The sequence below is a fragment of the Rana temporaria genome, chromosome 11 (assembly GCF_905171775.1).
Source record: "Rana temporaria chromosome 11, aRanTem1.1, whole genome shotgun sequence".
Classification (NCBI taxonomy): Eukaryota; Metazoa; Chordata; class Amphibia; order Anura; family Ranidae; genus Rana; species Rana temporaria.
Genome location: NC_053499.1, coordinates 141,651,478 through 141,723,566, shown reverse-complemented (window position 1 = coordinate 141,723,566; position 72,089 = coordinate 141,651,478). Strand labels below are relative to the sequence as shown.

General features: G+C 47.1%; 2 protein-coding genes across 2 annotated transcripts in view; one reads left to right on the top strand and one right to left on the bottom strand.

Annotated features, from left to right (window-relative positions):
- Positions 1-1,469, bottom strand: part of LOC120916833 (extensin-like) — a 1,575-nt gene extending 106 nt beyond the window's left edge. Inside the window, exon 1 of the mRNA XM_040327776.1 lies at positions 1-1,469. This exon is cut by the window's left edge and continues 106 nt beyond it. Coding sequence (XP_040183710.1) covers positions 1-1,469 — 1,469 coding nt within the window.
- Positions 1,470-14,164: 12,695 nt separating this feature from the next.
- Positions 14,165-51,543, top strand: CMTM4 (CKLF like MARVEL transmembrane domain containing 4). Its single transcript, XM_040329213.1, has 4 exons — positions 14,165-14,740; positions 34,650-34,826; positions 44,398-44,496; positions 50,696-51,543. Exons 1-4 carry the CDS (start codon positions 14,573-14,575, stop codon positions 50,867-50,869), a joined length of 618 nt encoding a protein of 205 aa, XP_040185147.1. The 5' UTR covers positions 14,165-14,572; the 3' UTR covers positions 50,870-51,543.
- Positions 51,544-72,089: the final 20,546 nt, after the last annotated feature.

The window sequence follows — 72,089 nt, the reverse complement described above, 5'->3', positions numbered from 1 at the left end:
TTGAGTGAAGAGGGATCTGGAGGGTTGAGCGACGAGGGATCTGGAGGGTTGAGCGACGAGGGATCTGGAGGGTTGAGCGACGAGGGATCTGGAGGGTTGAGCGACGAGGGATCTGGAGGGTTGAGCGACGAGGGATCTGGAGGGTTGAGCGACGAGGGATCTGGAGGGTTGAGCGACGAGGGATCTGGAGGGTTGAGCGACGAGGGATCTGGAGGGTTGAGCGACGAGGGATCTGGAGGGTTGAGCGACGAGGGATCTGGAGGGTTGAGCGACGAGGGATCTGGAGGGTTGAGCGACGAGGGATCTGGAGGGTTGAGCGACGAGGGATCTGGAGGGTTGAGCGACGAGGGATCTGGAGGGTTGAGCGACGAGGGATCTGGAGGATTGAGCGACGAGGGATCTGGAGGGTTGAGCGACGAGGGATCTGGAGGGTTGAGGGTTCTGGAGGGACGTGGGATCTGGAGGGTTGAGGGACGAGGGATCTGGAGGGTTGAGGGATCTGGAGGGACGAGGGATCTGGAGGGTTGAGGGACGAGGGATCTGGAGGGACGAGGGATCTGGAGGGACGAGGGATCTGGAGAGACGAGGGATCTGGAGAGACGAGGGATCTGGAGAGACGAGGGATCTGGAGAGACGAGGGATCTGGAGAGACGAGGGATCTGGAGAGACGAGGGATCTGGAGAGACGAGGGATCTGGAGAGACGAGGGATCTGGAGAGACGAGGGATCTGGAGGGACGTGGGATCTGGAGGGTTGTGGGTCCTGGAGGGTTGAGGGTCCTGGAGGGTTGGGGGACGTGGGACCTGGAGGGTTGGGGGACGTGGGACCTGGAGGGTTGGGGGACGTGGGACCTGGAGGGTTGAGGGACGTGGGACCTGGAGGGTTGAGGGACGTGGGACCTGGAGGGTTGAGGGACGTGGGACCTGGAGGGTTGAGGGACGTGGGACCTGGAGGGTTGAGGGACGTGGGACCTGGAGGGTTGAGGGACGTGGGACCTGGAGGGTTGAGGGACGTGGGACCTGGAGGGTTGAGGGACGTGGGACCTGGAGGGTTGAGGGACGTGTGACCTGGAGGGTTGAGGGACGTGTGACCTGGAGGGTTGAGGGACGTGTGACCTGGAGGGTTGAGGGACGTGTGACCTGGAGGGTTGAGGGACGTGTGACCTGGAGGGTTGAGGGACGTGGGACCTGGAGGGTTGAGGGACGTGGGACCTGGAGGGTTGAGGGACGTGGGACCTGGAGGGTTGAGGGACGTGGGACCTGGAGGGTTGAGGGACGTGGGACCTGGAGGATTGTGGGACCTGGAAGGTTGAGGGACGTGGGTCCTGGAGGGTTGAGGGACGTGGGTCCTGGAGGGTTGAGGGATGAGGGTCTGAGGTGAGGATGCCTTCACAGCATAGTAAATCTGCAATTTATATTGTGCTTGAAAAATCTTCTTGACAGATTGTTTTGTTGCATTGCATTTTCTCATTAAAGGGGCTGGTAACCTGGGGGTCTGGGGGGAGGTAAGTGATGGGGGTCTGGGGGGAGGTAAGTGATGGGGGTCTGGGGGGAGGTAAGTGATGGGGGTCTGGGGGGAGGTAAGTGATGGGGGTGTGGGGGGAGGTAAGTGATGGGGGTCTGGGGGGAGGTAAGTGATGGGGGTCTGGGGGGAGGTAAGTGATGGGGGTCTGGGGGGAGGTAAGTGATGGGGGTCTGGGGGGAGGTAAGTGATGGGGGTCTGGGGGAGGTAAGTGATGGGCGTCTGGGGGGAGGTAAGTGATGGGGGTCTGGGGGTGTCTGCACAGCGCAGGGGGTCTGCATATCCTATTGTGCTGGAAATATCTTGGCAGATTGTTTGTTTTCTGTATTTACTTATTGAAGGGTCGGACTCCTAATTTATCTTTCACATGTAGTTGGATGTTTGTGGATAGAATCTTGTTGGATGTCACTCTCTGTCTGTGGCTCTCAGGTCTCCTCACCAGAGGTCTTTGGTCACCTCAGGTGTGGAGTGCAGGGGAATCTGAAGTGAAACACAGGGGTTGCCGCTGCAGACGTCACATCCTGAAATTGCTATTTGCCTGTCCCTGAGCCCCTGACCAGCGACAAGTAAGGAAAAGGTGTTTTGCCTTCACTGACCGCATGCTTGTTCCAGGTCAGTGATTTGGAATGTTCTGGTCAGAAGATCAGCATGACTTTCGGGGAACTACAATTTTCTGCATTTCCAGCCTCCATAGTTCTCTTAATGTTGTGTGTAGAGGTGATTCGATTTATCATTGTGATTGATGAGCTCGGCTGTGTTTGGACCAGGACCCGGCGAGTAGGGAAGTGTGCACAACCCTCGGGAATACACAGCCCATGATCACACTGTCTGCACCTACTCACACAGGTACCCCGACCTGCATACACAATGTACACCCTGTGCTGCTCCTCCATGGGACGTGATTGACACTGACCTTAGAGGCGGTGCCTTAGAAGATGCTTGTCAATTGGCTTCCACTGGAGGAGGAGCAGAGGGCGTGTCTTTTGTGTGCCTCTCCTTTAGTAATGAGCTTAGGCATTTCCTGTTCTTAGCTGACATTAGTGGCCCCTGGTGTAGTCTTCTGCTGCTGTAGCCCATCTGCTTCAAGGGTCGATGTGTTGTGCATTCAGAGATGGTATTCTGCATAACTTGGTTGTAACGAGTGCTTATTTGAGTTACTGTTGCCTTTCTATCATCTCAAACCAGTTTGCTGCCATGTGATTGGCTGATTAGCAATTTGTGTTGCCAAGCAATTGAACAGATGTACCTAATAAAGTGGCTATGGAGCAGGGAATGCCTCCGCCACCTATAATTGGCTGTCGGCTTTGACAGTTTCCTGGCGGGATTGGTCAGTTTGTTTCGGACTTTTGTCTGAATATCCCTGCTCTCCAGCTACCTGTGCAGGCAGTGTGATCATGTCACCCTGTATTCATACCCTGGCAGCACACATAAAATAATGTCTCTATAGAGCCCTTTGAGGGAAAGGAGCCCCCCTACAATAGAAATGTGGGGCCAGCAGAATGGAGACTAAATGAGACCTTTAACCCCTTCAATACCGGGCTTTTATACCACCTCACTACCGGGCCTATTCTGGCACTTCTCTCCCACATGTACATATCATCATTCTTTTGCTAAAAAATTACTCGGAACCCCCAAACATTATATATGTTTTTTTAGCAGACACCCTAGGGAATAAAATGGTGGTCATTACAACTTATTATCTTGCATGGTATTTGCGCAATAATTTTTCAAACGCCTTTTTTTTTTTTTTGGAAAAAAAATTGTTTCATGAATTAAAAAATAACAAAACAGTAAAGTTAGCCCAATTTTTTTTTGTAAAATATGAAAGCTGATGTTACGCCGAGTAAATAGATACCTAACATGTCACGCTTTAAAATTGCGCACACTCATGGAATGGCGCCAAACTTTGTTACTTAATCTCCATAGGCGACATTTTGACATTTTTTACAGGTTACCAGTTTAGAGTTACAGAGGAGGTCTAGTGCTAGAATTGTTGCACACGCTCTAACGCACGTGGCGATACCTCACATATGTAGTTTGAACAGCGTTTACATACGTGGGCGGGACTTACATGTGCGTTCGCTTCTGAGCGCGAGCTACCGGGGACAGGGGCGTTTTAATTGATTATTTATTTTACTTTTATTTATTTTTTTATCACTTTTTTATTCCTATTACAAGGAATGTAAACATCCCTTTTAATAGGAATGTGTGTGACAGGTCCTCTTTATGGAGAGATGCGGGGTCAATAAGACCCCACATCTCTCCTCCAGGCTGGAAAGCATGAGATCGTGAAAAAAAATCCACTGATTTCATGCTTACTAGCCACAATCGCGGCTTTATTTACTTCCGGGTACCCGGGCGTGACGTCATCACATCGCGCCCGGGCCTCCCACGGTCATAGAGCTGACTGGTGACCATCTGGTCACCAGTCATCTCTATGCTTCCCATCCGGCGCTGGACGATTCTTTCTCCGGGCCCCCGGTGGCACGGGAGAGCCCGGAGAAGCACCGGATGGCGGCGGGAGGGGGTGATGTCCCCTCCCGCCGCCTATAAGAACGATCAAGCGGCGAATCTGCTGCTATGATCATTCTTATGGTGCGCAGGATCGCCGCCGGCAAACAATGATATCTGAATGATGCCTCTAGTTGAAGGCATCATTCAGATATCCCCTCACAAAGCCCAGGACGTCATTTGACGTCCACCCAGGGTGGGAGATCCCCCTCTGTGGACGTCATATGACTGTGTGGTATGGAAGTGGTTAAAAAAGCAGCATACAAAATGAGGCTTCACCTAAGCATTAGAAATTAAAATTAAAAAAAGGATTTAAATATCACTTTTACTTTGGAGAGGTTCCCTTTCATTTCCTGTTGCATCTTTATAACAGGAAGTGGAAAAAATCTTCCCAGCATGACACAGGAAGTAAATAAAATAACCTGTTCGAATTGGGAAGGGTTGAAACCCCTATCTTAACCACTTGCCGACCGGCGCACGAACATTTCCGTCTACACAATGGCACGGGCAGGCAAATGGGCGTATCTGTACGTCCCTTTAAATTTGCCACCGCGTGCCTCGTGAGTGTGCCCGCGGATCCCGGGAAACCGATGTTCCCAGGCGGCCCGCGATTGCGGTCGGCAAAGGCAGAACAGGGGGGGATGCCTTTGTAAACAAGGCCTTCCCCTGTTCTGCCTAGTGACACATCAGGGATCTATTGTTCCCTGTGATCGTGTCACTGGTAGCTCCTCCCCCTAACCGTTAGAAGCACTCCCTAGGACACACTTAACCCCTTCAGCGCCACCTAATGGTTAACCCCTTCAGTGTCATTTTCACAGTAATCGGTGCATTTTTATAGCACTGAATAAATGACAATGGCCCCAAAAATGTGTCTGATGTGGCCGCCATAAAGTCGCAGTCATGATAAAAAAATCGCAGATCGCCGCCATTACTAGTAAAAAAAATAATAATAATAAAAATTGCATAAATTGACCCCCTATTTTGTAGACGCTATAACTTTTGCGCAAACCAATCAATACACGCTTATTGCGATTTTCTTTTTTTCTTTATTTTTACCAAAAATATGTAGAAGAATACGTATCGGGTTAAACTGAGAAAATTAGCTTTTTTTAAAAAAAAAAAAAATTGGGGATATTTATTATAGCATAAAATACAAAATATTGCCTTTTTTTTTTCAAAATTGTCGCTCTATTTTTGTTTATAGCGCAAAAAATAAAAACCGCAGAGGTGATCAAATACCACCAAAATAAAGCTCTATTTGTGGGGAAAAAAAGGACGTCAATTTTGTTTGGGAGCCACGTCGCACGACCGCGCAATTTTCAGTTAAAGTGACGCAGTGCTGAATCGCAAAACGTGGCCTGGTCTTTGGCCAGCCAAATGGTCCGGGGCTTAAGTGGTTAAAAATAAGTTTTGTCTCTTCATGCACATTTCTTTATGCTAGAGTTCAGCTTCACACAAAGGTTATCCTTCCACAGAGACAAGACGTTGCATAATGAGAGCAATTTGAATGCGTTCCTACAAGACGCTGACTGTGGAATGATTGCAAACTGCTGCAAGCTTCATCGTGATTCCCACGCTTTCCTATTCTGCTGATTGAAGATAAGCCTTCGTACTGCATGGAGATGGCTGATAGAGAACCATTTAGTTACGGTACTTGGAATTTTAGATTACAAAAAATCCTTCAAAAGGATATCGGTCATAAAGTGAAATGAGTGAGAGATGGAAGATATTTTTCAGACTAGACAGCAGTTCCTGGGTACCAGTGCTGGAGAGAGTCTTTGCCTTTGGGAATAGTTAATGATGTAGGACACGGCCCTTCAAACGTTCTAAGCAAAGGGATAGTTTACTGTCCTTCAGGCTTTAGCCCCAGTGTCAGTGGGCATAAACTGTGCCCCATCACTGGGTTTCTAGTTCAAGAATCGTATTGAGATTTACATATGCCATCTCACACAAGGCCATTTAAGAAAAGTGGTGCCAATTTTGTTTTAATGGGAGGAGTGGTGCCCCGTCGGTGGGAGGAATGGTGCCCTGTCTATGGTGTCGGTGGGAGGAATGGTGCCCCGTCTATGGTGTCGGTGGGAGGAATGGTGCAGTGTCGGTGGGAGGAGTGGTGCCCCATCGGTGGGAGGAATGGTGCCCCGTCTATGGTGTCAGTGGGAGTAATGGTGCCCCGTCTATGGTGTCGGTGGGAGGAATGGTGCCCCGTCTATGGTGTCAGTGGGAGTAATGGTGCCCCGTCTATGGTGTCGGTGGGAGGAATGGTGCCCCGTCTATGGTGTCGGTGGGAGGGATGGTGCCCCATCTATGGTGTCGGTGGGAGCAATGGTGCCCCGTCTATGGTGTCGGTGGGAGGAATGATGCCCCGTCTATGGTGTCGGTGGGAGGAATGGTGCCCCGTCTATGGTGTCGGTGGGAGGAATGGTGCCCCGTCTTTGGTGTCGGTGGGAGGGATGGTGCCCCGTCTATGGTGTCGGTGGGAGGGATGGTGCCCCGTCTATGGTGTCGGTGGGAGGGATGGTGCCCCGTCTATGGTGTCGGTGGGAGGGATGGTGCCCCGTCTATGGTGTCGGTGGGAGGGATGGTGCCCCGTCTATGGTGTCGGTGGGAGGGATGGTGCCCCGTCTATGGTGTCGGTGGGAGGGATGGTGCCCCGTCTATGGTGTCGGTGGGAGTAATGGTGCCCCGTCTATGGTGTCGGTGGGAGGAATGGTGCCCCGTCTATGGTGTCGGTGGGAGGGATGGTGCCCCATCTATGGTGTCGGTGGGAGCAATGGTGCCCCGTCTATGGTGTCGGTGGGAGGAATGATGCCCCGTCTATGGTGTCGGTGGGAGGAATGGTGCCCCGTCTATGGTGTCGGTGGGAGGAATGGTGCCCCGTCTATGGTGTCGGTGGGAGGAATGGTGCCCCGTCTATGGTGTCGGTGGGAGGAATGGTGCCCCGTCTTTGGTGTCGGTGGGAGGGATGGTGCCCCGTCTATGGTGTCGGTGGGAGGGATGGTGCCCCGTCTATGGTGTCGGTGGGAGGGATGGTGCCCCGTCTATGGTGTCGGTGGGAGGGATGGTGCCCCGTCTATGGTGTCGGTGGGAGGGATGGTGCCCCGTCTATGGTGTCGGTGGGAGGGATGGTGCCCCGTCTATGGTGTCGGTGGGAGGGATGGTGCCCCATCTATGGTGTCGGTGGGAGGGATGGTGCCCCGTCTATGGTGTCGGTGGGAGTAATGGTGCCCCGTCTATGGTGTCGGTGGGAGGAATGGTGCCCCGTCTATGGTGTCGGTGGGAGGGATGGTGCCCCATCTATGGTGTCGGTGGGAGCGATGGTGCCCCGTCTATGGTGTCGGTGGGAGGAATGATGCCCCGTCTATGGTGTCGGTGGGAGGAATGATGCCCCGTCTATGGTGTCGGTGGGAGGAATGGTGCCCCGTCTATGGTGTCGGTGGGAGGAATGGTGCCCCGTCTTTGGTGTCGGTGGGAGGGATGGTGCCCCGTCTATGGTGTCGGTGGGAGGGATGGTGCCCCGTCTATGGTGTCGGTGGGAGGGATGGTGCCCCGTCTATGGTGTCGGTGGGAGGGATGGTGCCCCGTCTATGGTGTCGGTGGGAGGGATGGTGCCCCGTCTATGGTGTCGGTGGGAGGGATGGTGCCCCGTCTATGGTGTCGGTGGGAGGGATGGTGCCACGTCTATGGTGTCGGTGGGAGGGATGGTGCCCCGTCTATGGTGTCGGTGGGAGGGATGGTGCCCCGTCTATGGTGTGGGTGGGAGGGATGGTGCCCCGTCTATGGTGTGGGTGGGAGGGATGGTTCCCCCTTCTATGGTGTGGGTGGGAGGGATGGTTCCCCCTTCTATGGTGTGGGTGGGAGGGATGGTTCCCCCTTCTATGGTGTGGGTGGGAGGGATGGTTCCCCCTTCTATGGTGTGGGTGGGAGGGATGGTTCCCCCTTCTATGGTGTGGGTGGGAGGGATGGTTCCCCCTTCTATGGTGTGGGTGGGAGGGATGGTTCCCCCTTCTATGGTGTGGGTGGGAGGGATGGTTCCCCCTTCTATGGTGTGGGTGGGAGGGATGGTTCCCCCTTCTATGGTGTGGGTGGGAGGGATGGTTCCCCCTTCTATGGTGTGGGTGGGAGGGATGGTTCCCCCTTCTATGGTGTGGGTGGGAGGGATGGTTCCCCCTTCTATGGTGTGGGTGGGAGGGATGGTGCCCCGTCTATGGTGTGGGTGGGTGGGAGGGATGGTGCCCCGTCTATGGTGTGGGTGGGTGGGAGGGATGGTGCCCCGTCTATGGTGTGGGTGGGTGGGAGGGATGGTGCCCCGTCTATGGTGTGGGTGGGTGGGAGGGATGGTGCCCCGTCTATGGTGTGGGTGGGTGGGAGGGGTGGTGCCCCGTCTATGGTGTGGGTGGGAGGGATGGTGCCCCGTCTATGGTGTCGGTGGGAGGGATGGTGCCCCGTCGGTGGGAGGAATGGTGGATGGAGGAAACCTCCCCGATGTGCCGTTGTATTCTGACACCTGGACTCCTCTATTGTCCTATTTGACAGAAGGACATCATTGATCTGCTTCTGTCTAACGGTTACGGCTATAGATAAATTTAAATTCATCTGCTCCCTGCTGAACTGACCGAATTTCGATCCATTTATGGGCGGCTTATGGGGTGGAAAGTAGCATTTGCCAATTTCATTGATGTTTTGGTTGAATTGTGGGCTGTTTTCGAGATATAATGTACTTGTGGGCGGTTTTGTAAAGCATTCCTCCATGTAGAATTGAAAGACTCACTTTCTGCACCAGTAGAAGTATTTTGCTATTCTCTAATGTGGTTCAATGTACTATATTCTCTATATTTTCTATTGTGTTTTGTTTTGCTGCTGGTGAGTCTAATGTCTTCCTTTAGTAGCAGTTCGTATTTGTAGTGTGATAAGCCCACACCTTTCTGGAAGGTCATTCCTACCAGAAAGTGAACCCATGGTGGTTGGTACATTCCTGGTCATGTCTAATAAAGGAAAATACTGTTTATAATCCTGTTGTTCCCTGGATGCAAAGAATCTGAAGAAAATAACTTGAGTTTATATAGAGAGGAAATCCCTTCATGTATTTGTGTTCTCTGAGTCCCTTTCCAGCACCCGTGGTTGCCGACCACCAACTGGGGACCCCATGTGACTCTACTGCCCTTGATTTTACTTATTCCTGCCCTTCAACAGCTGTTAAGTATCTATTCCGATTGAGCGCCTGCTGTTATACTTATAAATGATCATATTCAAGCTCTCTCCCATGGGGGTTACCTTGCAGGCGCACTCCCGTGATGCAGTCGGCTGCCATAGCCGCAGACTGTATCACTCGGCCACACCCCCCAGCGCCACGCGTCATTGATATGATTGACAGCAGCAGGAGCCAATGGCTGTGCTGTTGTCAATCATCCAATGAATGAGCTGCAAAGCACGGCCGAGAAGCCAGCGCGTTCATGACGTGGAACCTTCGAGGGCTCAGATAAGTAAACGGGGGGGGGAGGGAGGGGTCTTGTTGCGCTAATCGTCGGATGTTTTTTCACCTTAATGAATAGAACAGGTGTGTGTGTGAGGTGAATGTCTCCGCACAATATAGGTGTGTGTGTGAGGTGAATGTCTCTGCACAATACAGGTGTATGTGTGTGTGTGTGAGGTGAATGTCTCCGCACAATACAGGTGTGTGTGTGTGAGGTGAATGTCTCCACAATACAGGTGTATGTGTGTAAGGTGAATGTCTCCACAATACAGGTGTATGTGTGTAAGGTGAATGTCTCCACAATACAGGTGTATGTGTGTGAGGTGAATGTCTCCGCACAATACAGGTGTGTGTGTGTGAGGTGAATGTCTCCACAATACAGGTGTGTGTGTGTGAGGTGAATGTCTCCACAATACAGGTGTGTGTGTGTGAGGTGAATGTCTCCGCACAATACAGGTGTGTGTGTGTGAGGTGAATGTCTCCACACAATACAGGTATGTGTGTGTGTGTGTGAGGTGAATGTCTCCGCACAATACAGGTGTGTGTGAGAGGTGAATGTCTCCACAATACAGGTGTGTGTGAGGTGAATGTCTCCGCACAATACAGGTGTGTGTGTGTGTAAGGTGAATGTCTCCGCACAATACAGGTGTGTGTGTGAGGTGAATGTCTCCACAATACAGGTGTGTGTGTGTGTGAGGTGAATGTCTCCGCACAATACAGGTGTGTGTGTGTGTGTGTGAGGTGAATGTCTCCGCACAATACAGGTGTGTGTGTGTGTCAGGTGAATGTCTCCGCACAATACAGGTGTGTGCCAGTATTCATGCCAAGAGCCAAACATTCACCCCGCGGAAAATCTGCTGCATTGGAATACATTAGGATAATAAAGCATCTAGTGTGTACTCTGGTAGCAGGCGCACTGCTGGCATCGGATTAATCTTTCATAGAAATCTATGAGCCAAAATGTCTGAGGTAATGCCACCGACTCGGCGTCCATGACTGGTGACAGGAAGCCACTGCTGCAGTCCTGATATAAGGACACATCAGCCTCAGATGTCTCCAGCAGCTGGAGGAGGAAACCGTTCCAGGAATAAATGGTCTTGTGGTGAGGGAAGGGAAGAGCGGCTGAGACTGAGGAATGTGCTGCTGGATCCATCTGAGCGAATTCACCATCCCCTTCTCCTCTGTGGAGAAATGAAAACAACTTCAGTTTAAAGTGGACCTGTCATCTGATTTTTCTGTTTTAATGTACCTTGCTTTGTATTCTATATCATTTGGTGGAGGGGGGATTATGGTGTGGGGTTGTTTTTCAGGGGTTTGATTTGGCCCCTTAGTTCTGGTGAAGGGAACTCTCAAAGCGGAAGTAAACCCGCCCAAAAAAAACCCTGCAAGGCAAAGGCATAATGAGCTAGTATGCAGCGCATAGTAGCTCATTATGAAATACCTACCTCAGAACGAAGCCCCCGTATTGGAGTACGGTCCAAGCTGAGGGAGCTGACATCTTGCCCTCGGCGTGTCTTGCCCTCGGCGTGGCCGGAGCTGCGATTACATCACTCCCACGCTTGCGCGCAAGAGTTTTCTTCATGACAAGGTCTGTTAGTCTCAAAAATGTAAAGCTGAATGGCAGGTTCTGATTTTATTGCATAGTTCCATTGGTCCAGCTTGGTGTTCTCTAAATGAATAAGGTGGGAGGCAGGGTGGTGACGTCATGATCCCCCACCTCCTCCAATCAGAGAATTCCTTGCATTCACTGAGAAAAATGTAAGGCGTCCTGTGAATTTTGCCCATGCCAAGCGAGCCTCTCCTCTATTGATTCCTCACTTCCACAGCGGTCAGACTGGTATGGCATCTGCATACTTGCATTGGTGCTGTGTGACTATATGATAAAATCCATACCTTGAGTTTAGCTTAGAGGCTCGGTTCACATTTATGCAACGTGGGAAGCGCAGCCAATTCTGTGTTTCCCGTATCGCATTGCAATCATACGGCATCCATATGATCTGCGGTGATGCCAATGTTATCTTAACAATACCTGAAACATATTACAAAACACAGTGCGATTGGCAGAATCGCATCACATGGGTGTGAACACTCATGCGATTGAGGGGGGGGGGGGGACCTGCACCATTTTAGTGCAAATGTGATGCGATTTCAATCATACAAACTGTATGGCTGAAATCGCACCACACAGACATCGGATGTGATGAGCACAGGAATGCAGTGCAAATCACATGCAATGTCTGCAATCGCACCAGTGTGAACCTAGACTAAAGTGATATTAACCACTTGCCTACAGGCCATTTTTCAGCATAATGCAGAATTAGTGGGAGCCCTGAGCGGGTCACTTGCCATCGTCGCCTGCCACCAGATGCAGCTTGTGACTTGCCACGCTGCCTGCCACCAGATGCGGAACGTCAGTTGCCACGCTGCCTGCCACCAGATGCGGAACGTCAGTTGCCACGCTGCCTGCCACCAGATGCGGAACGTCAGTTGCCACGCTGCCTGCCACCAGATGCGGAACGTCAGTTGCCACGCTGCCTGCCACCAGATGCGGAACGTCAGTTGCCACGCCGCCTGCCTCCAGATGCGGAACGTCAGTTGCCACGCCGCCTGCCTCCAGATGCGGAACGTCAGTTGCCACGCCGCCTGCCTCCAGATGCGGAACGTCAGTTGCCACGCCGCCTGCCTCCAGATGCGGAACGTCAGTTGCCACGCCGCCTGCCTCCAGATGCGGAACGTCAGTTGCCACGCCGCCTGCCTCCAGATGCGGAACGTCAGTTGCCACGCCGCCTGCCTCCAGATGCGGAACGTCAGTTGCCACGCCGCCTGCCTCCAGATGCGGAACGTCAGTTGCCACGCTGCCTGCCACCAGATGTGAATTGTCACTGCATTGGTTGTAGCATTGGTCATAGGCAGGCCTCTGTGCAGTGGTGGGTTCTGAGTGAAGACATGAGAGCGGTAATGCAGGGTGGGTGGTTAAAGATGATGTCATCTCTGCTTGCCCGCCTGCTCGCTTCTCTCGGCTGTCTCGTGCCGCCCACCCAGGTGTCTCATGCTGGCCGGCCGGCCGCCCACCTGCATCCGTGGCCTGGCTGCAGAGAGGCCGTGGCCCATTTAAATGAATAGGAGGCCGTTTTCAGGCGCTATTTTTAGTGCCTGAAAACCGCTTCAGTGTGAAAGGGGGCTAAGTGACGCCAGAAAGCAGAAGTGGCACTTGCTTCCAGGTTCATTCTAGCTAGAGGAGATTAGTGAACACGTTCGCTGGTCTCCCTCCCCTCCACTCAGCGACACCTGCCATGTGGGTCCTGGGCCCACAGGTGGGACAGTGGAGTCTGGGAAGGATCGCCGAGGTTGCGCTGGTGGGGGACACAGAAATCATTTGAGCGGATGTACAGCTGCTGGGTCACTTTCATTAGAAAACAGACAGTCAGCTTACGGAGTGTGTTTACCCCCCCCCCCCCAGCATCCACCACCATAAGGCCTGGTCCACACCATTGCGTTTTTTGGTGCTTTTTGTAGAAACTTACTACAGTCCATTTAACATGGTTTCTTGTGGGACACGTATACATCTCTGCCTTTTTTTAGCCACTGCATTTTTTTTAAATGGTCAGGGACTTGTTTCAACTCAAAACTGTGCTTTTTTGTTGGTTCAATAGACTTCAATGGAGACACTGTAAAAAATAATGTAGTGCATTTTTTCAGCGAATTATTATCATTATTATTATTATTATTATTATTATTATTATTATTATTAATATTATTATGTTTAATTAATTTTTTACCACAATTGTGCTGCCATTTGTGTTTTTTTTTAAATATATATATATATATATATATATATATATATATATATATATATATAATATATTTTTTTAAATCTGTCCCAACAACAAATTGAGCTGTTTTTTTTCCCTTTCTTATTAGGTGATTATTAATTATTGCACTTACTTTAACCCTTTTATGACCACCAATGTAAGGCTTGGTTCACACCTACGCAGGTTGCGTTTGATCAGTTTCTGCAGTGCATTTTTGCACATGCATTTGAGCAGTTTTTCTTTTTGCCAAACGCATGTGCAAAATTGCACTGCAGAAACTGATCAAACGCAACCTGCGTAGGTGTGAACCAAGCCTTACATTGGTGGTCATAAAAGGGTTAAAGTAAGTGCAATAATTATTAATCACCTAATAAGAAAAAAATAGAATAAAAGACAGTGAAGCCAGGTAATAGGGGGCATGAGTGAAAAAAATGGCCTTTTCTTCTGGATCCTAGTGCTGTCTATGTACTGTATAACCCTAAACACTCTTTAAAATAGTAACCTTTGTTTATCTATTTATAAACTCTGGATTCAATTTGGATACATTGTTTCAGATTTTTTTTATGGACACATTGCTCCCTCTAGTGGCGCTTTTTGTCCCTACATTCTATTTTTAATCATAATATTTTTCCTATTTTTTTTATTTATAATACAATTGTATTTTTCTTATTTTTTCATGTTATTATTGTGCTACTTCTTTTTTTTTTTTTTTTTTTTTTTTTTTTTATATATAATTTTCAGTAATTTTTGCATCAAATGTGTAAAGTTGCCTCCAGTTCCCTGTGCCCCCCTCCCCTCCCTGGGCACTTCTTAGTCTTGGGAAGGAGGTTGGCCTCTGGGAAGTGTTGCCTAGCAACCCCAGCATGACCCCACTACCCGGAAGGATCTCATTCCACGAGGCCTGCACACAGTACTGCTCTCTCCCGTCTACTTCCCATACTGGATCTGTGCACAGCCTGGAGGACACCTATCAGCAGCCCACACTGACTGCCCCCTGCTGGCCACAGGAAGCTGCCCCTTCCCATCACTCTTCTGGGATTACAGATCGTCTGTCACAGAACTGTCAGTGTTGTCACACTGATCGCAGTGTCTGTCCTCCAGGCTGTGCCATTCTTTTCTCCTGAGAGGGATTACACCAGACACATGTGACTTGCCTTCTTCTCCTAGCCAGTGCCATGCACTGTGGGGACTGTGGCCCCCTGCTCTGATCTGTGTCCTCTCCTCTGGGTCCCTCAGGTGTCATAGTTTAGGCTGAAGACATGGATGGCTTTGAAGGAGAAGCTTCCACCGCCTCCATGGTGTCAGGGGCCAGCAGTCCTTACCAGCCCACCACGGAGCCCGTCAGGATGAACCAGGGCTGGCGGGGTCTCCAGTGTGACATGGAATACATCCGCTCTCTCTGTGGGGTCCTGAAATGCAGCCAAGTGGTGAGTGACGGGGGTCTGGGGGGGATGTAATGGGGTCTGAGGGGGTTGGGAGGGGATGATGGGGATCTCAGGATGGTGAGTGATTGGGATCTGGGGGTGATTATTGATTTGAGGGGTCAGTGATGGGGATCTGGGGGGAGAGGGTCAGTGATGGGGATCTGAGGGGAGAGGGACAGTGATGGGGATCTGAGGGGATGGGGATCTGAGGGGAGAGGGTCAGTGATGGGGATCTGAGGGGAGAGGGTCAGTGATGGGGATCTGGGGGGAGGGGGTCAGTGATGGGGGAGAGGGTCAGTGACAGGGATCTGAGGGGAGAGGGTCAGTGATGGGGATCTGGGGGAGAGAGGGTCAGTGACGGGGATCTGTGGGGTGAAGAGGGTCAGTGACGGGGATCTGTGGGGTGAAGAGGGTCAGTGACGGGGATCTGTGGGGTGAAGAGGGTCAGTGACGGTGATCTGTCGGGAGAAGAGGGTCAGTGACGGGGATCTGTGGGGAAGAAGAGGGTCAGTGACGGGGATCTGGGGGGAGGAGGGGGTCAGTGACGGGGATCTGGGGGAGGAGAGGGTCAGTGACGGGGATCTGTGGGGAGAAGAGGGTCAGTAATGGGGATATGGGGGAGGGGGTCAGTGACGAGGATCTGGGGGAGGAGAGGGTCAGTGACAGGGATCTGGGGGGAGAAGAGGGTCAGTGACGGGGATCTGGGGGGAGAAGAGGGTCAGTAATGGGGATATGGGGGAGGGGGTCAGTGACGAGGATCTGGGGGGAGAAGAGGGTCAGTGACGGGAATCTGTGGGGAGAAGAGGGTCAGTAATGGGGATCTGGGGGGAGGGGGTCAGTGACAGGCATCTGGGGGGAGGGGGTCAGTGATGGGGGGTGATGGGGATGCCTGCACAGCGCAGAGGATCTGCATTCCATATTGTGCTTGAAATATATTGTCAGATTGATATTTTTTTTTATTTTTTGCATTATATTTGCTTTTTGAAGGGTCAGACCACCCGAAATGTAACTTTCAAGTATTGTTGGATGTTTGTGGAATCCTATTGGACTTTGATAACTATCAAGGACGTCGGCTTTGAGATCGCTATTGCCAGAGGTCTTTATTTGCTCACCTTGAATGTGGAGTACAAGGCAATCTGTGCCAAGGCAGATACAGTGGCTGCCGCTGCAGACTTTTCGTCCTGAAATTGCTATTTGCCTGGCTGTCATATCCATCTATTATTTAATTGAACCCTTTACTGTCACTGCTGTAAGGTTTACGGTGGTACCTGGGGGGGGGGGGGGGGGTTATGTTATGCTCCACAAACCAACTTCTTTTTTTTTATTAAATTGGTTGTAAACCTCAGACAAGAAATCTGAGCAAAGCATATCCCTCTATAGTGTGTACTTGTCTCCAATTAAGAGCACCAAGTGTCATTTCTGTCTGACGCTTCCTTCCACTGCTATCAGCATTAGTCACTTCTGACAAATTTTCCTGACACCAAGAGAAAAATGGTGACAGGGAAGGGACCTCCAGCTGATTTGACAGCCTTGGCTCTGTTCCTGTATGCTGCGTAAATGGGGTGTGTCCATTCCTTCCAATCGGCTCTCAGAGCTCTCCTCACTAAGCTCTGCATGGTGTATTTTCAGCTCTCTGCCCTGTGTTTTTTTTATTTTTTTTTATGAAATCTCAGACAAGCTTATAAATTTTGAACGCATGAGGAGAAAAGAATACTGCAGATAAACAGATAGAACTTATGTAGGGGGATTTGTTTAAATCTGTTAAGGTCATACATAATGTAGTATTATTATTATTATTATTATTATTATTATTATTATTATTATAATAATAATATATATATTTTTTTCATTTATTAATTTTTTGGGTTGAACTAGATGGACTTGTTTTTTTTTTTTTTCAACGGACTAACTGTGTTTTTATTTTTGGTGTGGCTGTTCATGCCTCCACCCACCCACACAACCACACCATCCATTCATGGGTCTACTCGCCCGGATCTGTGAGTGAAAGACTATAAGGCTGGGTACACATGGGCTGAATTTCGGCTAGTTCAACAGAAACTGGCTGACATTTGGTCAGTGTGTACAGCTGTCTTTCCGACAAAATCCGGTCGAAGAAACATGCTGGAAAACCAGCACCCGATCAACTCTGATCAGTGTGTTCTGGTGCACGTGCTGTATGCTTGTACTAGGTCAGTTGTAGTTTCTACCACCTCTGGTGGACCTCTTTTTGGTGAGATTTCCTGAGAAGCGTTCATAGCACCGCCCATCTGTCCCACCCACTGTAGTCTGTATCCACCCACCTGTCCCACCCGCTGTAGTCTGTATCCACCCACCTGTCCCACCCGCTGTGGTCTGTATCCACCTACCTGTCCCACCCGCTGTAGTCTGTATCCGCCCACCTGTCCCACCCGCTGTGGTCTGTATCTGTCCACTTGTCCCACCCGCTGTGGTCTGTATCTGTCCACTTGTCCCACCCGCTGTGGTCTGTATCTGTCCACTTGTCCCACCCGCTGTGGTCTTTATCCGCCCACTTGTCCCACCCGCTGTGGTCTTTATCCGCCCACTTGTCCCACCCGCTGTGGTCTTTATCCGCCCACTTGTCCCACCCGCTGTGGTCTTTATCCGCCCACTTGTCCCACCCGCTGTGGTCTTTATCCGCCCACTTGTCCCACCCGCTGTGGTCTTTATCCGCCCACTTGTCCCACCCGCTGTGGTCTTTATCCGCCCACTTGTCCCACCCGCTGTGGTCTTTATCCGCCCACTTGTCCCACCCGCTGTGGTCTTTATCCGCCCACTTGTCCCACCCGCTGTGGTCTTTATCCGCCCACTTGTCCCACCCGCTGTGGTCTTTATCCGCCCACTTGTCCCACCCGCTGTGGTCTTTATCCGCCCACTTGTCCCACCCGCTGTGGTCTTTATCCGCCCACTTGTCCCACCCGCTGTGGTCTTTATCCGCCCACTTGTCCCACCCGCTGTGGTCTTTATCCGCCCACTTGTCCCACCCGCTGTGGTCTTTATCCGCCCACTTGTCCCACCCCCTGTGGTCTTTATCCGCCCACTTGTTCCACCCACTGTGGTCTTTATCCGCCCACTTGTCTCACCCACTGTGGTCTTTATCCGCCCACTTGTCTCACCCACTGTGGTCTTTATCCGCCCACTTGTTCCACCCACTGTGGTCTTTATCCGCCCACTTGTCTCACCCACTGTGGTCTTTATCCGCCCACTTGTCTCACCCACTGTGGTCTTTATCCGCCCACTTGTCTCACCCACTGTGGTCTTTATCCGCCCACTTGTCTCACCCACTGTGGTTGGTATCTGCCCACTTGTCCCACCCACTGTGGTCGGTATCTGCCCACTTGTCCCACCCACTGTGGTCGGTATCTGCCCACTTGTCCCACCCACTGTGGTCGGTATCTGCCCACTTGTCCCACCCACTGTGGTCGGTATCTGCCCACTTGTCCCACCCACTGTGGTCGGTATCTGCCCACTTGTCCCACCCACTGTGGTCGGTATCTGCCCACTTGTCCCACCCACTGTGGTCGGTATCTGCCCACTTGTCTCACCCACTGTGGTCTGTATCCGCCCACCCACTGTGGTCTGTATCCACCCACCCACTGTGGTCTGTATCCGCCCACCCACTGTAGTCTGTATCCTCCCACCCACTGTGGTCTGTATCCTCCCACCCACTGTGGTCTGTATCCGCCCACCCACTGTAGTCTGTATCACTGTCCGCCCACTTGTCTCACCCACTGTGGTCTGTATTTGCCCACCCACTGTGGTCTGTATCCGCCCACCCACTGTGGTCTGTATCCGCCCACCCACTGTGGTCTGTATCCGCCCACCCACTGTGGTCTGTATCCTCCCACCCACTGTGGTCGGTATCCGCCCACCCACTGTAGTCTGTATCACTGTCCGCCCACCTCTCCCACCCACTGTGATTTGTTTTACTTTTCTTGATGCATTCATCTAGGGAGATTGGATTGTTCCAGTACTAGGATCTCATGGCCCAGGTTCTCTATGGTTCTGGAAAGCCAACAGGATATTCCTTCCACCCACATCCAGGCGTAATTGAAATAATCACTTTCTACAGCAAAAAGTATTTTCCTTTATTCTCTATTATGTTGGGTGTTGCTGCTGGTGAGGCTGATGTGTTTGTAGTGTGATAAGCCCACGTCTTTCTGTAAGGTCATTCCTACCAGAAAGTGAACATTCCTGGTCATGTCTAATAAGGAAAAGGCCGTTTTTATAATCCTGTTGTTCCCTGGATGCAAAGAATCTGAAGAAAATAACTTGAGCTTATATAGAGAGGAAATTCCTTCATGAGCCCAGAGTCCCTTTCCAGCCCCCGTGGTTTCCAACAATCACCTTGGGGGCCCCATGTGGCCCTTTGCTACCCAGGATTTTACTGGTTTTAGCCCTTCAATAGCTGCTTAGTATCCGTTGTGTCTGAGGTGGCGGCTGTAACATCCATTTCAAATGATAAAGCTAGACAGAGAGAAATGTTTTATTAGCTTTAGCCTAGGTTCACATTGGAGCGATTTGGCATGCGGTTTGCCGGCAATGGCGCTGTCCAAATCTGTGCGGCACCGCATTGATTCTCAATGGTACTTCTGTACTAATTTTGGCGACTCTGGGGTGCGATTACCATTGACATCTGTGCAGCAATCCGCACAGATGTCTCTGAAATAGCGACTGACATGCGGTAACAAACTCGCACAATTTCATACCCGCTGTCAGTGTGAACCCGGCCTAATGTGCTCATTTTGTTTCACATGTAATCTGCAGTCTTTTAAACTCATTGTGTAATTCAATACCTGGCGATCCTGCCATCAGGGTACAAGTTATAGTGGCACCAAGGCCCGCCATACATGGAGCTAATTTCTTTCCTGTAACCAGGTGAATGTCTCCGCACAATACAGGTGTGTGTGTGTGTGAGGTGAATGTCTATCCACAATACAGGTGTGTGTCTGGTGAATGTCTCCGCACAATACAGGTGTGTGTGAGGTGGTAGTCTATCCACAATACAGGTGTGTGTCAGGTGAATGTCCTGCACAATACAGGTGTGTGTGTGAGGTGAATGTCCACAATACAGGTGTGTGAGGTGAATGTCTCTGCACAATACAGGTGTGTGTGTGTGAGGTGAATGTCTCTGCACAATACAGGTGTGTGTGTTGGGTGAATGTCTCTGCACAATACAGGTGTGTGAGGTGAATGTCTCCACACAATACAGGTGTGTGTGAGGTGAATGTCTCTGCACAATACAGGTGTGTGTGTGAGGTGAATGTCTCTGCACAATACAGGTGTGTGTGTGTGTGAGGTGAATGTCTCTGCACAATACAGGTATGTGTGAGGTGAATGTCTCCGCACAATACAGGTGTGTGTGAGGTGAATGTCTCCACACAATACAGGTGTGTGTGAGGTGAATGTCTCCACACAATACAGGTGAGTGTGAGGTGAATGTCTCTGCACAATACAGGTGTGTGTGTCAGGTGAATTTCTCCGCACAGGACAGGTGTGTGCCGGTATTCATGCCAAGAGCCAAACATTCACCCTGCCAAAAGCCTGTAGCATTGGAATACATTAGGATAATGAAGCATCTAGTGTGTTCTCTGGTAGCTGGCGCACTGCTGGCATCAAACATCAGATTCATTTTTCATAGAAATCTATGAGCCAAAATGTCTGAGGTAATGCCACCGACTCGGCGTCCATGACTGGTGACAGGAAGCCACTGCTGCAGTCCTGATATAAGGACACATCAGCCTCAGATGTCTCCAGCAGCTGGAGGAGGAAACCGTTCCAGGAATAAATGGTCTTGTGGTGAGCGAAGGGAAGAGCGGCTGAGACTGAGGAATGTGCTGCTGGATCCATCTGAGCAAATTCACCATCCCCTTCTCCTCTGTGGAGAAATAATAATAATAAAAAAAACTCCACTATAAAATGGGCCTGTCATCTGATTTTTGTTGTTTTTATTTATATATATATATAGTGAGGAAAATAAGTATTTGAACACCCTGCTATTTTGCAAGTTCTCCCACTTGGAAATCATGGAGGGGTCTGAAATTGTTATCGTAGGTGCATATAAGAAAGAGGGGGTGTAGTGGCGCTTGCAGTAAATAAATAAAAAAATATGACAAGAAACGCACAGCAACGTGTGATAATGTCCAAAAAAATGTGTTCCACTCCAAATTCCTCTTTATAATCCTCTCGCATCAATGACTTAAGATGTGAAGGAGGGGATGTGTGAAGATAATGAGATCCAAACAATATTTATGACTCAATGTCTAGAGTTCATACACAATCATATAAGATGAAGCAAAATGTGGATAATTGCATTTGTATGAGTGAATCCATGTAACCACAAATAAACGTAGTAAAAGGGTGAACCCAAATGACAGTACGTGCACTATAATACTATAATAATAGGCAAAAAAAAAATGCACAGCAATGTGTGATAATGTCCAAAAAAATGTGTTCCACTCCAAATTCCTCTATAAACTCCTCTCACATCAATGACTATGATGTGAAGGAGGGATTGGGTGAAGATAATGAGATCCAAACAATATTTATGACTCAAAGTCTTGAGTTCATACACAATCATATATGATGAAGCAAAATGTGGATAATTGCATCTGTAAGAGTGAATCCATGCAACCACAAATAAACGTAGTAAAATGGTGAACCCAAATGACAGTACGTGCACTATAAAGTCTGTGCCTAAAAATATATAAATATATAGGGCCATATTCTTAAACAAGTTACGTAGGCGTATCAACAGATACGCCTACGTAAGTCCCTTTCCTATGTTTAAGTGTATTCTCAAAATGAGATACACTTAAACATGCCTAAGATACACCAGCCTGCGCCGTTGTATCTTAGGCTGCAATATTTACGCTGACCGCTAGGTGGCGGTCAGCGTAGAATATGCAAATGACTACTCACGCCGATTCTCGAACGTACGCTTGCCCGCCGTAGTGTTTTAACGTCGTTTCCGTAAGCGATACGCGGCGTAAAGATAAAGATGCCCCCTAGGTGGCGTACTCAATGTTAAGTATGGCCGTCGATCCCGCGTCGAAATTTCAAAATTGAACGTCGTTTACGTAAGTCGTCCGTGAATGGCGCTGGACGCCATTTACGTTACAGTCAAAACAAATGACGTCCGTGAGACGTCATTTAGCGCGATGCAAGTCGGGTAATTTACCCGACGGAGCATGCGCATTACAATCGGCGCGGGAGCGCGCCTAATTTAAATGATCCACGCCCCCTGCCTGGATCATTTGAATTAGGATGGCTTACACGGGTGGACTTTACGCGATGCCGCCGCAAGTTCACAGGTAAGTGGTTTGGGAATCCGGCACTTGCCACTTAAACTTGCGGCGGCGTAACGTAAAGTACATACGTTCCGCCGCCTGAAATGTATCAGAATATGGCCCATAATAAATAAATAATGTTCCAGTTAGGTGCACTAATTAAATGTGCCAAATAAATAAATAATGTTCCAATAATCAAAGTGTCCCGAAAAAATTCCCATGCAAAAAACAGGATAATTGTATCACAGTGAACGTGGAATAAATAATAAAGTGCTTGATGCAAAAATTCCCAAAAAGTGCAATAGTGCTAGGTTAGAGGATGATGCTGCAATCCAATGCACGATCCATTCCGTGTAGTAGTGCAGAATCAGAAGGTAAATACTAGCCTCTCACCTCATGAAAGGCTAATTAGAGCCTTTAGGTAATATGAAGGTCAGCAGGGGATAGCTCTGGATCCAGGGCAGCCCAGGTAATTTTCATCACATAAGGTCCCAGGTAATTTTCATCACATAAGGTCCCAGCCGCTCTCAATAAAGCATAAGGCAAAACTCCATAGTGTAGTAGGTAGGAATAACATTTAATAACACATAGTATCACTTACAGTTAAAATCTTTGAACACCAGCAGCAACAGCAAACGGTTCACAGACAAACGAAATGACAGACAGCTAATCACCGCTCTCGGCCGCGAGCAGAAATAACGTCACCGACGGCACTTCTCCAAACACCTGACGCGTTGCGTGGCTGAACTACGCCACCTACGATTAAGTGGCGTAGTTCAGCCACGCAACGCGTCAGGTGTTTGGAGAAGTGCCGTCGGTGACGTTATTTCTGCTCGCGGCCGAGAGCGGTGATTAGCTGTCTGTCATTTCGTTTGTCTGTGAACCGTTTGCTGTTGCTGCTGGTGTTCAAAGATTTTAACTGTAAGTGATACTATGTGTTATTAAATGTTATTCCTACCTACTACACTATGGAGTTTTGCCTTATGCTTTATTGAGAGCGGCTGGGACCTTATGTGATGAAAATTACCTGGGACCTTATGTGATGAAAATTACCTGGGCTGCCCTGGATCCAGAGCTATCCCCTGCTGACCTTCATATTACCTAAAGGCTCTAATTAGCCTTTCATGAGGTGAGAGGCTAGTATTTACCTTCTGATTCTGCACTACTACACGGAATGGATTGTGCATTGGATTGCAGCATCATCCTCTAACCTAGCACTATTGCACTTTTTGGGAATTTTTGCATCAAGCACTTTATTATTTATTCCACGTTCACCGTGATACAATTATCCTGTTTTTTGCATGGGAATTTTTTCGGGACACTTTGATTATTGGAACATTATTTATTTATTTGGCACATTTAATTAGTGCACCTAACTGGAACATTATTTATTTATTATATATTTATATATTTTTAGGCACAGACTTTATAGTGCACGTACTGTCATTTGGGTTCACCCTTTTACTACGTTTATTTGTGGTTACATGGATTCACTCTTACAGATGCAATTATCCACATTTTGCTTCATCTTATATGATTGTGTATGAACTCTAGACATTGAGTCATAAATATTGTTTGGATCTCATTATCTTCACACATCCCCTCCTTCACATCTTAAGTCATTGATGCGAGAGGATTATAAAGAGGAATTTGGAGTGGAACACATTTTTTTGGACATTATCACACGTTGCTGTGCGTTTCTTGTCATATTTTTTTATTTATTTACTGCAAGCGCCACTACACCCCCTCTTTCTTATATGCTGATTGGTGCGTGAGCACTTTCATGTAGTGGCTGCTGCATATATTTGTTTATTTTACACTTTGTTTATTAGTTAGGTTACCCTAGGTTAGTTGTGGTTTCGCGCATTGGTTCCCCCCCTTTTATATATCGTAGGTGCATGTCCACTGTGAGAGACATAATCAAAAAAAAAATCCAGAAATCACAATGTATGATTTTTTTAACTATTTATTTGTATGATACAGCTGCAAATAAGTATTTGAACACCTGAGAAAATCAATGTTAATATCTGGTACAGTAGCCTTTGTTTGCAATTACAGCGGTCAAACGTTTCTTGTAGTTTTTCACCAGGTTTGCACACACTGGAGGAGGGATTTTGGCCCACTCCTCCACACAGATCTTCTCTAGATCAGTCAGGTTTCTGGGCTGTCGCTGAGAAACACGGAGTTTGAGCTCCCTCCAAAGATTCTCTATTGGGTTTAGGTCTGGAGACTGGCTAGGCCACGCCAGAACCTTGATATGCTTCTTACAGAGCCACTCCTTGGTTATCCTGGCTGTGTGCTTCGGGTCATTGTCATGTTGGAAGACCCAGCCTCGACCCATCTTCAAAACTCTAACTGAGGGAAGGAGGTTGTTGCCCAAAATCTCGCAATACATGGCCCCGGTCATCCTCTCCTTAATACAGTGCAGTCGCCCTGTCCCATGTGCAGAAAAACACCCCCAAAGCATGATGCTACCACCCCCATGCTTCACAGTAGGGATGGTGTTCTTGGGATGGTACTCATCATTCTTCTTCCTCCAAACACGGTTAGTGGAATTATGACCAAAAAGTTCTATTTTGGTCTCATCTGACCACATGACTTTCTCCCATGACTCCTCTGGATCATCCAAATGGTCATTGGCAAACTTAAGACGGGCCTTGACATGTGCTGGTTTAAGCAGGGGAACCTTCCGTGCCATGCATGATTTCAAACCATGACGTCTTGGTGTATTACCAACAGTAACCTTGGAAACGGTGGTCCCAGCTCTTTTCAGGTCATTGACCAGCTCCTCCCGTGTAGTCCTGGGCTAATTTCTCACCTTTCTTAGGATCATTGAGACCCCACGAGGTGAGATTTTGCATGGAGCCCCAGTCCGAGGGAGATTGACAGTCATGTTTAGCTTCTTCCATTTTCTAATGATTGCTCCAACAGTGGACCTTTTTTCACCAAGCTGCTTGGCAATTTCCCCGTAGCCCTTTCCAGCCTTGTGGAGGTGTACAATTTTGTCTCTAGTGTCTTTGGACAGCTCTTTGGTCTTGGCCATGTTAGTAGTTGGATTCTTACTGATTGTATGGGGTGGACAGGTGTCTTTATGCAGCTAATGACCTCAAACAGGTGCATCTAATTTAGGATAATAAATGGAGTGGAGGTGGACATTTTAAAGGCAGACTAACAGGTCTTTGAGGGTCAGAATTCTAGCTGATAGACAGGTGTTCAAATACTTATTTGCAGCTGTATCATACAAATAAATAGTTAAAAAATCATAAATTGTGATTTCTGGAATTTTTTTTTTTGATTTATGTCTCTCACAGTGGACATGCACCTACGATGACAATTTCAGACCCCTCCATGATTTCCAAGTGGGAGAACTTGCAAAATAGCAGGGTGTTCAAATCCTTATTTTCCTCACTGTATGTATATATATATATATGTGTGTGTGTGTGTGTGTGTGTGTGTGTGTGTGTGTGTGTGTGTGTGTGTGTAAATGTAACACTTCCAGGTATTTACTACCTCTCAGAGAGATCTCGGTACTGCATTTCTCTCCAGAAGGACAGCACCTTTTTTGTCCAGGCATTATCCATGGTCGGCATCTATGTCTGACACAGATCAGCCCCCTGCTGCTGCAGCCTCTTGATACAAAGTTACAGTCTGATCGCTGGGGCAGAATAGACTGAGAAAATGCCTTCTGCAGAAAACAGATCAGCATTATCTTAGCCTGGGCAAAGTCACCAGACTTGAGTTCCACAACTCCTTTTTTAGGGCTCATGGAGGCGGCATATATTATGGCCCTACAATGAAATGTGGATGTATTTTGGTACCCGACAGCCACGAGTGTTGCCTACTAATCCTGATTTTTTTTTTTTTTTTTTTTCCCCGAAGCGCAGAATTTAACATGCTCTCATCATTAAAAGTATTTATAGTGAGAAAGCAGCCAGCATGTCAGACATGTACATGTTGCTGAGAGATGAGAACGATCGGCGGCTCCCCTCCTCTGTGTACTTTGGAGTCAGAAAAATCTTAAACCATTTCTTGCTGCAGAGAAACCATTCCATCTCATAAACACAAACCTCCTTCATTTCCACACTGAGGACACATTTTATATGGGCAACAGCGATGATGGGCTCCAGACTCTCCAGAGCTAAACAGTTGTTATGGTTTGATTACAATTATGGTAGTATCAAATATTTAAAGCTGAACTTTTAGGTAACTTGGTGTTCTCTGATTGGATGAGGTGGAGCAGTGACATCGCAATCTCTACCTCGTTCCATCAGAATGAATTGGCCCTGTACCTTGTGATCGCAGTGACCAGTCAAAGCAATCGCACATGTAAACAAAGGCTGCATGTTGCAGCCAGCATTCTGCTTCCTCTCACAATGCTTTCTGAAGTGATTGGCTGTAGGGTCAATTTATTCTGATGGACGAGGTAGAGATCGTGATGTCACTGCTCCACCTCAACCGTGCTAACCCTGGCCTTTTTATTGACCGTTGGGTAGATTCAGAAAGAGTTAGGCCGGCTTATCAGTAGATAAGCCGACCTAACTCAGAATCTACGCCGACCTATGTTTAAGTGTATGCTCAAATATTTTTATTATATTCATGTTTTTTTTACCTTTTGACGCTTTGTTAATGGTATTCCTAAGGATTTTTTTTGGTTTGTTCACATGGATTGGTATTTATTCACTTGATAATTTTCAGGTTTCTACCTAATTTAGGAATTAACCCCTTCTTATTATCTTATTGAGGTCTCACAGACCTATTTACAGATATCATTTTTTTCACTCAGTCTGTGTTTCATAATTGTAATTGATATTTATCTAGCACTTCATTGTCACTAGTGTCACATTTTAGCTTACCACAGCGCAGATCTTCCTTTGACCATTGTTTTTAGGGTTGTATAACATTTTTAGTTTCCACTTTACCATTTATTGAATCGGCGCAGTACACCCCTCTTTTTCATATTGACTGTTTTAGCATGACCTGGCATGGAGAACGCACAGCGATTGTTGCAATAATCGCATGAAACATCTGACAGGCTGGTTGTACCCAATTGATCCATCAACTTGGGTACATACAGCCTGCCCATAGATGGTTGGAAACTCACCCGCTCCCTACTGAACCGGCCAAGATTCGAACCGTCTGCTGGCTTTACTGGCCAGATCACCAGGTGAAATCCGAGGGGGGGGGGGGGGTTGGGGGTGCGCCAAAGAAAGGAAACCGGTTGTGGGGGGCGCCAAAGAAAGGATAACTGTTGCAGCCACCACATCTAATGGTTGGTAAGCTGCAATATATTTTTTGGGTTTTAGCCACCATTCACATAGGGGCGATTTGACATGCCAAATCGCCGCCTATTACCGGCAACGGCACTGTCCGAATTAATGCAATGTTGACTACGGCGCCACACTGCTTCCCAAAAGTAGTTCCTGCACTACTTTTGGCGACTTCAGGGGCGATTTCAATAGACCTCTGTGCATGAACCCTCATAGATGTCTCTCAAATCACCCCTGAAGTCGTTCTGAAATGCCTGTTTGAAATCGTGCAAGTTCAGCTAATTTCAGACTTGCATTCAGTGTGAACCTAGGCTAATACCGCTTTAGGGACTCTGTATGTTACAGCTCAGATTTAACATACACTGATTATTTTTTTTTTTTTAGGCTACACTATATATTTCTAGCCTTTGATAATTGTATAGTGTATCTCATTTTTAGGAATTACTCAATGGGCGTATTGCTGGCTCCATGATCTTAGGTTGGGTTGAGTGCATGAGTGTGTTTGTTGCAACTTGTTGAGAACCTACTTTAGATGTCAGGAACAGTAGAAGTGTATAACCTAATTCTGAGGAAATTTGCTGTATGTCTCCTTTAAAGGGGTTGTAAACCCTTGTGTTTTTTCACCTTAAAGCGGAGGTTCACCCATAGCGCAGACTTTTTAGCCTTAGATTCCTGCTCGTTTTGTCTAGGGGAATCGGCTATTTGTTTTAAAATATGATCCGTACTTACCCGTTTACGAGATGCATCCTCTCCGTCGCTTCCGGGTATGGGCTGCGGGAATGGGCGTTCCTTCTTGATTGACAGTCTTCCGACGGTCGCATCCATCGCGTCACGATTTTCCGAAAGAAGCCGAACGTCGGTGCGCAGGCGCAGTATAGAGCCGCACCGACGTTCGGCTTCTTTCGGCTACGAGTGACGCGATGGATGCGACCGTCGGAAGCCTCTCGGAAGACTGTCAATCAAGAAGGAACGCCCGCTCCCGAAGACCCATACCCGGAAGCGACGGAAGAAGATGCATCTCGAAAACGGGTAAGTACAGCTCATATTTTAAAACAAATAGCCGATTCCCCTAGACCGAACAAGCAGGAAGCTAAGGGGAAAAGGTCTAAAAATAAATAAATGGTTGAACTCCCGCTTTAATGCATCCTATGCATTAAGGTGAAAAAACACCTTGTACTCTCGGGGGCCCCCAGCCCCCCCGTTATACTTACCTAAGCCACTAAACTCCATGGGCTCGTTCCTGCCAGCTTGAGGCGGCTCGTCATTGCAGATTGATAGCTGGCTCCCGCTGCTGTCAATCAAATCAATGACGCGGCACGCCGGGGGGCGAGTCCGAGTGATACAGTCGGCGGCTATATCACGGGAGCGCGCCCGCAAGCTAATTCCCTTGAGAGAGCACTCTCCAAGAAGGGGGTAAGCTCTTGTGGGGAGGAGCCGAGACAGCCGCCAAGGGACCCCAGAAGACGAGGATCGGGGCCACTCTGTGCAAAACGAACTGCACAGTGGAGGTAAGTATGACATGTTTGTTGTTTTGAAAAAAAAATATATACCTTTACAACCCCTTTAATGGTTTCCAGTTAGCCGTAGGAGAACAGTGGGTATTGTTTGGCATGTAGAGTTGGTTGTATATTCTGTTGGTGTTGTTTGTAGATCTCCTTTTAATGCAGCTTCCTCTTATCACACCGGTAGTTATATGGAGGAATTGCCCCGATGCGCCTGTGTATATACAGAAGTCGGCATTCCACTACTTGTAAATTACAAGCGCTCTGCGCTCTTTCCCCCCCATCCTGTCTCCTTTCAAGTAGTTAGGCTGCAGTGGCTGGAAATGTTTACTGAAGCTAAAAATACATTTTGTTGGGCAGACTGAACTCGTGACTTCTGAATTTGCAGTAGAAATGCTGTTTTTGTTGGTCTGCCTTTTACGGTATACTGTTGGCTCAATGTAAACCTACAACCCCAATTCCAAAACAAAAGTTGGGATGCTTTATACAATCTACATAAAAACAGAATGCAATGATTTGCAAATCTTATAAACTAATTTTTCTATTCACAATGGAAAACATATCAAATGTTTAAACCTGAGAACATGGACTCTTCCCAATGACCGCAAGCGTGAGAAGCACTCTTCCCAATGACCGCGAGCGTGAGGAGCACTCTTCCCAATGACCGCAAGCGTGAGAAGCACTCTTCCCAATGACCGCGAGCGTGAGGAGCACTCTTCCCAATGACCGCGAGCGTGAGGAGCACTCTTCCCAATGACCGAGAGCGTGAGGAGCACTCTTCCCAATGACCGCGAGCGTGAGGAGCACTCTTCCCAATGACCGCGAGCGCGAGGAGCACTCATCCCAATGACCGCGAGCGCGAGGAGCACTCATCCCAATGACCGCGAGCGCGAGGAGCACTCTTCCCAATGACCGCGAGCGCGAGGAGCACTCATCCCAATGACCGCGAGCGCGAGGAGCACTCTTCCCAATGACCGCGAGCAGCACTCTTCCCAATGACCGCGAGGAGCACTCTTCCCAATGACCGCGAGCGCGAGGAGCACTCTTCCCAATGACCATGAGTGTGAGGAGCACTCTTCCCAATGACCATGAGTGTGAGGAGCACTCTTCCCAGTGACCATGAGTGTGAGGAGCACTCTTCCCAGTGACCATGAGTGTGAGGAGCACTCTTCCCAGTGACCATGAGTGTGAGGAGCACTCTTCCCAGTGACCATGAGTGTGAGGAGCACTCTTCCCAATGACAATGAGTGTGAGGAGCACTCTTCCCAATGACCATGAGTGTGAGGAGCATTCTTCCCAATGACCATGAGTGTGAGGAGCACTCTTCCCAGTGACCATGAGTGTGAGGAGCACTCTTCCCAGTGACCATGAGTGTGAGGAGCACTCTTCCCAATGACCATGAGTGTGAGGAGCATTCTTCCCAGTGACCATGAGTGTGAGGAGCACTCTTCCCAGTGACCCTGAATGTGAGGAGCACTCTTCCCAATGACCATGAGTGTGAGGAGCACTCTTCCCAGTGACCATGAGTGTGAGGAGCACTCTTCCCAGTGACCATGAGTGTGAGGAGCACTCTTCCCAATGACCATGAGTGTGAGGAGCACTCTTCCCAATGACCATGAGTGTGAGGAGCACTCTTCCCAATGAGTGTGAGGAGCACTCTTCCCAATGAGTGTGAGGAGCACTCTTCCCAATGAGTGTGAGGAGCACTCTTCCCAATGACCATGAGTGTGAGGAGCACTCTTCCCAATGACCATGAGTGTGAGGAGCACTCTTCCCAGTGACCATGAGTGTGAGGGGCACTCTTCCCAGTGACCATGAGTGTGAGGAGAATTCTTCCCAGTGACCATGAGTGTGAGGAGAATTCTTCCCAGTGACCATGAGTGTGAGGAGAATTCTTCCCAATGACCATGAGTGTGAGGAGAATTCTTCCCAGTGACCATGAGTGTGAGGAGAATTCTTCCCAATGACCATGAGTGTGAGGAGAATTCTTCCCAATGACCATGAGTGTGAGGAGCACTCTTCCCAATGACCATGAGTGTGAGGAGCACTCTTCCCAATGACCATGAGTGTGAGGAGCACTCTTCCCAATGACCATCACACTAATGTATCACGAGTTCTAGATAGTCATTTTTACCAGGGGTTCCCTGAGACCGGAAAGTTATTTCAAGGGTTTCTCTGTGTTGAAAAGGTTGCAAAAGGCTGGTATAGCGCTAGGCTGATTTATGTTTTAAATCAAGTATTTCTGGCAACCCCGTGGGATGGGCTTGTTGGCTAATTGCAGTCTAGTATGTAGTGTTGCAAAATGTCCAAAGGGATACTAGGAATATTTTTTTATCATCCCCATATGTGGAGAAACTGGAACTGTCAAAAGACTATAGTAAATTATTAAGACAGCAAGAATGAGGAATAGTAAGGAAAAAGCCTCTGTGGTTTGCAACTTGCTTGATTTTTATCTGACTATAGTAAAAAGCTGACATATTAAAAAGTGCGCATATTCTTTGTGTTTGTAATCTTCATTCTTCTTCCTCTGGGGGAGAATAATTTGCCTGAAACTCACTAGGGTATAAATGTGTAACGTGAAACACAACAACCACGCTTGGTCAGATGCTGGTTCCTTGACGTCTGTCGCCTCGTATTTTATACCACCATCAGCCCTCTGTGCGAAAAGATGTCTGTGCGTACGCGGAACATTATTTTACACTTAGAGAATTTCCGATCTGCTGGAAGTTCGTAGACGTTGAGGGAAAAGGCTGCCTTCCCCGAGCTCTGATTAATTTTCCCGACACTCAGAAGGGGAAATATTAACTTGTCACTTCCGTCATCTGGGAGCTTTAATTCTTTGTGATGGCAGCTCCTCAGGAAAGCAGATCTTAAAGTGAAATCATATATTATTTATAAGAAGTAGCTAACGGACTCCTTTTTTATTTTTTTTTATTCTGCAGCTAATAAACTGGTTACTTTTTTTTCCCCCCCATCCATTTTAAAGGGGATGTCTATTTTCAGCAAGAAAATGGGAACTTTGTTGTGTAAAGGTCAAAGAGGGTCCTATGGAAAGTGGTGGGAAGCCATATTCTGGTACCCCCGTCTAACGGCTGTTTTTGAGCTTTGTGGTTGTAGCACCAAATTGCCCAGAGAACTTGGACTATGTGGCCCAGATTCAGAAAGGAGTTACGTCGGCGTATCTCCAGATACGACGTCGTAACTCTGAGTGTGAGGCGTCGCATCTCTGCGGCTGATTCATAGAATCAGATACGCCTCACTGTTGCCTAGATACGAGCGGCGTAAGTCTCCTACGCCGTCGTATCTTGGAGTGCATATTTACGCTGGCCGCTAGGGGAGCTTCCGTAAATTTACGCATAGAATATGCAAATGAGCTAGATACGCCGATTCAGAAATGTACGTGCGCCCGGCGCATTGATTTACGTAGTTTACGTAAGGCTTTTTCCGGCATAAAGTTACCTCTGCTATATGAGGCGTAGCCAATGTTAAGTATGGACAGCATTGAATTTTGCGTTGTTTGCGTAAGTCGTACGGGAATAGGGCTGTGCGTAAGTTACGTTTACGTCTAAAGCATTGACTATTTGCGGCGTAATTTGAAGCATGCGCACTGGGATACTTTCACGGACGGCGCATGCGCCGTTCGTTAGGAGCGTCAATTACGCGGGGTCACGAGTAATTAGCATACAACACTCCCCCCTACCAGCCTATTTTGAATTAGGCGGGCTTATGCTGGCCCATATACGCTACGCCGCCGTAACTTCGGGCGCAAGTTCTTTCTGAATACGGGACTTGCCTCTCTAAGTTACGGCGGCGTAGCGTATATGAGATACGCTACGCCCGCCTAAAGATAGGCATTTCTTTCTGAATCCCGGCCTGTATCTAATTTAAATCGACTAGATCCTAAAGACGAAGTCCAAGTTCTCAAAAACGGCTTACCTCATTCATTCAAAATGTTGATTGTCTCTAGGGAAAAGGGCACCCCCCCAACTCAGGGCCATCTTTAAGGCAGGCAAAAGGGACAGTTGCCCTGGGCCCTGTCATTGTTGTGGGGCCCAAAGCAGCTGCCTCACACTTGCAAACTATCCTATTTAAAACTCTCTTGTCCCTTGAAGTTTTAGTCCTGTGCGGTGTCCTGATATCTCGCTGTGAAGTGCTGCTACTAATGCTGCCCAGCTCTGCCCTATTGTTGTGTACTGATGACTCGCCTGCAGACCCTGTGTTTACATGTAAATAACGGGATCATTCATATGTAAATAACGGATCATTCATATGTAAATAACGGGATCATCCATATGTAAATAACGGGATCATTCATATGTAAATAACGGGATCATTCATATGTAAATAACGGGATCATTCATATGTAAATAACGGGATCATTCATATGTAAATAACGGGATCATTCATATGTAAATAGCAGAGTCTGATGGCATTGATATGTAAATAATGGCAGCATTCATATGTATATCATGCCCCTCTGTAGTGAAGAGATGATGTACAGTAATCTCTAGCAACCAATCAACAAGAAGAAACCGTGTGCTGTAACCTCTAGCAACTAATCAGTGAGCCGTAATGTGTGCTGTAACCTCTAGCAACCAGACAGTAAGTGGTAATGATATGCTGTAACCTCTGGCAACCAATCACAATCACTGCTTGATCTGATACAGTTAACTGATTCTAAGTCTAGCTGATATATATATTGTATGTCTCAGAGCAGGTGGAGAGCAAAATTGCATGGTGGGGCCCCCAAGACTTTTCTTGCCCAGGGTCCAATCAACATTAAAGACGCTCCCTGCCCCAACCCACTTATACTTCCCTTGCACTCCCTTGGAGCTCCTTCTTCCTCTGCAGGCAGCGAAGATACTTTCAGGTACTGAAATGCATGTGACCTACTCCACTGTGAAAGTGCCCAGGCTTGGCCGCTAAAAATATGTACTGTCACTTTACAATATAAGGGGATCGTACAGTGAAAACACATAAGAGGGCACTGCTCATAAGAGCGTACAATCTAATAGGGTGGGGAAAGTGGTACAAAAGCTAATCTTTGCGGGGGTGAGCTGATGGAAGAATTAAAAGTTCAGTTGGCTGGTGTTGGGATCCGCTTCCCCGAAGAGGGGAGTTTTCATGGTTCGCCTAAAGGTGGACAGAGTAGGAGTTAGCTGGACAGATTAAGGTTAATGTAGAGAGTTCCAGAGGATGGGAGAGGCTCTGGTAAAGTCCAGGAGATGAGCATGGGAGGAGCAGACAAGAGAGCTAGGGAGCAGGATGTCTTGGGAAGGGCGGAGCGGATGGTTTGGGTGATATTTGGAGACAATTTCGGTGAAGCTCGGGGCAGAGTTGTGAATAGGTTTTGTATGTTGCTCGTATTTTGAATTTAAAGGGGTTGTACAATTTTTTTTTTTCCTAAATACCTTCCTTTACCTTAGTGCAGTCCTCCTTCACTTTCCTCATCCTTCCATTTTGCTTTTAAATGTCCTTATTTCTTCTGAGAAATCCTCACTTCCTGTTCTTCTGTCTGTAACTCCACACAGTAATGCAAGGATTCTCCCTGGTGTGGAGTGTTGTGCTTGCCCCCTCCCCTGGAATACAGGAGAGTCAGGACGCTCTCTACGTTGCAGATAGAGAAAGGAGCTGTGTGTTAGTGGGTCGTCCTGACTCTCCTGTAGTCCAAGAGAGGGGGCGAGCACGACACTCCACACCAGGAAGAAAGCCTCGCATATACAGCTGGCAGGCGTGTATGGATCGCAACATTGGCTAAACAGCATTAGAAATGATGAGTTGCTTATAAATATGTGTTTCTGTACAACTGATTTTGTGATGTGTTTTGTTTTGACAGCTCCTGGCTCTGCTGGCATTTATCTGCATTGAGACGATAATGGAATGCTCGCCATGTGAAGGATTGTATTTCTTCGAATTTGTCAGCTGCAGCGCGTTTGTGGTGACCGGCGTTTTGCTGCTCATGTTCAGCCTGTCTCTCCATGAGCGGGTCCCTCACATCAACTGGATTCTGACGGTGAGTTTCCTGCTGTCTGCACAGTTTACTATGCGGTCATGCACTGTGTGTGTGTGTGTGTGTGTGTGTGTGTGTGTGTGTGTGTGTATATATATGTATATGTGTGTATATATATATATATATATATATATATATATATATATATATATATATATATATAATGTGTATACCAGAGCAAGCTAAAAAATGCCTCATACGCATTGGTATCATAAGAGTAAGAAGAAAACTGACATAGTGTATAACTGTAAAAAACATAGATAAAAGGTTTCCACTCACATCTGTAAATGCACTACCCCTGGTGCGCGCAGGTAGCTCTTTATGTACAGTGGGAGTAGAACTCCCTTTGGATCAATTAAGCATCTGCAGATCCTCGGCCCTGCTTTCCCCCGTGGGTGACTGTATGCATCCTGGTAATACGCAATGACGTCACAAGCTCCGCCCGGCGTGTTTCGTCACTGATTAAGATCGTAAGGTGGGTTGAATTGAGATTGTGCTTTTTTTTTTTTTATGAATAATCATGCAGCTCTACAAGGCAGGAGTCCTTTCAGAAGCTTTGTGTTTAGAGTGAAAAATGAAGGTTTCCTATTTAGAATAATAAGCTGTCAGGTTGGTAAAACGGCGATATCGGAACCACCGTGGTGTAGTGGTTAGCACCTTCACCTAGCAGCAAAAGGGTCGCTGGTTCGAATCCCGACCATGACTCCATCTGCTTGGAGTTTGCATGTTCTCCCTGTGCCTGTGTGGGTTTCCTCCGGGTACTCCGGTTTCCTCCAACACTCCAAAGACATGCTGGTAGGTTAATTGGATCCTGGCTAAATTGGCCCTAATATATATATATATATATATATATATATATATATATATGTGTATGTATGTATGTATGTATGTATGTATATATGTATATATGTGTGTCCCAAGCGTATCAAGATCCTACGGGGTAAATGACAGCACCAGCCGGGAAGACACTGGCTGCAAAAAGCGCCAAGAGGCGATTCAGTTCGCATGTGTAGCGCTATACAAGTCATTCATTCAATTCAATCCAATCGTACAGTTTTTAGTGTACATAGATTTACAAAACAAAATGGGATAAAGAAATATTCCTGAACTTCGTTTTATCTCATGGTTGCTGTGAAATTGTGTGAATGCATCAATGCAGTGCATGTTATCTCAGCTTGCAGAGCTTGGATTCATTGAATGAGTTTTCCGAAAATTAAAATATTGCAGAATATACAGCCTCGTGCTACATAACTAAGCTTCATTTCATGCTGAATAATCTAAATTATTAATGAATCTTAAATAGAAAACTATCTTTTAGATAGATTTTTTTACTCCAAAAGCATTTTATTTAAATACATTTTATGGAAATAAAAAAAAATCGATTTTAAATAATAAAAAAAATACAATTTAAATAAAAAATAAAAATCATTTATATTCACCCTGATTTACATGTTAGAGTGCACCTGTGTCCAAAAACATCATCACACGCGAAGGATATCCCTGAACAGTGGAGTATTGCAGCTTTTTGCCTTCCCTTATAGTACTGCTATCAGTGGTAGTCGTGCTTTGAATGTAACATGACATATATATATATATACCGTATTTATCGCTTTTATCGTTTTTTTGTACTTACAGTTTTGGTGTCTTGCACGGCGGCCTCGTCGGGTCCGGCGTCCTTCTGCGGCTTTGGGTGTCCTCTTCGGCGGGTCCAGCGTCCTTTTGCGGCGTCCTCCCCGCTCGTTTCCCGCCACGAGTTTGAATACTGCGTCGGCATATACCGAGCGCAGTACACTCGTGTATCTTCGGGCAGGCTCGGCAACTGTCGCGCTGACGTTCTGTACGCTCAGGACGTCAGTGCGAGAGGCGCCGAGACTGCCCGAAGATACACGAGTGTACTGCGCTCTGTATATGCCGGCGCAGTATTCAAACTCGTGACGGGAAAGCGAGTATCGGCGTATATCGCGCACCCACGATTTTGCCCTGATTTTCAGGGCAAAATAGTGCGCGGTATACGCCGATAAATACGGTATATAATATATAAATATAAATATATATATATATATATATATATATATATATATATATATATATATATATATATATATACTGCTCAGTCTATTGCTGAAATGGCTCTCAGCCAATCGTACTTGCTCTGATGTCTGCAGCGTGTCCTCCCCACCTGTCAGTGCTCCTTTCATTGGGTCATCGGGGGAAGGCAGGTCCTTGGAAGTGGGATTTGGTCTGCTGAGTGTAGCTGTCACAAGACCACAGCGGTGTTCCTGCTAGGAGATCCAATGCAAATGTCAGCACTGTCAGCATCAGCATTGTTACTGGGCTCTGCAATGCTAAATCAACATGCTTTGTATACTAAAAGGCACCAATTATTCATGACAAAAATGCTATTTCAATACACGAATGAATATATTCCCGGAAAAAGATGGACAGCAGCACTGGTAAACTGCTACACTGTGGAAAAGAAAAAAGGTAACAGCGCTCTCTGCAGGGACAACCCAATCCATACACCAGGTCCACTCACAGGTGCCGAAGCTCAATGTGTCCCAACACACTCAAATGCAACAGTAGTAAGAAGAGTCTGCAAGACTATAATCCTTGAAGTGTCATTTATTGGTACATCAGCCAGAAACTGACGCGTTTCGTCAATAAGCTTAGTTGACGTAGCTATGACTAAGGCTATTGCCGAAGCGCGTCGGCATTATTGTTTTTATTGTCAGTCTGATCAGTGGTGTATTTCAGTTTTGTGCTGCCCTAGGCCAGGCAAAATTTGTGCACCCCCTAATTTAAATATGACCCACCCCTTCCCTGTCGAGGCCACACCCCCATTTAAGACCCGCCCTGACATTTTCCAGTGGGGACACTAGTTCTGAGGGCTTTGGGGGGGCAGTAGAATCCCATAATTTTCAGGGATTTACTCTGACTTCCTGTTTTGCTATGGAGCCCATCGGCTGACTTTTTGACAGTTTTTAGGCTCCCGACATAGCATCTGTCCCTCTCTAGCTGAGAACTCAGGTGGGAGGTCCACTGTTATGATAGGACAGTCAAAACTAGAAGCGATGCAAAGCCCCCCTCCCATTTGTGGAACGCCGCCCGCCCGCCCAACAACTCATTGGTTTGGGTTTGCCGCCCTAGCCTCCTCCATGTGTATGGGCTGCCCCCCCCCTCCCGATGATGTCACTGCCAGTATTTTTATACCGGCAGTAGTGCGGCCGCTTTATGGGGGCACTAGACTGATTTGCCTCCTGGCCCAGTCCGCCCCAAGACTGGCGCTACACTAAAAGTGTAGCGCAAGCCAGGGGGACTCTTTTCGTGCTGTCCCCCTGCTGTCTAGGCCTGGGCCTTGTTGGCCTAGGCCAAGATAAAGCATTGACTCTGATGTACCAATAAAGGACACTTCGAGGATTACAGTCTTGCCGGCTCTTCTTACTACTGTAAACTGCTACACTCCTCTTTTCAGGGCTACTCCTTTTATGAAGTAGAGTAATAGCCACTGTGGCCTTTTTACACTCTCAACAGTGACTGTTGATAGTGTGAAACGCGTACGTTTTTTTTTTTCCCTGTACCCTGCTGTGGTTTGTAATTTTGTTATTTTGCACAATAAAGGCGTTTTTATCCGAGTGCGGCTGTTTAGACCTTCCCTCTTCTAATAGCCACTGTGGCCTTATCAGAGGTCATGGCACTGTTAAAAAATTAAATAAAAAAGGTATTACACATTTCACAAATGTGCATTGCATTACCCTTGTGTTTGTTTTGCACAGAGTGGCCCCGATCCTCCTCTTCTGGGGTCTCCCGATTGGCGCTGGTAGCTCCTCCCCCGCATCAGGAAACCACCTAGGAGAAACGCCGTTCTTGGGGGTGCCCAAGCGGGCCCATTCCAGAGTCTAGCTTTTGCGTCCATAGACACAGAAAGCAGGACTCGGCCTCGCCCACTGGCACCCTCTTCATTGGATTTGATTGACCGCAGCGAGAGCCAATGGCTGCGCTGCTATCAATTTATCCAATCAAGAGGTCAGTTGGGCAGTGGATGGCGTCGAGCAGTGGATGGCGTCGCTCAGTTGGGCAGTGGATGACATTTTTTAGTAGGGCAGTGGATGACGTTGGTCAGTAGGGCAGTGGATTGCGTCGGTCATTTCCGATACGCGTGCAAACGCTTAGTATCAGCACCGATATTGGTATCAAACCTTACAGCATGCGATTCTGTCAGGAATAACGTTTTTATTTATTTATTTATTTTCACTTATTGAACGAGATGTTGTTGCATTGTCAGGATCCCTATACACTTTGAGTTCAGGGCTCCATAATGTGATATTGTAACGCACGCTCCTGTAGATCGCATGCTCTGTAGAACGCACGGTCCTGTAGATTGCACGCTCCTGTAGATTGCACACTCCTGTAGAACGCACGCTCTGCACGCTCTGTAGATTGCACGCTCTGTAGATTGCACGCTCTGTAGATTGCACGCTCTGTAGATTGCACGCTCTGTAGATTGCACGCTCTGTAGATTGCACGCTCTGTAGATTGCACGCTCTGTAGATTGCACGCTCCTGTAGATTGCACGCTCCTGTAGAATGCACGCTCCTGTAGAATGCACGCTCCTGTAGAATGCACGCTCCTGTAGAACGCACGCTCCTGTAGATTGCACGCTCTGTAGATTGCACGCTCTGTAGATTGCACGCTCCTGTAGAGTGCACGCTCCTGTAGAACGCACGCTCCTGTAGATTGCACGCTCCTGTAGATTGCACGCTCCTGTAGATTGCACGCTCCTGTCGATTGCACGCTCCTGTAGAATGCACGCTCCTGTAGCTTGCACGCTCCTGTAGATTGCACGCTCCTGTAGATTGCACGCTCCTGTAGATTGCACGCTCCTGTAGATTGCACGCTCATGTAGATTGCACGCTCCTGTCGATTGCACGCTCCTGTCGATTGCACGCTCCTGTCGATTGCACGCTCCTGTCGATTGCACGCTCCTGTCGAATGCACGCTCCTGTAGATTGCACGCTCTGTAGATTGCACGCTCCTGTAGATTGCACGCTCCTGTAGATTGCACGCTCCTGTAGATTGCACGCTCCTGTAGATTGCACGCTCCTGTAGATTGCACGCTCCTGTAGAATGCACGCTCCTGTAGAATGCACGCTCCTGTAGCTTGCACGCTCCTGTAGCTTGCACGCTCCTGTAGCTTGCACGCTCCTGTAGCTTGCACGCTCCTGTAGCTTGCACGCTCCTGTAGCTTGCACGCTCCTGTAGCTTGCACGCTCCTGTAGATTGCACGCTCCTGTAGATTGCACGCTCCTGTAGATTGCACGCTCCTGTAGATTGCACGCTCCTGTAGATTGCACGCTCCTGTAGATTGCACGCTCCTGTAGATTGCACGCTCCTGTAGATTGCACGCTCCTGTAGATTGCACGCTCCTGTAGATCGCACGCTCCTGTCCTTGGAAAGTCAATGCTTAGCATAGTTCTTTTGTATGTGGAATATAGAATACAGACTCCTAGAGTCTGCGAAAAACGATTCCCATGATGATTAATATGAAACCACATCCTTCCCCGTGATTGGTCCGGTCACATGACTCCACAATGCAGAAATTCTGCTGAAATATGAAATCACATGAGCTTTACCACCTTTGGTTTGGGATCATTTCTTAAATATGTGCACGTCTGTAAGAATTACAGGAGGTTGGCATTGTGCTTACTAAAACTGAAATTCATTCTTCTCATTCTTGGCTGAAGAACATTAACCCAGAAAGACGACCTCCTCCCTTTCCAGTCTCCTTTACCAGTTTCACTGGTTGCTGTTTCATTTCTTTGTAGCAAGGAAGTTACCGGCATAAAGAAAACCATTCACAGACCCGGACAATTCACACTGAGCTCACAATGCAAACAAAACGGCATTGAGTAAGAATTGGATCTCTGAATTAGGGTTGCACCGATACTGACGAGTACCGATACTTGTGTAGCAAGGTCCCGGGTCCCCTTTGGTCTAATGACAACCTCCAGAGTAAGTGACAGCTGACATCCTTCTGTGTAGAGTGGGTTACAAGGCATGGTGGGTGTAATGCAAGGTAGATTTATGGGCGCCAGACACTTCTTGAATGCAAAGAGATTTATTTTCTCTTGAACAGAACTGTGGGAGAGAGGGTTTAGTGCCAGGACACCCTTTAGTAGTTGCAAAGTTAATTGGCAGACTCAGAGACTTCTATAGGTAGACAGCCATGCAGGGAAAGGCACCCAGCAGGACACCACATCTCTTGCTCGCGCTCTCTCTCTCCCCGCTCGCGCTCTCTCTCTCCCCGCTCGCGCTCTCTCTCCCCGCTCGCGCTCTCTCTCCCCGCTCGCGCTCTCTCTCCCCGCTCGCGCTCTCTCTCCCCTCTCTCCCCCTCTTGCTCTCTCCCCGCTCGCGCTCTCTTGCTCTCTCTCTCCCCGCTCACGCTCTCTCTCCCCACTCACCATTTCTCTCCCCGCTCGCGCTCTCTCCCCGCTCGCGCTCTCTCCCCGCTCGCGCTCTCTCTCCCCCGCTCGCGCTCTCTCTCCCCCGCTCGCGCTCTCTCTCCCCCGCTCGCGCTCTCTCTCCCCCCGCTCGCGCTCTCTCTCCCCCCGCTCGCGCTCTCTCTCCCCCCGCTCGCGCTCTCTCTCCCCCCTGCTCGCGCTCTCTCTCCCCCCGCTCGCGCTCTCTCTCCCCCCGCTCGCGCTCTCTCTCCCCCCGCTCGCGCTCTCTCTCCCCCGCTCGCGCTCTCTCTCCCCGCTCGCTCGCTCTCTCTCTCCCCCACCGCTCACTCACTCTCTCTCTCCCCCCGCTCGCTCTCTCTCCCCCCGCTCGCTCTCTCTCCCCCCGCTCGCTCTCTCTCTCCCCCCGCTCGCTCTCTCTCTCCCCCCGCTCGCTCTCTCTCCCCCCGCTCGCGCTCTCTCTCCCCCCGCTCGCGCTCTCTCTCCCCCCGCTCGCGCTCTCTCTCCCCCCGCTCGCGCTCTCTCTCCCCCCGCTCGCGCTCTCTCTCCCCCCGCTCGCGCTCTCTCTCCCCCCGCTCGCTCTCTCTCTCCCCCCGCTCGCTCTCTCTCTCCCCCCGCTCGCGCTCTCTCTCCCCCCGCTCGCGCTCTCTCTCCCCCCGCTCGCGCTCTCTCTCCCCCCGCTCGCGCTCTCTCTCCCCCGCTCGCGCTCTCTCTCCCCCCGCTCGCTCTCTCTCTCCCCCCGCTCGCTCTCTCTCTCCCCCCGCTCGCTCTCTCTCTCCCCCCGCTCGCTCTCTCTCTCCCCCCGCTCGCTCTCTCTCTCCCCCCGCTCGCTCTCTCTCTCCCCCCGCTCGCTCTCTCTCTCCCCCCGCTCGCTCTCTCCCCCCCCCCGCTCGCTCTCTCCCCCCCGCCCGCTCTCTCTCTCCCCCCGCCCGCTCTCTCTCTCCCCCCGCCATAATGCCTGCAGCTTCTCTATGCGCACCCCACCATAATGCTGCCTGCAGCTTCTCTATGCACACTCCACCACAATGCTGCCTGCAGCTTCACTATGTACACCCCACCATAATGCCTGCAGCTTCCCTATGTACACCCCGTCATAATGCCACCCTTTTTGGTACGCTCTGCTTTCTGTATTCCCTTTTTATTGCATGGGTCAGCTCATGTGTTTTATCTTTGCTGCGCTCCTTGTAAATACCAGTGGTGGATTGATCTTGGCCTGTGTAATGGAAGACACATGGCCTGTGGGGGTCTGGCTGCCAATAACTCTCAATAGGAGCTCCCAGCAAACAGAGTTTTGCTAACGGAGGGTTTAATGACGTGTGAAAAGGGCTGTCTTGTGCATTAGGCTTATTTTCACTCTCTGCGGGTCTCTTATTCTCTTCATACTGTTGCAATAAAAACACAGCAGAAATCAACTGTGTGCCCCATGACATGACCTCTTGCTTAAAGCGATAATAAACCCAAAAATGTAATATATTGCAGCCTAACAATCATTAGATGTGGTGTCTGCATTTGTTTTTTTTTTGTCTTTTTTGTCTTTTTCCCTCTATTTTCACCTTGTCATCTGGCCAGTAACGTCTCTCAACCAGAGGCGTTGCTAGGGGGGTGCGGTCTGCACTGGGTGACACCCGCTAGAGGGGTGACACCATCCCGTTTTTTTTTTTTCTTTTTTAGCTGTCATGCCCAGCCTGCCCTGTACCCCCCCAGCCTGCCCTGTACCCCCCCCCCCAGCCTGCCCTGTACCCCCCCAGCCTGCCCTGTACCCCCCCCAGCCTGCCCTGTACCCACCCAGCCTGCCCTGTCCCCCCCCCCAGCCTGCCCTGTACCACCCCAGCCTGCCCTGTACCACCCCAGCCTGCCCTGTACCACCCCAGCCTGCCCTGTACCACCCCAAACTTTCCCATGCCACCCCAACTTGCCCTGTGCCACCCTAACTTGCCCTGTACCACCCCAACCTGCCCTATGCAACCCTAACTTGCCCTATACCACCCCAAACTACCCTATATCACCTCAACATGCCCTATACCACCTTATATACCACCCCACTACACCAACCTGCCACTATACCACTCTATACTCTATACTACTCTAACCTGCCACTATACTGCCCTATACTATCATTTACAGGGACTGGTTTGGGGTGCGCCCCGTGCCCGTGCGCTGCCTGCTTGGTGCTGGCCAGCCTAGACAGAGGGGGGGGGGGGGGGGTGACACCATGTTTTACTGCACCGGGTGACACCAACCCTAGTGATGCCACTGCTCTCAACTCTGGATGAAGACGCACAAGGGGCAACTTTGGACAGCAGCATTGCCAGTCTGGGGGAGGGATTTGTTAGATGGACTAGCAGATTTTTAGCCCTGTACACACAGGCTGAATATCGGCCGGTTCAACAGAAACTAGCCGACATTTGGCCTGGGTTTTACATAAATAAAAGCACCCCTGCCAGTGTTGAATGGTTTGTCCCATCCCTGTAACTGATACATGTGCAGGACAGCTTGTTCTTTTGAAAAACAAGACTTACAAGCCAAATCGCCAGTTAAAAATAAAGGAAAAATCCTAAAAAAGAAAACTAATACAGGCACCACATCTAAGAATTGGTAATCAATGCAGCCTCGTCGGTCTCATCAGTGCCACCTATCAGTGCACATGAGTGAAGGAAAAAAAATGACCTATTTGGTAAAGTTTATAACAAAAACAAAATAAAACCTTTTGTTTTGTTTTGTTTTTTTCAAAGTTTTCAGGTTTGAAAACAAAACAAAACAAAAAAAAAAACGGTGGTTATTAAATACCACCAAAATAAATCTACCTATCTCAAAAAATGATGCATTTCTTATAGGTACAGTGTTGCATGACGGCGCAATTTGTCATTTAACGTGTGTGAGCGCTGAAAATTGGCCTGGGCAGGAAGGGGGTGAAAGTTCCTGGTATTTAATGGGGTTAAAGTATTAAAGCCAAAGAGGTTAACGGCTAAGAAAATATTATTTTGAAAAGGCCGGCAATGGTGGACTGATCCTGAGCTGCCACGTGAGCCCACGGCTTGGCTGCAGAGGTTTGAATTGTATGGCTGAAGAATGTGCCGGACTGTCATTTTCATTGTCTGTTGTGTGTTTATGTCTTTCAGGATCTGGTAAACACCGGACTCAGCGCTCTCTTTTTCTTCATCGCCTCTGTAATTTTGGCCTCGCTGAACCACAAGTCTGGGGCGGAAATCTCTGCAGCGGTAAGAGAAGCGGCTTTCTGAAGTCTTTCCAGCGAGAAGTGAATGTGCGCCTTGATTCTGCTGCCTGGTCTCCTGGTCCAGACTGCCCCCTTCCCGCCTTTGTATTCTTTGTGTGCTATTAATGGCTGTATTAAAATACTAATATATATATATATATATATATATATATATATATATATATGTATGTATGTATGTATGTATGCATGCATGCATGCATGCATACACACACACACACACACACACACACACACACACACACACACAATCTCACAAAAGTCAGTACACCCCTCACATTTTTGCAAATATTTTATTCTATCTTTTCATGTGACAACACTGAAGAAATGACACTTTGCTACAATGTAAAGTAGTGAGTGTACAGCTTGTATAACAGTGTAAATTTGTTGTTCCCTCAAAATAACTCAACACACAGCCATTAATGTCTAAACCGCTGGAAACAAAAGTGAGTACACCCCTAAGTGAAAGTGTCCAAATTGGGCCCAAAGTGTCAATATTTTGTGTGGCCGCCATTATTTTCCAGCGCTGCCTTAAAGCGGATGTGCGCTGAATCTTTTTTATTAAAAGCCAGCAGCTACAAATACTGCAGCTGCTGACTTTTAATATTAGGACACTTACCTGTCCTGGAGTCCAGCGCCGTCCACAGCAGAGGACGAGCGAATGCTCGTCACTCTGCTGCCCCCCGTCCCGTCCCCCCGCCATCCTCGGTGAGGGAACCAGGAAGTGAAGCGCTCCAGCTTCACTGCCCGGTTCCCTACGGCGCATGCGCGAGTCGTACTACGCCTGTCGATTGGCTCCCACTGTGTCCTGGGAGCCGAGTTTCCCAGAACACGACGGGGGGGAAGGGACGGGAGGTGACGCCATGCCCACAGTCTGCCCGAGACTGTGTGGCCGGAAGTGGGTGCAAATACCTGTCTTTAGCAAGGTATCTGCACCCCCCTCCCCCTGAAAGGTGTCAAATGTGACACTGGAGGGTTCCGTTCAGCGGGAGTTCCACTTTAGGGTGGAGCTCCGCTTTAACCCTCCTGGGCATGGAGTTCACCAGAGCTTCACAGGTTGCCACTGGAGTCCTCTTCCCCTCCTCCATGATGGCATCACAGAGCTGGTGGATGTTAGAGATCTTGCACTCCTCCACCTTCCTTTGAGGATGCCCCACAGATGCTTAATAGGGTTTAGGTCTGGAGACATGCTTGGCCAGTCCATCACCTTTGTCCTCAGCTTCTTTAGCAAGGCAGTCATCACATTGGAGGTGTGTTTGGGGGTTGTTATCATGTTGGAATGCTGCCCTGCGGCCCAGGCTCTAAAGAGAGGGAGGGGATCATGCTCTGCTTCAGTATGTCACAGTACATGTTGGCATTCATGGTTCCCTCACTAAACTGTAGCTCCCCAGGGCCGGTGTTCTGACAAGAAATGACTCCTGTCAAATAATGCCCGCCCTGTAGTGTGCAGCGCTTACGCAGTACTGAGCCACCAAAAGTCTCAGAAAATAAACGGCGCCTGTGCAAAGAAGACAATATTGTGCCACACGCTCCCAATGCTCGTGCAACTCTGCAAGGGGCGGGTGTATTATTCATTTAACTCTGCAAGGGTCGGAAGCCTACAGAAGAGGCCGTATTTTTAGAGCTGATACGATGGGGGTGGATTTCTGAAAGGGGCGGATGTATTGATTGATGCGCAAACACGTGTAGTTTATTGAGAAATCCACCCCCATCGTATCCGCTCTGCCCATCATGATGCAAAACGGCATCTTCTGTAGGCATCTACCCCTTGCAGAGTTCAATTAATAACACACCCACCCCTTGCAGAGATGCGGGAGCATGTGGCACAATATCATCTTCTTTGCCCAGGTGCCGTGTACAGCTGTTCATGTTTGGAGACTTTTGGCGGCTCTGTAGTGCTCCGTACTGCGCAAGCGCTGCGCCTGCGCAGTACAGGGCGGGCCTTATTTGACGGGGGTCATTTCTCGGCACAACACCAGCAGCACTTATGCAGCCTCAGACCATGACCCTCCCACCACCCTACTTGACTGTAGGCTAGATACACTTTTTTTGTACTCGTTTTTGTACTCCTCACCTGGTTGCCGCCACACACGCTTGTCACCATCTGAACCAAATAAGTTTATCTTGGTCTCATCAGACCACAGGACATGGTTCCGGTAATCCTTGTCATTGGTCTGCTTGTCTTCAGCAAACTGTTTGCAGGCTTTCTTGTGCATCATCTTTTGAAGAGGCTTCCTTCTGGGACGACAGCCATGCAGACCATTTTGATGCAGTGTGCGGAGTATGGTCTGAGCACCGACAGGCTGACCCCCACCCCTTCAACCTCTGCAGCAATGCTGGCAGCACTCCTACTTCTATTTCCCAAAGACAACCTCTGGATATGACGCTGGGAACGTGCAATCCACTTCTTTGGTTGACCATGGCGAGGCCTGTTCTGAGTGGAACCTGTCCTGTATGGTCTTGGCCACCGTGCTGCAGCTCAGTTTCAGGGTCTTGGCAATTTTCTTATAGCCTAGGCCATCTTTATGTAGAGAAACAATTATTTTATTCAGATCCTCAGAGAGTTCTTTGCCATGAGGTGCCGTGTTAAACTTCCAGAGACCAGCATGAGAAAGTGAGAGCGATAACACCAAATTTAACACACCTGCTCCCTATTCACCCCTGAAGCCGCATACACACGACCATTTTTCATGTCATGGGAAAAACAAAGTTTTTCTCGACGTGATTCTTGTCAAACCTGCCTTGCATACACACGATCGTGGGGAAAAAAATGCTCTAGCAAAGCGCGGTGACGTACAACATGTACGATGGCACTATAAAGGGGAAGTTCCATTTGGATGGCGCCACCCTTTGGGCTGCGCTTGCTGATTTCGTGTTGGTAAAAGTGTTAGTAGTTAGTGTAGCGCCTGTGTACTTTCAGTCCAGGTGCTATTCTAATTTTAAAGGGGGATGAGAGAGTTAGTTCGCTCTCATCCAAGTGATTTGTACAAATTAGGCCTCTGTTTCAGCTGGGCTGTACTGTGAGTTCATTCTGTGTTCCTGAGGTGCTATTCCACCCCGGGGCGGCAGGTGGTGCCAGCGGAGTTCAGGCTGGGGTGCCTCTTGCTAGCAGCCAATCAGGAGAGGTTTTCCCTCGCGGGGCATGCTGAGGGAAGGTACTTCTGGAGCAGACGCCATTAGGCAGGGTTCTTCTTGTTCCGGGTGTGGCACCCACCTTTAGGGTGGCCACACATCACGGCCCCCGTCGATGTGGCCTACCAGGCCGGGGTGCGCGTGCCACGCGGTGTTCTGTTCCTGGTTCCGGGACCATGTTGGCCCGGAGCATTTGAAGCTATGGCGGGGCCCCAGTAACCGGACACTGAAAAGGTTGGATGTCAGCCACCTGTCAGTCGGTGACCCAATTGAGAACTACCTGAGGGAGATTCAGGCACCAAATACTTCTGAGGAGAGTCTTCTCCATCATCTACGTTCTAGGGAAGGGTCTGTGGCAGAGACCTGTTTCCCTCCATTTTTCCGAGTGATATTCTGGCTGCCATGTCGGTGTGAGAGACCTGTCCAGGTACACTATACCCACTCCGGCTGGAGTGGCGACGAAAGTAAAGTGTCGTTGGAGGCAGGACTGCTTCCGTTCTGTTAGGCCTGAATCTGCTATTCCTCCTCCTCACCCATCTTTGATCTATCTACCTCAAGTTTTAGGCTTCATTTCCACTGGCGTTTTTACAGCCACTTGTGCTAGCCTTTTTTACAGCTTAAAAACGCCTGTCCATGTTTATTTTGTAAAAAAAAAAAATGTTTTGTTTTTGTGAGCTGGAGCTCAAACACGCCGCAGTAGCGTTTTTGAGCGTTTTTTAACGTCTGGCGTTTTTACAGCTCTACTCTGGAGCTTCAGAACGCCCTGGTCCTGCGTTTTTTTTACAGCTCAAAAACGCCTATGCCATTTGAAGCTCAAAAACGCCTATGTGGGCATGATGCCATAGAATAACATGGACAGGCGTTTTTGAGCTGTAAAAAACGCTCAGAAAAGTGGCTGTTAAAACGTCAGTGGAAATGAAGCCTTACTGTTTGCCGTGTTGGACAGAATAAAAGCACAAGAAAGACACCTGCTGTTTGGACATTCCATCATTGCTACTCTCATGAACTACCCCTAGACGTCGGAGCCCTAGAGGTAACAGGCCATCCCTATTCTATCCAGCGGCTCCTTCGGGGGTGAGGGCTACATTAGTATTTTGTGTTAGTAAAAGCAGACAGAAATGGCACTTAGTGCTCTTAATTGAGAAAAGTACACACTATAGAGGGATATGCTTTGTTCATATTTCATGTCTGAGGTTTACAACCACTTGGATCCCTTTCACACTGGAGCGGTTGCCTGGCTGTTATGCTGATTCAGTGGCTTTTTTGTGTCGCTGAACCTGAACAGATATGCCGATGAGGGATTCCACCCTCTGTCTGACTTTACTTGCTTGTTCCTATGAAAGCCGTAACAGCGGCATGATAGTCTGCTAGCATTTTTAGAATATGGGGCCAGATTCACAGAAGAGATACGACGTCGTATCTCTGTGATCCGCCCGTCCTAACTATGCGGCTGATTCATAGAATCAGTTACGCATAGATAGCCCTAAGATCTGACAGGTGTAATTGACTTACACCGTCGGATCTTAGGATGCAATTCTATGCCGGCGGCTAGGTGGCGATTCCATTGCGGTCGGCGTAGAATATGCAAATGACTAGTTACGGCGATCCACGAAGATCCGCGAGTTCGTCGCAATCCCGTACGTTGTCGCTAGTCGTTTTTACCCGTCGCAAAGTTACACCTGCTTTAACATGGCTTATCTTTAGATCAGCCATGTTAAAGTATGTCCGTCGTTCCCGCGTCGAATTTCGATTTTTTTTATTTTGCGTAAGACGTCCGGGAATACGAAACGCCGTAACGCACGTCGCATTTAAAAAAAACGTTGGGGCGCCGTAATTTCGCGCAATGCACGTCGGGAAATTTCCTAACGGAGCATGCGCAGAACGTTCGGTGCGGGAACGTGCCTAATTTAAATGGTGCCCGCCCCATTTGAATTAGGCGGGCTGGCGCCGAGCAGAATTACGTTACACCGCCGCAAGTTTACAGGTAAGAGCTTTGTGAATCAGGCACTTACGCTGTAAACCTGCGGCGGTGTAACGTAAATGGGAATAGGTTACGCTGCCGCAGCATAATGTATTTCTCTCTGAATCTGGCCCTAAGTCACTAATGGCGGCCCCGTTATTTTCTATTCATAGAAATTTCCTCTAACCAGTTAACTGGACTCTGGAAGTTTGCAGCTACTTGCAGCAGCCGCTCACATGTGGATTTCCTGTTAAACCGCTGCATTGTAATACGCCAGATACAAGAGTCTCTGCTGCCCCCTAGTGTTTTTTATTTTATGTTTTTGTTACAGATGAACGCCACCCATGACTGTTAATACAGTTTTAGCTCACCTGTAGGTAAAGTCCAAGCATGGGAATCAATAGGGTTAAAAACTAGATGGACGCACTCCCAAAAAACTTCGATGGAAGAGCTTTTTAGTGTAAAACATGTTGGAGGCCTCGATCGTGTTTTTTTATTACCTGTATTGGTTTTTATAAATTTGTATGAATAAAGAAGTATTTTTGGAGGTTATGGTCATCTGCTAATTAAACCACTCGCTGGTTCTCCAGGCTCCCGATGGCACGGGAAAGCCCAGAGAAGCACCGGATGGCGGCGGGATTGGGAGTTGTCTTTCTCCCTGGTGTGGAGTGTCGTGCTCACCCCCTCCCTTGGACTACAGGAGAGTCAGGACACTCTCTACGTTGCAGATAGAGAAAGGAGCTGTGTGTTAGTGGGCGTCCTGACTCTCCTGTAGTCCAAGGGAGGGGACGAGCACGACACTCCACACCAGGGAGAAAGCCTTGCATTACTGTGTGGAGTTACAGACAGAAGAACAGGAAGTGAGGATTTCTCTCAGAAGAAATAAGGACATTCAAAAGCAAAATGGAAGGATGAGGTAAGTGAAGGAGGACTGCACTAAGGTAATGGAAGATATTTAGGGAAAACATTTTTTACCTTTACAACCCCTTTAAAGTCTGAAGGATAATAAACCGGCCCTTTGTTTATAAAGTTTGGAGACCCCTGATCTAAATCATTGTGTTAAAGTAATTTTAAAATGATCTGTTTATTATAGGTCTTTGGCTTTTTGGCCACCCTCTCCTACTCTGTCAACACCTACCTGGCGGTGCGAAAATGGAGATCCGGCAACCGGTCCCAGAACGTGCGTCAGTCCAGCGACTACATGAGGGCACGCAGCGAGTCCCGCGACGTAGACTGCCGCCCTGAGATTCAGCGTCTGGATGCCTGAGCGGCCAAGGCCAGTGGAAATCTTTTTTTTAACGATGAATACCAAGTGACTTCTCACCAAAGGCCTGGGATTGGCCCAGTTTTGTAAGAAGGCAGCAGGCATGGGAAAAAGTTTTCCCAACTTTGACACGTGTTCATATTCCTGGACTAGGTCTTACATTCCTGATGTTTGTAAGGGAAGGTAGGTGACCACCTTTGTGGCAGAGCCGCGGAGTTCCTGGGTATGTCGTCGATATACCTTGTCTGCTAAACAGGATTGATGAAGGGACGGTCGTATTGGTTTAATATAGGGCGGCACGGCACATTCATCCAACCAGAGAAGGAGGAAAATGAAGTTATTTTTAATTTCTATAAAATTAATCCACTTTTTTTTTTTTAAATTGTCGCCTAGGACGTTTTAATCATGCATTATTTAATGACGACATTTTACTGATTTTCATGTAAGCATTATTAATTTAACAGTCGTTAGTTTTTAAAGAATCAGTTATTTTTTCTCGTACCATTTGGATAATAGTTTTGCTGAAATGAACGGCTCGTCGGGCTCCTAAGTCTAAAGTGGCTAATCGTGATTGGAAATCTTTGGACCGGTTCAAGATGTTCTCCAAGCAGATGAAAAAACGTTCAATTTATTCTGTATAAATATTTGCTGAAGATATTTTAAACTGCTACATGTAATTATTTGTATTCCTACTTTTATGTTTAAACTGCCTTCATCCTCTGCACACCAGCTGGAATTTCCAACCTGGCTGGCAGCTCCGTTTTTCTGCTGCCTAAGACCCCTTTCACACTGGGGCGTTTTTCAGGCGCTTTGGCGTTAAAGAAAAGCCTGTAAAGCACCTGAAAGAAGCCTCACCTGCAATCCCAATGTGAAAGTCTGAGTGCTTTCAGAGCCCTTTCATACTGCCATCGCCCGAAAAAACGCTCGTAAATAGCCGCTAAGACCCCTTTCACACTGGGGCATTTTTCAGGCGCTTTGGCGTTAAAAAGAGCTCCCTCAAGCGGTGTATTTAAAGCGGAGCTCCACCCTAAAGTGGAACTCCCACTGATCGGAACCACCCCCCCCCCCTCCGGTGTCACATTTGACACCTTTCAGGGGGGAGGGGGGTGCAGATACCTGTCTAAAGACGGGTATTTGCACCCACTTCCGGCCACGCAGACTGCGGGCATGCCATAACCCCCCCCCCCCCCCCTCGTTGTGTTCTGGGAACACTCAGCTCCCATTACACAGCGGGATCCAATCGGCAGGCGCAGCGCGACTCGCGCATGCGTCGTAGAAAACCGGGCAGTGAAGCCGGAGCGCTTCACTTCCTGGTTTCCTCACCGAGGATGGCAGGGGGGGCAGCAGAGTGACGAGCGATCGCTAGTCCTCTGCTGAGGACGGCGCTGGACTCCAGGACAGGTAAGTGTCCTAATATTAGAAGTCAGCAGCTGCAGTATTTGTAGCTGCTGGCTTTTAATATTTTTTTTTCAGCGGAGCTCCGCTTTAACGCTCCTAAAGTGCTGCAAAGAAGCTGCTTGCAGGACCTTTTTTGACGCCCTGCCAGCGCAGCGCCTCAGTGTGAAAGCACTCGGGCTTTCAAATTGGGATTGCAGATGCAGCTTCTTTCAGGCGCTTTAGACCCCTTTACACACTGGAGCGTTTTTACAGCGTTTTAGCGTTAAATATGGCGCTATTAAACCGCTCATAAAACGCTCTCCATGGACCCTTTCACACTGAGGCGTTGCACTGGCGTGGCGTTGAGAAAAGTCCTGCAAGCAGCATCTTTGGAGCAGCTCCAAAAACACCCCTCTCCATTGAACTGAATTGAAAGCGCTGTAAAAACGCCTTGCCCTTTCACACTGAGGCGCTGCAAAAACGCCCTAAAACGCCTTTAGCACTATTACCACGTTTTTAGGGCGCTAGCGGTAAAATGAACGCAACGCTGCTGGCGTTTTAACAGAGTTTTTCAAGCGTTATTGAAGCATGCGCAATTGCAGTCCTGTTGTTGTAGATGCGCTTTTTTTTTTTTTTTTTTTTTCGCATGTTTACATTTTTGGGAGATCATGTGACTTTTCTACAGCTCAGAGTGTATTATAGGCGCTAGTCAGGCGTTTTTACAGCGCTTTCAATTCAGTTCAATGGAGAGGGGCGTTTTTGGAGCGTTTTTTTCAGCGCCCAAAAGCTGCTCCAAAGATGCTGCTCGCAGGACTTTTCTCAACGCCCCGCCAGCGCAACGCCTCAGTGTGAAAGGGTCCATTAAGATGCATGGAGAGCGTTTTATGAGCATTTTAATAGCGCTATTTTTTAACGCTAAAATGCTGTAAAAACGCTCCAGTGTGAAAGGGGTCCACGGGCGCTTTTTGTAATGCTAAGACTCCTTTCACACTTTTTTTTTTTCAGGCGCTTTAGTGTGAAAGCACTCGGGCTTTCACTTTGGGATTGCAGATGCAGCTTCTTTCAGGCGCTTTTTTTAACGCTAAAGCGCCTAAAAAACACCCCGGTGTGAAAGGGGTCTATATTAAAATAAGAGCGAGTGACGCACAATCTTATGCGGAGCTTAAAACCTCAACTATATTTTCCGTTTAATTTGCATCAAATCAATTACTTTTTCTTTTCTGTTTAGAAAGTAACCACAATGGTTGGATAAGCCTGTCCCCTGCCAGCATGCTACAGAGAAGAAGGATCCTTGATCTCCGTGTGGAAGCAGTGGTCTCTCTGCAGAGGTCCCACACTCCCGATGGAGCTCTCCAATCAGCAGGGAGCATGAGTTGTTTTTTTTTTTTTTCTGTGGATTGTAGCATTATGGGTCTGACTCGGCAGAGAGAAAACGACTTCCATATAGAGAACAAGGGTCATTTTCTGCAGCATGCTGACATAGGAGAGACTTCACTACCCACTGTGGACGCTTTCTAAAGAAAACGATCTGTAAGACTTTAGACACAGAGGCGGCTCTGGGCTTTGTGAGGCAAATCTGAGACATGAGGCCCCATTCACATTCATAATAATTCAAGCGATAAAATGTAACTGTATAAATTGCATATATTCGGAGTTTTAATTTCTATGAATTCACAGTTTATAGAATTTTCTCTAACCAATTCTTAAGGTAAATTAGGCGGCCGCGAGGCCCCTGTGGGGGGCGAAGCCTAAAGTGTCAAATTGTAAGCATTTAGAGGTGCCTGCAAATATGGCGGATAATCTTTGGCTGGTTTTCTAAGATGCTTATGGATCTCAGGCCCCCGCTGTAATAATAGATGGCGCTTGGTTATTTTATAATGAAAGCTCCACTTTAAAGCGGTTGTAAACCCTAAATTTGCACTTTTACCTACAGGTAAGCCTATAACAAGGCTTACCTGTAGGTAAAAAGAATATCTCCTAAACCTGTACGGTTTAGGAGATATTCCCCTCGCAATGCGGGCGGCGCATGCGCAGGGGGGATCCACGGCGGAAGATCCGGCAGCCGCCGGACCTTGCCGATTTTAAATCTCCCGCGCGCATGCGCGGGAGTGACGTCATCGCCGCTCCAGCCAATCACAGTGCTGGAGCGGCGCCGCTCCAGCCAATCACAGCGCTGGAGCGGCGATAGCCGGAAGACACGCCGGAGCAAGATGACATCTCGCTCGGCGTGAACCAGGTAAGTGTTGTTCACCTCGTTTTGAGGTAAGTATTTCATAATCAGCTATTATGCGGTGCATACTAGCTGATTATGCATTTTGCCTTGCAGGTAAAAAAAAAAGAAAAAATTATATATGCGGTTTACAACCGCTTTAAGACAAAAGTATCATGGAATGTTTTTTTTTTTTTAGGTAATAATTGACCTTTTGAAAATCTGTGTAAAAAGAAATGTATTGACATTAATGTGTATAGTCGCTTTTGTAACGTGGTGATCAAATTCATAATCTCATCGCACACCTGTAGAATGTGTCGCAACCGACCAATACAAATCACTTATTTTTATTTTGTTAATGGGAATTGGGCATTCCAAATAATGACTATATTCTGACTACAGCAGGTACATTTGAATAAGTTGAAGCTCAAGCTAAATAGAACTATGGTCTTCCTTTAAAATAATATGCGCTATATTGCCAAAAGTATTGGGACACCTGCCTTCACACGCACATGAACTTTAATGGCATCCTAGTCTTAGGCCCGGATTCACAAAGGAGATACGACGGCGTATCTATGCGCCTGATTCATAGAATCAGTTACACATAGATTTCTATTCGATCCGACCGGCGTAAGTCTCTTACGCCGTCGGATCTTAACTGCATATTTACGCTGGCTGCTAGGGGCGTGTACGCTGATTTACGCCTAGAAATATGTAAATCAGCTAGATACGCCTATTCACGAACGTACGCCCGGCCGACACAGTACAGATACGCCGTTTAAGTTAGGCTTTTCTCGGCGTAAAGTTACCCCTGCTATATGAGGCGTATATGCGGTGTACCAATGTTAAGTATGGACATCGTTCCCGCGTCAAATTTTAAATATTTTACGTCGTTTGCGTAAGTCGTCCGTGAATGGGGCTGGACGTCATTTACGTTCACATCGAAACCAATACGTCCTTGCGGCGTACTAGGGAGCAATGCACACTGGGATATTCCATGCGCCGTTTGTGAAAAACGTCAATCACGCCGTGTCACAAGTTCTTTACATAACACACGCCCCCCTGTTTCAAATTTGAATTAGGCGGGCTTATGCCGGACTATTTACGCTACGCCGCCGCAACTTACGGAGCAAGTGCTTTGAGAATACAGCCCTTGCCCGTCTAAGTTGCGGAGGCGTAACGTAAAGCGGATATGTTACGCCCGCACAAAAATACGCCGAACTACGAGAATCTGGCCCTTAGTCCGGAGGGTTCAATATTGAGTTGGCCCCGCCCTTTGCAGCTATAACAGCTTCTTCTGGGAAGGCCGTCCACAAGGTTTAGGAGTGTCTATGGGAATGTTTTAGGGCTGCAACTAACGATTATTTTCACAATCGATTAGTTGGCAGATTTATTTCGATTAATCGACTAATCGGATAATCTTAAAAAAAAAAGAGTGGTGTACAATTTAGTTAATATGTAAATAAAAAAAAAAGGCAATTTATTCTTAAAGTGGGATTCCACCCGCAAATTTTTTTTCTTTTAAAAGTCAGCAGCTACTAACAGTGTAGCTGCTGACTTTTAATAAGGACACTTACCTGTCCTACTCGCCCGCGCTGATGGCCCCCCCCGATGCCGATCCCACGATCGATGCAGGTCCCGCGCTGCCATTCACACTAGGGGAAACAGGCAGTAAAGCCTTACGGCTTCACTGCCCATTTCCTACTGCGCATGCGCGAGTCTCGTGCCGACTTGTGAATGGGCGGCTGCTCTCTGAGAACACACACAGTTCCCAGAAAGCAGCGCGCCCCATTCACTAGGAGAAGATGAAGAAGAAGATGGACCGCGGCTACGGAAGAGGCAGATTACGAACTTCCGCATAGCAACAGGTATTTCGGGTGAGTATAATTTTTTTTTTTTTTCACATTTTTTTATTTTTATTTTTCTTTTTTTGATTTTTGGTCAAATGTTTTTTTCCTGGGTGGAACTCCACTTTAAATATCCATACACAGTGGTAATGCCTTCTATTACCTCCACTTTCTCTGGGTTCAGATGCTGATCTTCCCTGCACAGAGTCTTTTTTGCTCTGTGTAATGGTTTTGCACAGAGCAGCCCAGATCCTCCACTTCTGGGGTCCCTCACGGATGCTTCTGGCTCCTCCTGCCTTCAGAGTGCCTCAATAGCAAGCTGCAAAGTAGAATATAGAGCACCCGCTATAGCAAGGTAAAAATACTTCTGCTTTTAGAACCACTCACTTCTTGCCCAGGACTACATGTCCCATGAGGCATTGCTCCTCACATTTTCACATTCACAAATTCTCAGGCACTTAGTGACATGTATGGATGGTGTACTAAACTGTATGTGTGCTGCACTATATTTCCTGATATGTAAACAAATAATGCATTCCATATGCAGGCCAACTAATCAACTGGCCGATTTATCGATTATGAAAATAGTTGACAACTGTTTTCATAATCGATTAGTTATCGATTAGTTGTTTCGGCCCTAGAATGTTTAACCATTCTTCCAGAAGTGTATTTGTGAGGTCAGGCACTGATTATGGACGAGAAGGCCTGACTCAGTCTACACTCTAATTCATCCCAAAGGTGTTCTATTGGGTTGAAGTCAGGACTCTGTGAAGGTCAGTCAAGTTCCTCCACCCCAAACTCGCTCATCCGTGTCTTTATAGACCTTGCTTTGTGCACTGGTGCGCAGTCATGTTGGAACAGGAAGGGGCCATCCCCAAACTGTTCCCACAAAGTTGGGAGCATGAAATTGTCCGAAATGTCTTGGTATGCTGAGGCCTTAAGAGTTCCCTTCACTGGAACTAAGAGGCCAACCCAACCCCTGAAAAACAACCCCACACCATAATCCCCCCTCCACCAAATGATTTGGACCAGTGCACAAAGCAAGGCCCAAATAAATACATGGATGAGCGAGTTTGGGATGAAGGAACTTGACTGTCCTGAACTCAACCCGATAGAACACCTTTGGGATGAATTAGAATGGAGACTGCAAGCCAGGTCTTCTCGTCCAACATCAGTGCCTGACCTCACAAATGTGCTTCTGGAAGAATGGTCAAACATTCCCATAGACCAGTGGTCATCAACCCTGTCCTCAGGGCCCACTAACAGGCCAGGTTTTATGAATTGCCTTGGGGAGATGCAGACTAGAATACTGCAATCATTGAGCAGCAAATGATATCACCTGTGATGTATTTCAGTTATCTTGCAAACCTGGCCTGTTAGTGGGTCCTGAGGAAAGGGTTGATGACCACTGCCATAGACACTCCTAAACCTTGTGGACGGCCTTCCCAGAAGAGTTGAAGCTGTTATAGCTGCAAAGGGCGGGGCCAACTCAATACTGAACCCTACAGACTAAGACTGGGATGCCATTAAAGTTCATGTGCGTGTAAAGGCCGGCGTCCTAATACTTTTGCCAATATATTATATGTTACAGCAGGGGTCTCCAAGCTTTTCAAACAAAGGGCCAGTTGACTGTCCTTCAGACTTTTAGGGGGGACTGTATTGTGGCCAGCGGGGGTAAAAAAATGTCCCAGGATCAGTGGGAATACACATGGCCTCAGGGTTGGTGGTCAGTAGGAGGAGGTGTAGTGTCCCATCACTGGTATTGGTGGAAGAAATAGTGCCCCATTGTTGGTGTCATTGGGGAGGAATAGTCCCTCAAGGGCCAGATAAAGGCTAGCAAAGGGCCACATACAGTGAGGAAAATAAGTATTTGAACACCCTGCTATTTTGCAAGTTCTCCCACTTGGAAATCGTGGAGGGGTCTGAAATTGTTACCGTAGGTGCATGTCCACTGTGAGAGACATAATCAAAAAAAAATTCCAGAAATCACAATTTATGATTTTTTAACTATTTATTTGTATGATACAGCTGCAAATAAGTATTTGAACACCTGAGAAAATCAATGTTAATATTTGGTACAGTAGCCTTTGTTTGCAATTACAGAGGTCAAACGTTTCTTGTAGTTTTTCACCAGGTTTGCACACACTGGAGAAGGGACTTTGGCCCACTCCTCCACACAGATCTTCTCTAGATCAGTCAGGTTTCTGGGCTGTCGCTGAGAAACACAGAGTTTGAGCTCCCTCCAAAGATTCTCTATTGGGTTTGGGTCTGGAGACTGGCTAGGCCACGCCAGAACCTTGATATGCTTCTTACAGAGCCACTCCTTGGTTATCCTGGCTGTGTGCTTCGGGTCCTTGTCATGTTGGAAGACCCAGCCTCGACCCATCTTCAAAGCTCTAACTGAGGGAAGGAGGTTGTTGCCCAAAATCTCGCAATACATGGCCCCGGTCATCCTCTCCTTAATACAGTGCAGTCGCCCTGTCCCATGTGCAGAAAAACACCCCCAAAGCATGATGCTACCACCCCCATGCTTCACAGTAGGGATGGTGTTCTTGGGATGGTACTCATCATTCTTCTTCTTCCAAACACGGTTAGTGGAATTATGACCAAAAAGTTCTATTTTGGTCTCATCTGACCACATGACTTTCTCCCATGACTCCTCTGGATCATCCAAATGGTCATTCATTGTCAAACTTAAGACGGGCCTTGACAGGTGCTGGTTTAAGCAGGGGAACCTTCCGTGCCATGCATGATTTCAAACCATGACGTCTTAGTGTATTACCAACAGTAACCTTGGAAACGGTGGTCCCAGCTCTTTTCAGGTCATTGACCAGCTCCTCTCGTGTAGTCCTGGGCTGATTTCTCACCTTTCTTAGGATCATTAAGACCCCACGAGGTGAGATTTTGCATGGAGCCCCAGTCCGAGGGAGATTGACAGTCATGTTTAGCTTCTTCCATTTTCTAATGATTGCTCCAACAGTGGACCTTTTTTCACCAAGCTGCTTGGCAATTTCCCCGTAGCCCTTTCCAGCCTTGTGGAGGTGTACAATTTTGTCTCTAGTGTCTTTGGACAGCTCTTTGGTCTTGGCCATGTTAGTAGTTGGATTCTTACTGATTGTATGGGGTGGACAGGTGTCTTTATGCAGCTAATGACCTCAAACAGGTGCATCTAATTTAGGATAATAAATGGAGTGGAGGTGGACATTTTAAAGGCAGACTAACAGGTCTTTGAGGGTCAGAATTCTAGCTGATAGACAGGTGTTCAAATACTTATTTGCAGCTGTATCATACAAATAAATAGTTAAAAAATCATAAATTGTGATTTCTGGATTTTTTTTTTTATTATGTCTCTCACAGTGGACATGCACCTACGATGACAATTTCAGACCCCTCCATGATTTCCAAGTGAGAGAACTTGCAAAATAGCAGGGTGTTCAAATACGTATTTTCCTCACTGTATGTCCCTGGGGCCCACAGTTTGGAGACCCCTGTGCTACAGCACTTAATTACATGTGCATCTGCACAGTTTTTTTTTTCTTTTAGTTCCTCTGCAAAGTCCTATACATACTTGTTGATGCTGCCAGGGAAGTCAACCTAATTCAGCATCTCATGATGGTGTAGCAACAATGCTGCACTGCTCCTGATTACAGAGCAGCATTGTCACTGTCATGGAAGCTGGGCCTGCTTGCACTACAGTGGAATGATAGATGTTGCAGAGAGCGCATTGTAATGCTGATTCACAAGCCTGTAGCTTTTCAGTCGGCACCTGGCTATACCTAGTCCTGCTCACTGCTTTCTGGATGGACTGTAAGCTGCAGTGTCTGGGAGGGGGAACAGGTGAGATCCAAATGAAGGAGGATTTTGCTCAGTTAGGGGGAGGTAAACAATGTTTTTTTTTCCCCACTTTGAGTCTTGTGGGTCACATAGGACCTGGATCTGGTACTTGTTCAGATTGTTACACATACTGTAAGCCTTTAGTTGTACCTTAATGTTTGTAATGTTATGGAGATTTAAAGGTCTACATTGCACCCCTGGATGATTTTGCCCCTTCTTGGGGTCATTACTGGTCATACAGACTATTAAATCCTCCCAAACATTTAGGTCTGATTGTTTCATGGGCATGAATGGAAAACAAAGACTTTGAGCCTGGCCGTCTTTTTATAGACTCCAGCTAATCAAGAGGTCCATGGCGTGGGTGGTTCTTGCTGTGTGATTCCTGGAGAGATACAAGGAGGGTCCTTGGGTGTTTACCCCTCTGGTAATTTCAGCGCAGGGTTACATCTCCTATCGGGGGCCGTAGATAATGGGGTACCACCAGTCCTCCTGTAGGGGGCCCGGACCAGCAGGGTGAATCGGATATGGGCAGGGATTGTGATTGGTGCAGCTGTAATGGAGTGTGCAGTACTGCATTTGGCCAGAGGTGCCGGTGACACTAGGAACTGTTCGGAAATACTCAATCACTTGGAAATACTCTGAAACACTGTGTTTCCGAGCCTTATCAATTGGTTTCCGAGATCAGCCGAGCTGTTTCCGAGGCTCTTTGGGGTGCGGTAAAAGCATGGCTCAACCGCAGGGTTTTACCAACCAGCAGCTAGACTGAACCTTTAGACTACTTGATGACAACCTGATGCTCAATGTGACTGCAGGACAGACAGCATTGTCACCCAATGACATAACGCCACACCATGATGTAAAGTGGGCCCAAATCACATAGTGTAGCTATATAACATTTGGAAACGATAGAAAAGCTTTTGTTTGGAGCCGGAGTTCTTCTTTTTATTTATTATTTGCCATTGTTCTGGTTCTGTGACTTTCACAAACCTTCTTTCTATTCTGCTGTAACATCATTCCTATACTGACGTGTACAGCTTCCTCCCGGGACCATGATGAACATTCCTCCCTACATGGTGCTTCTACCCAATCCTTCCATTTATTTGTAAGGCCTTTTTATATGAAGGTTCTCGTCTCTTGGATGTCCTCGTTGTCTCATGTAGCTCTGTTTTCTAATGGAAAATCTTTGTATTTGTCTCACCTTGTGTGCCTTTTGTATCAATCTGCACTTGTCAATCATTGATGATGTCTTGTCATTTTATGAAGATTCGGTGTTCGTGTTTCTTCAGTGTCGGTACAATGGAGATGATTTTTAATCTGTTAATAAAAATACAAATACACCTTTTGTCTTGTTTTTTTTTTTTTTTTTTAATGGTCCAAGTTGGTGAATTTTATAATTTAATATAAAGAGACTTTGTCACTGTGCCACTCCAGCGATTGGTGGTGTGTCAGTCTGACACACCGCATCACTGACCTTGGTAAAGAGCCTCTGACGTAGGCTCTTTACCACGTGATCAGCTGTGTCCAATCACAGTGGCCCAGATTCAAGAAGCAATTGCGCCCGTGTAACCATAGGTTACACGGCGCAATTGCTTACTTGCTCCGGTGTAACGAGTGCTCCTGATTCAGGAACCTCGTTACACCGACTGCAGCCTAAAATCTGCGCGGCATAAGGCTCTTATGCCACGCAGATTTTAGGCTGCATTCTTGCGTGGGCCGCTACGGGGCGCTCCCATTGTGATCAGCGTGTAGTATGCAAATTGCATACTACCACTGATTCACAAACTTGCGCTGGCCCTGCGCAAGCCAGGTACGGAGTTTCCGTACGGCAACTTTAGCGCAAGGCTGCCCCTTCTAATAGTAGGGGCAGCCAATGCTAAAGTATAGCCGCTGCTCCCGCGACGTGAAATTTGAATTTCACGTCGTTTGCGTAAGTGATTCGTGAATGGCGCTGGACGCCATTCACGTTCACTTTGAAGCAAATGACGTCCTTGCAACGTCATTTGCCGCAATGCACGTCGGGAAAGTTTCCCGACGGAGCATGCGCTGTACGCTCGGCGCGGGAGCGCGCCTAATTTAAATGATTCCCGCCCCCGGCGGGATCATTTACATTGCGCGCGCTTACGCCGGGCAATTTTGCCGGCGCGCCCTCGCAATTTACGGAGCTACTGCACCGTGAATCGAGGGCAGCGCAAAATATTTGAGGGGGCGCAGGGCAAAATCGTTGCCCTGCTCCCCCGCAAATATCGCGCAAATGTACCTGAATCTGGGCCAGTGTAAACAGGATAAGGCGGTTATCAGCTTTTCCTCTACTCGACTCGCAGTGACAGGGGCAAGTAGAGGAGAGCCAATCGGCTGCTCTCCTGACAGGGGGGTCTGTGCTGATAATCAGCACATTGATTACTAGTGCAGACCCTTCAAGGATGCCCACCCATGACCACAGGTAAGTCTACTAAAGCTGCCAATCAGTGCCTATTAGGGATGGCACTCTGTGCCCATTGGTGATGCCACTCGGTGCCACCTATGAGTGCCCATCAGTGCTGCATATAAATGCCACCTCATCGGTGCCAATCAGTACTGCCTCATCAGTGAAGGAGAAAATATACTTATTTGGCCACCAGGGATGCCCACAGGTAAGACCACTAGAGATGCCAATCTGTGCCCATTAGGGATGGCACTCTGTGCCCATTCATGATGCCACTCAGTGCCACCTATGAGTGCCCATCAGTGCTGTATATCAGTGCCATCCAGTACTGCCTCATCAGTGAAGGAGAAAATATACTTATTTAGCCACCAGGGATGTCCACCCATGACCACAGGTAAGCCCACTAGAGATGCCAATCTGTGCCCATTAGGGATGGCACTCTGTGCCCATTGGTGATGCCACTCAGTGCCACCTCTAAGTGCCCATCAGTGCTGCATATAAATGCCACCTTATCAGTGCCAATCAGTACTGCCTCATCAGTGAAGGAGAAAATATACTTATTTGGCCACCAGGGATGCCCACCCATGACCACAGGTAAGCCCACTAGAGATGCCAATCTGTGCCCATTAGGGATGGCACTCTGTGCACATTAGTGCTGCTTATCAGTGCCTATCAGAGCTGCACATAAGTGCCTCATCATCAGTAGTGTTGAGCGGAATACGCCATATTCGATTTCGCGATATATCACGAATATATAGACGAATATTCGTGAAATATTCGCTAAAATCGAATATTCGGGATATTTTACACAAAAATTTTTTTTGCGAAATTTCGCTAATGCGAAATTGATTGCGAAATTCTGAAACATTCAATTTCACCTGCCCTTTGGAAAAAGTGTGGTTTTACGTAATGGACCCTGCAACTAACAACAAGGTATTAATAAAATAAATACATTATTATATAGATTTGAGGGTTTACTTTGACCAATTTGTATATTGATTAGTTTAATAAATATTGAATAACCATAGATTTGGAAAATACAGATCTCTCCTCCAATCAGGACTGCCTCATCATCAGTGCCCATCAGTGAAGGAGACAAATTACTTCTTTACAAGATTTTATAACGGAAACAAAGAAACGTTTTATTTTTTCAAAAATTTGGTCTTTTTTTATTTGTAGCGCAAAAAATAAAAACCCCAGTGGTGATCAAATACCACCAAAAGAAAGCTCTATTTGTGGGAAAAAATATATAAAAATGTATTTTGAGTACAGAGTCGCATGACGGCGCAATTGACATTCAAAATGTGACAGCGCTGAGAGCTGAAAATTGGCCTTGCCCGGTATTGAAGTGGTTAAATGAAATGTATTTATTTTAAAACATTACAAAATGGTTTATGTATGGTTATAAAGTTTGTCAATTTTTTTTTTCTTATTTTTAGCAAAAGTGTTCCCCTTCAATTGACTTCTCATTGGTGATCTATTCTTGGGGGGGGGCGTGAGGGGGTGATCAGCTCGTGCCCATGAAGGAAGTGGTGACACTGGTGAGAGATGACGCCATTTCCTTCTCTAATTTTATGCAGAAAACCCTTTTTATAACTGCCTCGCTATTATGTGCAAATGTTTCCGATCACAACTAGAATGCACGTCAAATAACAAATACGCAATGATCTTAACACACTTTTTCATATGTTTGCCGAATAAAGAGCAGATACACCAAAAAGGATATGCGCTTTATTATTATTTTTTATTATAAAGTATTCAAGTGCAAAAGTCAAAAAAGTAACATGAAATGTTCGTTATTTACAACAAAAAAGGCACTTTTCTTCAGATCTGTGACACACCCTGGATACATGTTGCTAGGGTGATGGCAGCAACTGAGGTTTCCATGGAGACGAGAAAGCTGAAATGTCATCCCTGAGGATTTCAGGGTGAGGCCTCGTACACACGACAGAGATTCTCGGCAGAATTCACCGAGAAACTCGGTCAAAACCCGGATTCTGCCGAGAATCTCTGTCGTCTGTACAGTTTTGGCTCGATGGAGCCGCCGAGGAACTCGACGAGAAAATAGAGAACATGTTCTCTATTTTCTCGTTGTCCTCGTTCTTCTATGGGAGAAGCCGGCCCGCCGAGCTCCTCGGCGGCTTCATCCCAAAACTCGACGAGGAACTCGACGTGCCAAGCACGTCGAGTTCCTCTGTCGTGTGTACGGGGCCTAAGGGATTCCAGAAAAATACTGATTATTTTTTTTTTCCTCTATAAACTTTACAGTTAACTGTGGTCACTAGAATCCTACATAACATAATCGCGGTGTGATTTCAGAGTGAACATCCATTTATGTGGACTAAAATTACAAAGGAAAATATTGCGCTACGGGATGTGAATAATTATAAATTGATCAAATATATAAGTGAAAAATGTGTTAAACGGATAACTCAAAGCAGCAACACCTAAATACATGTGATGGACATGTAAACAAGAAAGGAAAACAAAAAGAAGAGTTGCGTTAATAATACCACATGGTGAAAATGTGTAGATAAATCAATATATAGAAAATGGACAAATATATGAATATATCCACTGACTAATATTAATGAATATGTAAATGAATGGATAGAAAAATAAAAAAATAAATGATAAATAGTCCTTAATGAAACAAATATTAACACATCAAGAGGGGCATATATAATAAATAAAGTAAATCCAAAAATCCCTAAAAATCGGGAGTGCTTGGCTCCGCCCTGACTAGTTTCGACATGAAAAATCGTTATCAAAGGGCACCTTTGATAACACACCTCCTATTACCCGCTGCCTGGCCCACAGCTCACCACCCGTCATCTAAATGGAGTACCGTATATACTCAAGTATAAGCCGACCCGAATATAAGCCAAGGCACCTAATTTTACCACAAAAATGGGAAAACTTATTGACTCGAGTATAAGCCTAGGGTGTCCATGTGCATGCCTCACGGTGCCCATGACTAGACTGACGTTTAACATGGGAGTCTATAGAACGGGTGCCTAGTTTTGAAAAATCAGTGGTCCCCCAGACAACAAACTTTGCACACTTGTAGAGGAGAAATGGGGCTACATGTGTGCCAAGTTCCGGGTCCTACGACCGGCTGGTACCGGGTCCCCAAAATCATTGGTGAAATTACCGTTTAACATGGGAGTCTATGGAAGGGGTGCCCGGCTTTAAAAAATTGGTGCTCCCCAGCCGTAGGTCCCCCAGACAGAAAACTTTGCACACTTATAGAGGAGAAATTGGGCTACATGCGTACCAAGTTTCAGGTCCAGGGGACCTACGACCGGCAAGTACTGGCTCCCCAAAGTCACCGGAGAAATTACTGTTTAACATGGGAGTCTTTGGAAGGGGTGCCCGGCTTTGAAAAATCGGTGCTCCCCGGCCGTAGGTCCCCCGGGCAACAACCTTTGCACACTTGTGGACGAAGAGTCTAAAGAAAATAAGAAAACAAAAAACTAATTTTTTAAAGCGCCCCATCCCGACGAGCTCGCGTGTAGAAGCGAACGCATACGCGAGTAGCGCCCGCATATGAAAACGGTGTTCAAACCACACAAGTGAGGTATCGCCGCGATCGTTAGAGTGAGAGCAATAATTCTAGCCATAGACCTCCTCTGTAGCTCAAAAAATGCAACCTATAGACTTTTTTAAACGTTGCCTATCGAGATTTTTAAGGGTAAAAGTTTGTAAAAGTTTGACGCCATGCCACGAGCGGGCGCAATTTTTAAGCGTGACATGTTGGGTATCATTTTACTCGGCGTAACATTATCTTTCACAATATATAAAATAATTGGTCCAAATTTATTGTTGTCTTATTTTTTTATTCAAAAAAGTGAGACTGAATAGAATATCATGAGAGTTTATCATCATCATTAGATTACCATTAGAATATATTTCTACATAGAATATCATGAGCAATGGTGTATTTAGGTTTTGTGCTGCCCGACTAAACTCGTGCAACCCCTCATTTAAATATGGCCCACCCCCTTCCTGCCAAGGCCACACCCCTTCCTGTTTAAGACATGCACTGAAATTTTCCAGTGGGAACACTAGTTCTGAGGGCCTTGGGGGGGGGGGGGAGGGGGGGTTCCCTTAATCTGCAAAGATTTCCTCTCACTTCCTGTTTGGCTATGGGGCAGGAAATGAACGGAAATAAACGGATGGCAAAAAAGAAGTAACAGGGGCTATAACCCTCCCTTACTCTATCCAAATGTTCCCTATAGTTCTACTTTAACCATTTCAGCCCCGAAGGATTTGGCTGCCCAATGACCGGGCCATTTTTTGCGATTCGGCACTGCGTCGCTTTAACTGACAATTGCGGTCGTGCGACGCTGTACCCAAACAAAATTGGCGTCCTTTTTTCCCCGCAAATAGAGCTTTCCTTTGGTGGTATTTGATCACCTCTGCGGTTTTTATTTTTTGCGCTATAAACAAAAAAAGACCTACAAATTTAAAAAAAAACAACAATATTTTTTACTTTTTGCTATAATAAATATCCCCAAAAATATATAAATATATATATATATAAAAAAAAAAAAATTATTTTTCAGTTTAGGCTGTTACGTATTCTTCTACATGTTTGTGGTAAAAAAATAAAAATAAACGCAATAAGTGTATATTGATTGGTATGCGCAAAAGTTATAGCATCTACAAAATAGGTGAAAGTTTTATGGAATCTTTAGTAATATTTTTTTTTACTAGTGATGGCGGCGATCTGCGATTTTTATCATGGCTGAGACATTATGGCGGACACATGGCCCCCTGGTCAGGAAAGGATTAAATAAAAGACAAAGCAATTCAAATGTAAATATACCAAATTTTTATTGTGTGTTTATGAAAGTAGAATTATGGACCTATACATATTTTTTCCTTTTCCAGCTATATATATATATATATATATATATATATATATATATATATATATATATACTCGGATTAAACCAAGAGTCCTTTGGTAAAATCAATTGGCCAGAAGTGAAGATCTAGTGGTCCTCTCTCCCGTTAACTGACTCCCTTCTGACCAAGAGATTACAAGCCTGCCCACCACGGCAAGGTAGACTCTTCTAGGGCAGGATCTACACTAACTACACTAAGCTACCCTACTGGATGCTAGTCATCCTTTTTCTAATGTCTGTAGTACGACCTCATCCTATAATCTGTGGGTGCAATCTACTCTCTCCTAATTTGGTTGTGTGTGTGTGTGTACATCTCTCTAAAGCATGGAGCGTTTTTTTTTTACTGTGGTGTTGAAATCACCTCCTACAGCGTTAGAGTCACGGCTTTATGTATCGTGGGAGCAAACGCTGTTGCTGTCAAGATAAATAAATCTGTGCTACAACTGAATGGCGTACCTGCTAAGCACCTTCTCGGTGGTGTCTAGGGCACTCACCTGAGAGCTAGAAGCTACATCAGAATCAAGCGACCCCTTCTCGGTGGTGTCTGGGGCGCACATCTGAGAGCTAGAAGCTACATCAGGATCAATCATTCCCTTCTCGGTGGTGTCTGGGGCGCACACCTGAGAGCTAGAAGCTACATCAGGATCAAGCGACCCCTTTTTTGGTGCAGGATCTGTAGGAAGACTCCTATATATTTTACTATTATTAATTTTTATAAATATATGTTTTTTGATTTTTTTTGAAAAGTATAAACATAAAGAAAATATCTGATATATTTATACCTATAAATTTATACTTTTTTTTTTTTATGGGGGATTTTTTTTTTAAACTACAATAAAACTACAAGCATAAACCATTACCCTTACTACTAAAAGCATGCTGTATTACCAGAAAATCTCTGTTATACCTATACATTTATACATATATTTATATAATATTTTTTTTTTTTTTTTTAACTACTACAAGCACAAACAATTACCATTACTACTAAAAGCATGGTGTATAAAAAGAAAATCTCGTTATACATATACATTTATACAATATATATATACTTTATATACTATAAAACTACTACAAGCACAAACCATTACCATTACAAGCATGCTGTATTACCAGAAAATCTCTGTTATACATATACATTTATACACCCCCCCGTCACTCATCTGCCCCATCAACTCCCCCCATATCACCCCCCCCGTTCACTCATCTGCCCCCCATCACCCCCCCCCCCATTCTCTCATCCGCGGTATTAAAAGAAAATCTCTCTTATATCTAATACATTTATACATATATTTATACTATATTTTTTTTTCTTTTTTTTTCTTAACTACTATAAAACTACTATTATAATGATACAAGTATACATCTGCCCCCCATCACCCCCTCCCCCTTCACTCATCTGCCCCCATCACCCCCCCATTCACTCATCTGCCCCCCATTACCCCCCCCATTTCTCTCATCCGCGGTATTAAAAGAAAATCTGTCTAATATCTATACATTTATACATATATTTATACTATATATATATATATAAATATATATATATATATATATATATATATATATATATATATATTTTTTTTTTTTTTTGTTTGTTTTTTCTTAACTACTATAAAACTACTATTATAATTATACAAGTATACTATAGCAATCATTACCATTTCATTACCCTGAAAGTCTTTAAAACGCTTCAAGGTTAATGACCCACATATTACCATTTTGATCAACCTGAATGTCAAACCTCTACCAGAGCCTCGCCTCCATGTTGGTGAGCCACATATTACCACTTCCATCAACCTCCATATCATACCTGAACGCCATCAGCTATTTATACACCCCCCGTTTACTCATCTGCCCCATCAACACCCCCCCATATCATCCCCCGTTCACTCATCTGCCCCATCAACCCCCCCCATATCATCCCCCGTTCACTCATCTGCCCCATCAACTCCCCCCCATATCACCCCCCGTTCACTCATCTGCCCCATCAACTCCCCCCCATATCACCCCCCGTTCACTCATCTGCCCCATCAACTCCCCCCCATATCACCCCCGATCACTCATCTGCCCCATCAACTCCCCCCCCCCATATCACCCCCCCCCCGTTCATTCATCTGCCCCCATCACCCCCCCATTCTCTCATCTGCGGTATTAAAAGAAAATTTCTCTTATATCTATACATTTATACATATATTTATACTATATATTTTTTTTGTTTTTTGTTGTTTTTTTTGTTGTTTTTTTTGTTTTTTTTTTGTTTTTTTTTTGTTTTTTTTTCTTAACTACTATAAAACTACTATTATAATTATACAAGTATACTATAGCAATCATTACCATTTCATTACCCTGAAAGTCTTTAAAACTCTTCAAGGTTAATGACCCATACATTACCATTTTGATCGACCTGAGTGTCGAACCTCTACCAGAGCCTCGCCTCCATGTTGGTGAGATACATATTACCACTTCCATCAACCTCCATATCATACCTGAACGCCATCAGCTCTTCCAAGTCAATGAACCACATCATACCATTTCCATCATTGTAAATCTCAAACCTGTACATTACCATTTCATCAATGTACCACGCATTACCATATTCATCGACCTCCGTTTCAAAGCTTTCGTCGATCAAGTCTGCGATGTTGAACTGGATTCTGCGTTCCGGTTGGGGGATGGGAGCTCGGCACATTGGGCAGGTTGCACTCTCCTCCATCCACCGTTCAATGCAGGCCATGTGGTATTCGTGAGCGCAGGTGAGAATGGCTGTTTCTTCTCCAACCTCATAACCTACAAGACATATAGCACATGTTACCTGGTCCTCGCCACGCGGCTCCATGGCCGGCGGCGGTGCTGGGACATGTTCAATGGGCCTGACGCGATCTCTGGGCGAACGGCTCCTGGGTGGGGTCTCCTCTCGTCTCCGCTGACGTCGGGATCTGGATCTCCTCCGCCGACGTCGGGATCTGGATCTCCTCCGCTGGGCGGTTGGTGAGTCGCCGTCCCGACGTGATGGACGAGGCATTCTGGAGACCTAAAAAACGCAAAAAAATTTTTTTAATAAGAATATTATAAGAGTTAGTGATAAATATCAATAAAAATGATACAAGTCGCTGTTATTCGCCGTAAGTCGCTGAAAATCGCAGTGAAATACAGGAGATAGCTCTCTGAATGTCACTCCGGCAACTTACTAAGGAGAAGTGAGCTGAGAGGTCCTCAGACTGAAGTGATCGACAATCTGTGACCAATCACAGCGCCTCACACTGAAGTAAACCCCTCACACCAACAGTCATATAACACAAACCCTTATCAATTTTATATCATTTTATTGATTTTACTTATAATTAAACAGTATTGGGTGATTTTAATGGTAATTATTGAATTTGGCCACAAGATGGCGATCTCTGTCTTCTCTGGCTGTAATACCGATCCCCGCCATAGATGTCTCCTATCCCGAATGCTGTGTTTCTATGGTTTCATCATCAACCATCGGCCATATTTATTACTGGATATCTCTATGAATGGTGAGGAGAGACTGTTACTGAGGGGGAGAGGAACGGTCCTGGGGGGCAGAAATGGCGGCTGGGGGGAGCAGAGCTGTGAAGGTGAGGAGGAGAGTCGGGGGGAGCAGGGGAGACCCCCAATCATCCCCCCAGCCTTTTAAGTGCCCAGCAGTGGGTCACACGTGCCGCCGGGCGGCTCGCACGCGACTTGGTCTGAAACCCTGTGACCAAAGGACCCGATCGCCGCCGGTATCCCGCGATCGGTCACAGGAGCTGAAGAACGGGGAGAGGTGAGCGTAAACAAACCTTCCCCGTTCTTCTCTGTGGCTTGTCACTGATCGTCTGTTCCCTGTCATAGAGAATGACGATCAGTGATGTCACACGTAAGAAACACACAATAGGACACAGTTAACCCCTTTAGCGCCCCCTAGTGGCTAACCCCTTCACTGCCAGTGTCATTTTCACAATAATCGGTGCATATATAATAGCACTTTTCGCTGTGAAAATGACAAAGGTCCCAAAAATGTGTCAAAAGTGTCCGAAGTGTCCGCTATAATGTCGCAGTCATGAAAAGAATTGCTGATCGCCGCCATTAATAGTAAAAAAAATACATTAATAAAAATGCCATAAAACTATCCCCTATTTTGTAAACGCTATAACTTTTGCGCAAACCAATCAATAAACGCTTATTGCGATTTTTTTTTTTACCAAAAATATGTAAAATACGTATCGGCCTAATCTGAGGGAAAAAAAATGTGTAGATATATTTTTTGGGGATATTTATTATAGCAAAAATTCAAAAATAAAAAATAAAAACCGCAGAGGTGATCAAATACCACCAAAAGAAAGCTCTATTTGTGGGAAAAAAAGGACGCCAATTTTGTTTGGGAGCCACGTCGCACGACCGCGCAATTGTCAGTTAAAGTGACGCAGTGCCAAATCGCAAAAAGGTGCCAGGTCCTTTACCTGCATAATGGTCCGGGTCTTAAGTGGTTAAAAGGGTTTACTGCAGGGCACATATTAATGCAAAAGGGGAAGCTGCCCCGGGCCCAGTTATTTTTGTGGGGTCCAAAGCAGCTGCCCCTTAAGCCCAGGGGTTGCTCATGGCTACAGGGGCCCAT

Excerpts from the sequence above, each read along its gene's own strand:
- CMTM4 (XM_040329213.1), top strand. The coding sequence starts at position 14,573 with ATGGATGGCTTTGAAGGAGAAGCTTCCACCGCCTCCATGGTGTCAGGG. Across the intron at positions 14,741-34,649 it reads TCCTGAAATGCAGCCAAGTG|CTCCTGGCTCTGCTGGCATT; the intron begins GTGAGTGACGGG and ends TTGTTTTGACAG. Across the intron at positions 34,827-44,397 it reads ACATCAACTGGATTCTGACG|GATCTGGTAAACACCGGACT; the intron begins GTGAGTTTCCTG and ends TATGTCTTTCAG.